This window comes from Bos javanicus, chromosome 3 (genome assembly GCF_032452875.1).
Source record: "Bos javanicus breed banteng chromosome 3, ARS-OSU_banteng_1.0, whole genome shotgun sequence".
NCBI lineage: Eukaryota > Metazoa > Chordata > Mammalia > Artiodactyla > Bovidae > Bos > Bos javanicus.
In genome coordinates this window covers 32123292-32178351 of record NC_083870.1, presented here as the reverse complement: position 1 = coordinate 32178351, position 55060 = coordinate 32123292, and the positions used below count along the sequence as shown (strand labels likewise).

The 55060-nt window shown below is 46.0% G+C and overlaps 2 protein-coding genes and 1 long non-coding RNA gene across 8 annotated transcripts; 2 read left to right on the top strand and 1 right to left on the bottom strand.

Annotated features, from left to right (window-relative positions):
* The first annotated feature begins 4367 nt into the window (after positions 1-4367).
* On the top strand, positions 4368-7583 carry LOC133244119 (uncharacterized). Its single transcript, XR_009735309.1, has 3 exons — positions 4368-4557; positions 6451-6498; positions 7473-7583. It is a non-coding gene; the product is annotated as an uncharacterized LOC133244119 (long non-coding RNA).
* Positions 7584-7665: 82 nt separating this feature from the next.
* Positions 7666-9272, top strand: C3H1orf162 (chromosome 3 C1orf162 homolog). Of its 2 annotated transcripts, none has more exons than XM_061410833.1 (3): positions 7666-8208; positions 8444-8540; positions 8736-8874. In XM_061410833.1, exons 1-3 carry the CDS (start codon positions 7731-7733, stop codon positions 8773-8775), a joined length of 615 nt encoding a protein of 204 aa, XP_061266817.1. In that variant the 5' UTR covers positions 7666-7730; the 3' UTR covers positions 8776-8874. The 2 variants fall into 2 exon arrangements, with proteins under 2 accessions (XP_061266817.1, XP_061266816.1); XM_061410832.1 differs by having other exon boundaries at positions 7678-8208; positions 8488-8540; positions 8736-9272.
* A 2951-nt stretch (positions 9273-12223) lies between these two features.
* Positions 12224-32845, bottom strand: ADORA3 (adenosine A3 receptor). 5 transcript variants are annotated; one of them, XM_061410822.1, is made up of 8 exons: positions 32511-32833; positions 32027-32213; positions 22354-22460; positions 19616-19963; positions 17161-17227; positions 16334-16434; positions 15868-15926; positions 12224-14066 (listed from the first exon to the last, which is right to left on the bottom strand). In XM_061410822.1, exons 1-8 carry the CDS (start codon positions 32512-32514, stop codon positions 14058-14060), a joined length of 882 nt encoding a protein of 293 aa, XP_061266806.1. In that variant the 5' UTR covers positions 32515-32833; the 3' UTR covers positions 12224-14057. The 5 variants fall into 5 exon arrangements, with proteins under 5 accessions (XP_061266806.1, XP_061266802.1, XP_061266804.1 ...); XM_061410818.1 differs by having other exon boundaries at positions 32027-32834; XM_061410820.1 differs by having other exon boundaries at positions 12224-14069; positions 32027-32833.
* Positions 32846-55060: the final 22215 nt, after the last annotated feature.

The following is a 55060-nucleotide window of genomic DNA, read 5'->3' as shown; positions in this document are numbered from 1 at the left end:
CTCCAGAGCATCTTCCCAACCCAGAGATTGAACCCATGTCTCTTATGTCTCCTGTATTGGCAGGTGGGTTCTTTACCAGCTGAGCTACCAGGGGAGCCCTTTTTATCACTAGCACCACCTTAAACTATGGTGTTTCAAATGTTTTATCCAGCCTTTGTTGGTGTTCTTTAACAAGAGGATCTCTTTAAAGATCTAATCTGCTGTACTTCTAGGGATTTCCATTTACTCTTTAACTCACTGAAGTCTTACTCTCCACCACTGTCATACCCCAAGCTGCTTTAGCAAAGAGATCAGGATCTCTTCATTTCTAAATCCGATCAACTCTTTCCAGTCCTCATCTTAATCAACCTCTCTCTCTGCAGCATCTGGCACTCTTCAGTTGAGTTCAGTCTCAGTCGTGTCCGACTCTTTGCAACCCCATGGACTGTAGCACGCCAGGCCTCCCTGTCCATCACCAACTCCAGGAGCTTACTGAAACTCATATCAATAGAGTCGGTGATGCCATACAACCATCTCATCCTCTGTCATTCCCTTCTGCCTTCAGTCATTCCCAGCATCAAGGTCTTTTTAAATGAGTCAGTTCTTAGCATTAGGTGGCCAAAGTATTGGAGTTTCAGCGTCAGTCCTTCCAGTGAATATTCAGTACTGATATCCTTTAGATGGACTGGTTGGATCTCCTTGCAGTCCAAGGGACTCTCAAGGGTCTCCTCCAACACCACAGTTCAAAAGCATCAATTCTTCGGTGCTCACAGCTTTTCCTTCTTTTCCTCCCTGGTCCCTACATTTGCTATTACTGCTGTCACTGTGTCCTCTCAATTTCCGTAACTGACTCCAGGTTTTTTTTTCTTAAAAGATTTTTTTTTGTTAATTTACTTTTACATTTTTGGCTATGCTGGGTCTTTGTTGCTGTGCTGGCTTTTCTCTAGTTTCAGGGAGTGGGGGCTACTCTCTAGTTGTGCTCGGGTTTCTCATTTCGGTGGCTTCTGTTGTGGAGCAGGGGCGCTCGCGAGTGTGGGCTTCAGCAGTTGCAGCACGTGGGCTCTAGTGCACAGACTTAATAGTAGTGGCATACGGGCTTAGTTGCTCCACAGCACGTGGGATCCTCCCAAATCAGGGATTGAACCTGTGTCTCCTGCATTGGCAGGTAGACTCTTTACCAGCAAGTCACTAAGGAAGCCCCTCCACTTTTTCTGACTCCCTCTTAAGTGGTGGTGTTCCTCAGAGTTCTTGGAATGTTTTATTCTCATTCTACAAACTGTTCCTGGATAATCTTATCCACCCCCGTGGCTTCTACTGTCACGTGTATGCTGATGGCTTCCTAATCTATATCCCAAGTTGTATTAGCCAGGATAAGTCAACTGAGGTAAGAAACTGCCCCAAAATCTCAGTAGTGTAATGTGGAAAAGTTTACTTCTTGCTCACACAGAATCCACTCTAGGTCCAGGTGACCCACCGGAGAAACTATCCTCCTTATAGTGACTCGGTGATCCACTTTAGAGCTTTCAACCTTATCTTCTCATCACAAAATCTCTGTGATCACCCTGAAGGGGAAGGGATCAGAGGAGGTCTTCCTTCAGTAATTAAACGCTTCAACTAAAAGGGAACTACGTCACTTTCATTGGTCCATTGCAATTGCAATTGCATTGCAGTTTCATTGGTCCAAATGCAAGTGAAATACTTGCATTTCGCTGAACATCACAAACATGATAAAGCATGTCTTTGCTCACATGGTCCCTCTGCCTGGAATACACTTCTTTCCTCTGTCTGCCTAGAAAATGTGATTCATCTTCCAAGAAGCAACTCAAACATCATCTCCTCTATGATGCTTTTCTTGACACCCACTTCCCCTCCTTATTGTGTGACCAGAGCTTATCACATGGTACTACTAAACCATAAGAGGGTCTGTGCCAGGAGAGATCTGGTTTGGGGTGAGAACTAACACTCTCTACCACACAGCTCTGGATCTTTTGTGAGCCCCTGACCTGTGCATCCAACTACCCTCTTGACATGGCTCAGTAGTACAATCCACAAGCACCCTAGCTCAATGTGTTCAAAGGTAAGCTCATTGTATATGTCCAGTCCTACACTCACCTTCTATATTCTCACCATTAATTGGTGATTCAAGACAGAAACCTGGAAGTTATCTTGAGCTCTCTCCCCCTTACCTTTCTCTCACAACTAGAAAAAGATTAGATTCATCACCTTTCTGCCCTGCCTCCTCTTCCCCAAGGCCAGTGTCTCCGATTAGATCATCCTTGTTTCTCACCTGGAACTCTGCCATACTAAAGGACTCCCTGCCCCCTGTCTGGCCCGCACAAGTCCCTCCTACACTCTATTGCCCAAACCAGAATGTGATCATGTTTCATCCTTCAGCAGTCTCTCCATTGTCTCCAAGGAAAATCTGTTTAAGACCCTCTATCATGGGGCCTTGCGCTTCCTCTACAGTCTTTCTTTTAACGTTCCCCCACTGGAAAAAGATTCCACCCACTCTCAATCTCTGTAACATCAGCAATGATGAAATACTTGCATTTTGCGGAACATCACAAACATGACAAAGCATGTCTTTGCTCACATGTTCCCTCTGCCTGGAATACGCTTCCTTCCTCTGTCTGCCTAGAAAATGTGATTCATCTTTCAAGAAGCAACTCAAACATCATCTCTATGATGCTTTTCTTGACACCCACTTCCCCTCCTTATTGTGTGACCTGAGCCTTTTCTCTTGAGTCCCACTCCATCCTGTATGTCTGACACAGCTTATTTCCTTGTCTCTTTCTTTACCCACAGTTTATTTAATGTGATACAATCTTCCTTATAGGTCATGTTTGGAATTCACACAAGAATTCCAAAATCTTTAGTTATTCTTTATTAATACTTAAAATATACTTTTTGCTTGGATTTAAAGACCTCCACAGTATATCTCAAGTCTATCTACACAACTATTTTCTGTCTCTCCTCTCTCTTAAACCTTGCTGATGGCCCAGAAATTCATCACTCAAAGCCCAGCAAGCAGTCCTTGGGTTGGGAACTTCCTCACACCGTCCATTTCTTCTTCCCCAATCATGTTCCAGATCTCCCTGCTCGCAGCCTTGCCTGATCCCGCCTGCCCTGCCAGCTCTTCCCTTCTCCCACGCCTGCGAGTTACTCAGCCCTCTCCGGGAACTGTCTTCCCCAGGCTCTCTGCCCAACCAGCTCGTTCCCATCCTCTGGTTCTCAGGGTAAATATCACTCCTTGGACAGTAATTCCTGGGTCATCCATTTTATCCAAAGACATCCTCCCATCACTGACTCCCCAGCATGGCACTCTGTTTGTTTCCCTCATGTCCCTGAACACAATCCGTAATCAATCTGTTATTTCCTTTTCTATTGTTACTCTTCTCAGTTAGACAGTAGGCCTCATGAGCTTTCCTGCCTTCTCTCTAAAACACCCAGAGCACATGGCCCATTGTGTCTATTTAATGTGTATACTTATTATTTTATGGGTAAATGTTTACAAGTAAATGATCCACCTTCCCTTTGAAGCAATCTCCATGCCATATAAATAAATACATAAATTTTACTTATTTATTTATTTTGGCCTGTACTGGATTTTCACTGTTGCACACAGTTGTGTTGAGCAGGGGCTACACTTCCTTGTGGTGTGTGTACTTCTCATTGTGGTGGCTTCTCTTGTTACAGAGCGTGAGGCTCTAGTTTGTGTGAGCTTCAGTAGTTGTAGCACCTGGGCTCAGTAGTTGCAGTTCCCAGGCTCTAGAGTGCAGGCTCAGGAGTTGCGATCCACAAGCTTAGTTGCCACGCAGCATGTGGGATTTTCCCAACCCAAGGATTGAACCCATGTCTCCTGTTTTGGCTGGCAGATTCTTTGTCACTAAGCCACTGGGGAAGCTGGTGATTTCCATGGTTTCAAAACACTTAAAAATCTGTCTAGTCTGCACTTCACACCATTTGCTTTTCATTTTTCTCTATCAACCTTACTTCCTTGGCTGGAATAAATGAGATTATGACATGCTTGATGACAATTGTAATGTCACACCACTGTGATCCCCACAACATCTGACGTGGTAGTTCCATATTCAATTAATACTTAATTAGAAATAAACTTGTCTTATCCCCCCAATGCTCTGGCATTCATGTGTCAAAAGATATAAAATTCTCTGCTTGTGGAATGAAAAAAAATACGGTTTGCCACAAACAGGAAGTTGGCCCTTGAGTATAGACAAGATCTTTGCGACACACAGCTTGATGGTAGCAGTGGCAGTAATCACTGTTTCATCATTCTGAGAAGTAGGAATGATAACAGAAGCAGCAAGTGAAAAGCTCCGTCTTAGACAATGACATCTTACAACTGGACTTTGTCTTAAAAGGTAAACGCATTTACCCCATCTTTTAATATAGATGAAATAATCACCAAAACAAAATGTTAATCTAATTTTTACTGGTTTCAGTTACTTTTTTTAACCTTATCTGGTCGGGGAAATGTTGTACGTGAATGGCTGCATTTAGTTGGTGGATTTTATGGTAATCAGTAAGATTCTCCAATGCTGGACAAAACATGAAAAAGTATGTATATAGAGTACTGTTTCTATTTTAATTTATGTTTCTGTCAAATGTTTGGAGTGTTGTTTTCAAAGGGTATATGCTTCCTGTTTTTTTCAGCATGGATTCATAACTAGCGTGGATTCATTAACTATTTCCCTGTGGCAACGTGTGAAGCTTTGTCTTTCAGGATGGGGGGACCCAGCTTTTGTTTTAGGTGACTGTGCTAACATTTCTTTGGGGTGGTTGTAAATTCAGAACCAGTCGTGGGAAGGTTAAGATTTTATGGAAACCTATGATCCTCCCCAGTTATACGGTCTAGTACAAATTCATAGGATAAATTCATACTATGATTAGTGCAAACACATATTTCAATATTTAAAAAACACTACATAAATTTTACAGTACTCTACAAAGAATACTGTTGACTTTTTGTTTATTTTCATTATGTTTAATTATGTTGCCTTTTATTTTTTATTGGAATATAATTGCTTTACAATATTGTGATGGTTTCTGCTGTACAACATGGTGAATCGGCAATATGTACACATACATCCCCTCCTTCTTGGTAACTGACTTTTAAATTAGAAAAGGAGCAAAAAGTGCTGGAAAATTTGTTACCCCTATGGATTCTGCTATGGATGATGGTCTTTCTATCCCTATGGCTCAGAATTCTCACCAAATTTCCCTATGGCATCTTTCTTGTTATCCTAGATTACATGATCTTTAAAAGTTTGTTTGATTGTAAGGCATTTGATTATTTTGCTGTTGTAACTGGTACATAGCAATGAGGTGTCCTTCTCCCAGTCTTTCCCTATATCCAAGGACTCAGAAATTAATTTACTTTTGACAGCTGAATAATTAAGTACAAATAATTGATGTCATTTATTATCTAAATAAATAACCTTAAAATACAGTAGTTATAGCAGAATTAAAAATCCTTCTCATGGGTTTGTCTAAGTATGTAGTAAAATTGTGGCCTCCTAAAATTGTTTGTTATTTTATTTTGTTTAAAGTAGAAATAATTTTTATCAACAGGCAGGAAACTAGAAAAGCAAGCTATAGTACATAGTTACAACAGAAAGACCTATCACCACTCAGAGGCTTATAGAAATTTTCCGTGAAATAGGAAAATGTTTATGATGAAACACTTAGTTAGAAAAGAAAAAGAGATATGAAGAAGTATCTCAACTAGCTTTTAAAAGATGCATGGAAGTACAACAAAAAGGAAATACCCTAAAATATTAACAATGGATAGTGGAAGTTTGAGTGATTTTACTTTTCTGCTTTTAGGTACTCTATACTTTTTTGTACAAATAAATAAAAGAGGGGAAATACAGAAAGTTTAACATGAAAGAACCATAGCTTATATAAAGACGTTGTCACGCTTGAAAAGATAATATATGAACAAAATAGAAGCTCTGATGCAGGACCTCCAAGAGCAAGTTAGTTTGCCCAGCACTGCTAGGGAAGACCGAAGCCAATGCATCAGACCTACATGACACTCAAAATCATCGATTCTGCTTCTTTCATACTTCAATTTGATGTTTATCAATAAAAATTATGGTTTTAATTGGCTTTCTCATACATTTTGATGAAATGCACTAGCTATACAAACATGTTTCTTATGTTATTCTAGTTCATACATTAGTCTCCTATGAGCTGGTTGGTATGAGTCTGTTCTGGAACATTCAGTCAATTCTTGATGCCCTGATGAGATCAAATGTATGGACCTACAGAGCTGAGGCCTGCCTGCTGAACTGCTGTCCTCACACTGTGAAGTTTGGGATCACTGACCTCACAAGAACACCCTCCGACCATTTGCCTCTTTGATTAAGATCACAATCTCAGAATTGGCCCCTCTGCCTCCTCTCTTTTCCAAGCTTTCTAAGACCTACCTTTTTTTTTAATTCTCAGGGGAAGGCAACATGGGAACTCAAATGTCCAAACCTGAACCAAACGATAGTAAGTCTGCAACAGAACCCATTACTTGCCTCGATGCTGAGTTCAGATGGACTGGAATCACGGACACTGTGCTGAAGGGTTGTCAGGGGATGGTATTTCTGAAGTTGGAAGAATCAGATGCAGGCTCTAATGCCAAGAAGAGTGGAAATGGGAACCAGGGAGAACTATCTGATCCTCCAAATATGAGTAAAGGGAGTCTCTGTGCTCAACATTAGACCATCTTGGTAGTTTGAGAGCCTGGCTCACTTCCCTTGAGTGTGAGCATGCTCAGTCATTCAGTAATGTCTGACTCTTTGCAACCCCATGGACTGTAGCCCGCCAGGCTCCTCTGTCCATGGGATTCTCCAGGCAAGAATTCTGGAGTGGGGTGCCATTTCTTCCTCCAGGGGAATCTTCCTGACCTAGGGACTGAAGCGGTGTCTCCTGCTTTGGCAGTAAAATTCTTTAGCATTGAGCCACCAGAAAAGTTCCTTCACCAAGGCTGCCTTTGGCTGCTGCTGCAGCTGCTGCTAAGTCGCTTCAGTCATGTCCGACTCTATGCGACCCCATAGACGGCAGCCCACCAGGCTCCCCCATCCCTGGGATTCTCCAGGCAAGAACACTGGAGTGGGTTGCCATTTCCTTCCCCTAGTCACTGTTAATAGCTGCCCTAAAAAACAAATGAACCAAAAAAAGGCAGCGATTTCTAAGGTCATATGCCCTAGGACTTCAGGAAATGCTAGTTCTAGGTATCACTTTTGGTCTTTAACCCCTGGCCTTGAGATTCTCTGCTTAAGTCCCAGGGAGCATATGTCTCTAGGTCTCATTAAAATCTTTGAGAGAGAGCCCTGAAATGTTATTACAGGGACATATGGGAACTGCAGAAACACTAGGCTGTCCTTTCACTTGTGTATCTGATTATTGTTTAAGCTCCTGATCTAGTTTTCATGTTAAAAAATACAGGCTCTAAGAAACAATGTTCCCTTCTCTTACAGAGCTGTAGCCCCCATGGTTAAACTCCACTGGTTGCTTGGATAAGGGGGAGCACGTGGGGACCCTTGGGCTGGAGAAGATGTGGCCGATGCAGTAATCCCCTTTGTATTCTTTCACAGAGGGACCAGGCACCCACCCCAGCACAGCCTCGGCAGTGACCTCCGCACCTTGCCTCTCTGGCCACCCCAGGTAAGCAAGAAATGCCTCCCATTTCATCTCATACCACATGGCATTTGATTCTGAGTTGACCACTTTGCCTTATGGACTTGGAGAGGGAGGTCTGGGGAGCAGGGACCAGCAACAGCAGTAGTAGTAAATCAGTATTTTACCTTCAGAGTGTGGCTCTTAATCTAGGGTCCCCCATGCCTCAAGAGACTCATGAAGCCCCTAAACTTATAAAATTTGCTATGTGCAGTCCTATGAACATTTTTAAGGGGGAACAGAGCCCGCAGCTTTTACTGACACCTCAAATGGATCTAGAACCTGAAAGCCAAAAGTTGAAAACTGGGGGTGGAGATTGCAAGATGACTAACCAGTGTGAAAGCTATTCCAGAGGTTTACCCCTAGGTGGAAAGGGTCACCCTCTTGTCGTAAGGCCTTCAAAAAGTCCCTTGGGTCATGTTCCCTTTCTTCTCCACAACAGCAAAGAACATTTGGTCTTAGCCTTTTTTGCTGGGGTTATACTGACACTGCTGCTGATGGCCTTTGTCTTCCTCATCATAAAGAGCTGCAGAAAATGTAAGTCTCCAAGAGCTGAGACAGCCCTTCTTTCTCTGCCATCGAGAACAGTAATAGAGAATAGCTTTGAGGGGAGTAAATCAGACAGAGCCCATGCTATCCACAGATCAAGGACTTGAACCCCTTCACTTCTCTCCCGGCCCTCTTCATCCTCCACCCTTCCCACCTCCAGCACCTCCCCCCCTACCCTGTCCCTTCACCCAAGATTAAAGAAAGAAGCTTCTAATTCCTCCAGGCCCCATGGGTGAGACTTGTTCCTCTTCTTCCTGGCACTTGCAGCAGGTCATTCCAGTCCCCAGACCCTGGATCCTCCTTCAGATCATCCAGCCAAGGTAAGACAGCCACTCTGTTTCCTGGATATGGAGGCCTGATGCCACTGGGCACCTGATTCTTTGAAGGGTCTTCTGATTTCTTTGGGTCTTCTCTCACCCAAGCTTTCAAGTTGCTTTTAAATGTCACTTGCTAATAAGAGACACCTTCCTCCAAATCGAACTGACTCATTCCTCCTCTTCCTTCCTCCTCTGCAGCTTTCATCCTCAGAGGAGGTACATACCTATGCCAGCATGATTTTCAAAGCCCCCGAAGAAAACAGCGATCACCTGACCAAGAGTGTACAGAATGCTGTACACTTGGATCCTGTTGTCTATGCTCAGGTTAAAGTGACAAACTCACCTTGCCTCTCCAGTGAGGCTTGAGTCCAGTTCCTTTTGTCTCACCTCCATCTTCATCCATCACTTTCCATTTTAACAAATTTTGGACTACGACCAGACGAAACCACAGCTGGAGCTGTCTGGGTGTGCTCGGACAATGCTAGTCCCCAGTTTAAAGACCAAGGGTTAATCTTTTCCTGACCTGAGAAAAGATCTATGGCCCTCCCACTTGGACCAACAGCCTGTTAGACTGTTGAGAGCTGAGCCTACCTCCCCTGTCACCTTCTGAAAAGTGTGATACAGAGCTCACAGCACCAAGAGTGTTCCCTTGGCATCATCGATCTACTTGGGAAGAATCAACCAAATGAACAATCCAGGTTGGATTACAAATAAAAGCAAACTCTGCAACGCTGACTCCTTCTCCATCATTGCTGTGTCTTTCCCCATCCCCTCTAGAGGTGCAGAGCTCATCCACAGCCAGAAAAGCCGAATGAAAGTGGTGGTACTCGGAACTCAGGATCGATTGGGGTCCAAGTCGCAAATCTACCACTAACTAACGTCCTTCAGTCATTGGCGCAAGTATGCTAAACTTTTGAAGCTTCAATTTCCTCATCTTGAAAACAGAACTAATAACACATCTCCTAGTGTAAAAATCAATGAGATATCGTTAAGAACTCTGTACATCCCAGAGCACTACACAAAATAAGGTCCCTGTTGGATAAAGCACTATTCAAATGAGGATGTCCATCTCCTTGCTATAGCATAAGAGATATGCATAACAACAGTATAGGGGAACTAAAAATTGATCTAAATGTTAGCCCTCTCCCCTGCCAAATTCCAATGGATAACCCCATAGGTGGTCCTAGTAAAAATATCAATAAAATTACTTTTTACTAGGTAAGATTATTCTAAATTTCCTTTGTAAGCCATTAACAAGAAAGATCATTCATAAAAGTAAGCAAATAAAAGATGGGAAGGCTGACCTGAACAGCTGAGAGTACTGTTTTATTAAGAATGGCTAATTAAAACATGTTAATGGTTTATGAGTGAAAAAATAAAGGGATAAAATATAAAGACCAGAAATAGACCAAAAATTCCACAAGAGGAAATTTAGAGTATGATGAAGTTGGTATATCAAATCATTTGGGGAAAATTATTCATAAATGGTGTTGAGAAAATTAGGTAGTCATGAAGGTGAAAATAAGATCAGATCTGTATCTTACTCCTTTTTTCAAAATTCCAGATATGTCAAAAATTTTACTAAAAAAATCATAAAAGTACTAGAAGTAAATATGGGAGAACTTTGGAAAACAACAAAGTGAAGTATGCCTCTGAATACATGACGCATGGTCAATAAAACAGAAAGGACTGGTTAACCTGACTTACAAAGTACCGTTCAAAAGACAAATGGCAAGCTGGAAAAATACTTGCAGAGCATCTCATAGACAAAGGGCTGATTTTCTCAACAAATATAAGTTCCTATAAATCAATAAGGAAAAAAATCAACAGCTCAATAGAAAAGTAAAAGAATGGATAAGGTTAGGCTATTAGCAGAAAAGGAAATATAAATGACTTCAAACATACGAAGAGATACTCAACTTTACTCTTTAAGATAAATCATAATTAGAACTATAATTAGATAATAAGTTCCATCAGTAAGATCTGCAAAATTCAAAAAGTTTGCTAACAAACTGGACAAGATTGTGGGGAACTAAAACACATACATACTACTGGTGGGAGAGTGAGTTGATACAACTACTACGAAAGGCATTTTGGCAACAGCTAACATTTTAAATTCTATTTCAAAGAATGTGTCCTACTTAAACATGTGGAAGTCACCTATGTCATTTGAATTGCACCATTCATCAAATAGACTAAAACTAAATTGAGGCTTGTTACTCTAAACACTATTCTGAGTGCTTGGCATGTGTTCATGGAACCCCCACAAACCACCAGGAGGTTGCAGCAGTTATTATTCTCATTTTTGGTACAGAAATGGAGGCACAAGGAGGTCAAACAACTTGCCTGAGCTCACAGTCACACACGAATACTGAATTCATACCTGTATTTACATACGTTTAGTCTCTCTCTGGAAGAAACATCATTAATGGTTTTAGTAATTGCTATTTTCTGGGGAGTCCCTCTGATAACTGAGGGACTGAGGGGCAGAGATGGGAGGAAGTATGTTTTCCTTTAAAAACCTTTTTTTTTTTTTTTATAACTTTTGAAGTCCTTAATTTACCTTGTTGAGGATTTTCAACAAGCCTGATACCTAGTGTTCCCATTCCCCACCTGAATTCTAGACCAAGTGAGAAATAAGAGGACTCGGCAGATAGAAATCAAAGCAGCATCTTTATTACAAACATAGGAAAATATAAGCATAAACCCATAGCTGCAGAACCCTGAATTCCGTGCACTAAGGCAAGTCCCTGCCCCTCCCCACACCCCAAACGGCAGCTCAGCTGCCCTTAGGGTTACGAAAGACACCGTGTGCTCTTGAAATCTGCACCCAAGGAATTAAAAAAAGGAAGGGGAAGGGCAGCGCAGTCACTTCTGGTTCCTACCCCCAGACTCACTCATTAGACAAATCACTCCACTTCTGCCAGGGCGTCCCTCACTAAGGAGTGCCCACCAACGGAGCTCAGTCCACGGGGAGGAAAGCTTTTTTTACAAATCTCTCTTAAAAATACATTAAGTAATATTTTTGAGAATCAAGATAAGAAAATTAAGGTTCAAAGAGATGAAATAATTTACCCAGTGTCTCCCAGCTAGTAAGCGGCAGAACAAAATTTAAGTCCTCTGACTTCAAATTCCTTGCATCTGGCCTCCACCGCAAGCTGTCCCAGAGCCCATACAGTGGCAGAGAAACTAGAAAGGTCAAGTTAGATGATCTATTCGAGAGAGTATGTTCGCTCTGAGATGGAGCAGCTGCTCTTGACAGCTGGATTTTGAGGGGAACACAGAGGAAGTGAGAGCTGATAAAGGAAGGGCTCCCTCTGTGGAGACCCGGTTTGGGGAAGTAGTCTTGGGACGAGATGGCAGTGCCACAGCGCGGTCGGCCGCACGAGGGCAGCAGAGCGCCAGGAATGCCCTCCCCCGTGCTGGCTGTGGGATGTGTTGGTAGAGGAGGACTCAGTTTTAGCTGAAACTCTGCTGCTGCTGCTGCTGCTGCTGCTTCTGCTTCTGCTAAGTCGCTTCAGTCGTGTCCGACTCTGTGCGACGAGCAGACTTCAAACAATTCTACCAACTCTGAAGTTAGAAGCCATATCAGCTTTCCAGTTTAGAGCCAGTACCTTATGAACAGCTTGCAAGAAGATGTATAACCATCGTCCTATGGCCACCCAATACATGAAACATCAGGTTAATTCCTTTTCCCTGTTTTATTGAAACTTCCTAATTTTAACAGCACAACCCTGCATTTTCAAAGTCTTGATTTTTTTGTCTCCCTATCATGAAAAGTGGCACACAACTAGCCTTGCTGAAAGACAAAATGAATAAATAATTGACCACAGATTCAGCAAGTCTTTGGTATAGGATTCCCAAAGGAAATAGTTTTCCAGATAGGTAAGTGTGCATCTTCCAAGATGTCTATGGATGTCTTCATCTGTCGTGGAAAATTGATGTCTGCTCTCTTGACTTATGTAGTAGGATATCCTAACCCACCCAGCCAAGGATGGATTAAAGTGAGAGTGAAAGTGAAGTCACTCAGTCGTGTCCAACTCTTTGCAACCCCATGGACAGTAGCTTGCACCAGGCTCCTCCGTCCATGGGATTTTCTAGGCAAGAGTACTGGAGTGGGTTGCCATTTCCTTCTACAGGGAGTCTTCCCGACCCAGGGATCGAACCCAGGTCTCCCGCATTGTAGACAGACTCTTTACCATCTGAGCCACGAGGAAAGTCCCAAGGATGGATTGCTGTTTGCAAAACCAGTGGACTAGTGGCTTCTTTGTGCAAATTCAACACATGGCCACAGGAGAAGGATTAGGATTGTTTAGTGGCTGAGGGAAAACACAGCACTTTTGATGTTGTTTGATCTGGGACTGGGGAGGGAAGGGACCGGCTGAGTGGGCATACAGAGGATGGCAGGAATGGGGTCCCCCTCCCTGCTCTTCCCATCAGCCTGCTTGTTGAGTAGCTTTGGGTTCCCTACCTATGCAGAGAGGGCTTAGGGCTGAAGGAACTGTGTTCTTAAAAGACTGTGAGAGCCTGGACCTAAACGTGCAGGTATATATAGAACCCTGTCCCAGGCCTGCCCAGACCAGATGCCATTGAGTGTCCTGAGCATGGAGACTGGCCAAAACCCTCTCAGGAGGGACTGGAAGAGCAGGGTTTTTATGAGGGCAGCAGAAGCAGTGGGGAGATTCCAGGGTCTGAAATGCAGGAGACACACTCTAGGGGGAGAGAGGTGTAGACGTGCAGGTGGAAGCTAAGAGTGTAGGTATCCTGGCATTCGTGACAGCACCACCTCACTTGCACCCACAGCTGCTGATGCCCTCGTCTCAATTTGTTTCCTGATGTGAATGAATATGTCTCTTAACTTATCACACTTTGGTTTCTTACTGATAAGAAGCAGTGTCCATTCAGTCTGGTGGCAGTTTCCCATACACTTTCCCAAACGGGTGGCAGTTTCCAAATCTTTGAGTCAAGAGACTCTGAGAACCTCTGATGTAGCCTCTCTCCCTTTCTTTGGGTAGAACAGCATGGAATACTAATTCAGAAGTAAACTGGAATATTATACTTTAAACTTTTCTACAAATACTTTCCCAGTGGTATCCCGAGAGAAGTTAGTCATACCTTGGAGTTCATTCAACACTGGGTCAGAGATTTATTGGCTAAGGAATACAGCAGAAGTGATCTCCTGGCCCCCTAATCGAGATCTGGCCCTCTTCTTCACTTTTGACTAGCTGGTTGCGTGAGAACTAAGATCTTGAAATGTTATCTGACTGTGGCATTGCTCAGGAGTGGCCGAGCACAACCCCTTGACTGCCTCTGTTCTTACCTATCTGCAAATGATCATTGGCGAGGTTAAAGCGGCCTCCAGAACACCTGAGATCAGAATCAGTCCGCAACTTGTGGGCCAGTTGTCATGGTGATTCTATTGTAGCATCATTTTATTTATGAACTTAATAAAAGAAATCTGCAGCCCCATCTGTTCAGTATGAGCCATCGCCTTTGGAGTCAGGACACGTGGAAGGGACTTCAAATTGTCTACTTTGTTGGAAATAGAAAAGGAGAATTGAATTGAGATTTATTGCCTACCTCTGCTGGGTGTTTCTGCAGCAAAAATGGCAAACTCTGTCATAGGGGCTTCACAGGGGCCCAACACCAAAGGTTGTTTTCAGAGTGAAAATCAGATGTCATGATTTAAAGGTCATCAGCTAGTTAGCAGCAAAGCTTGGTGCACGGGGCCTGCGTTCAGCTCTCACCGAGCTCTGGTGACACGAATGCAGCTGACTCCTTCAGAGCCCAGAAGGGACCCTGACTCAGGCTGCACGTTCCCGTTGCCTGAGCGTGAGGAAGCTGGCCGTGGCTAAACCAGATTGCACAATGCCCTGCTAGATAAGAATGAGGGCTGGGTTCCGTTGCTTCAACTTACATAGCACCATGCATCTCTCCTTTAGAGTACTTAGAGTTGACAGTTTCACGTGTGTGTGTGAGCGTGTGTCTGAGATGCTTTGCCTGCCTCCCACTCTACATTATAAGCTCCATGAAGACAAATGCTATTTCTTTGATTCAGCTGTGTATTTCAGAATCTGGTATGGTCATTGTTTATAGAATGAATGAATGAGTGAATGAATAAAAAATCCTGGTGAGTATGGGGTCCTCAACTTACACAGAAGTAAATAGACAAGTAATAAGTTGCTCTAGGTCATGCCTTAAAGAAGTGAAAATGGTTTTTGCAAAAACCTAGACTCCAATTGTGTCCCAAAGGGAGTGTGTGTGTGCTTAGTCACTCGATTATGTCCAACTCTTTTTGACCCCATGGACTGTAGCCCAACACCAATACTTTGGCCACCTGATGTGAAGAACTGACTCATTGGAAAAGATCCTGATGCTGGGAAAGATTGAAGGTGGGAGGAGAAGGGGATGACAGAGGATGAGATGGTTGGATGGCATCACCGACTCAATGGACATGAGTTTGAGTAAATTCTGGGAGTTGGTGATGGACAGGGAGGCCTGGTGTGCTGTGGTCCACGGGGTCGCAATACACGACAGAGCAACTGAACTGAACTGGACTGTAGCCCACCAGGCTCCTCCGCCCATGGGATTCTCCAGGAAGAATACTGAAGTGGGTAGCCATTTCCTTCTCCAGGGGATCTTCCCAACCCAGAGATTAAAACCCAGGTCTCCTGCATTGCAGGCGGATTCTTTACTAAGACCCCTGGGAAGCCCCCCAAAGGGTGTGATCTTGGGCAAAACCAAGCAAGATGTTGCTTTGTCTATATCCCACACCTCCACAGCTCTTAGATGGCAAAAAGCCAGCAATGCCATGGAAGCCACTGCTTTGAGTTCTTAGAGCTCCTGCTCTGGCCCCAGAGCCAAATTATCACCGAGCTTTGGGTTTCAGATTCGTCTGTCTGTAGACCCTTGTGTTTCATTAACAGATGTTTCTGGTTTGTTCGTGTTCTCTCATTCTCTAAAATGCTGTTTTCTACATTTCCATACCCAGAGGAGAGTGGAGTCTGTTTTATAGTTATGCCCACAGTCTCTCCATCGCCCAAGGTATTTCTTTGGCTTCTGAGCATAAAAACAAACAAAAACCTATTAGCCAACTAGTGGCGCTTGGGTCTGATGCTGTCTCTACCCTGCGTCCACTTGAGAGGTTAGCCGATTCCCCACATGGTGGCCTTGGGGATTCTGGCTTCTCTGAAGCGGCCCCACAGGAAAGATGGGCATATCTACACACCCTCTTCTGAACACAGTTCCTGTGTTTAGGAACAGGGAGCCCTACAGGTCAGGGAGCAGTGGGTACGGAACCCAGGACAGAAGAATCAAGGAGGGAACTTACCAGCGGCGTGGGGCTCGCAGAAGCTTGGCTGGTTTTCTGGTTTCTCATTAGGCCTTTACCTGCAATCGCCCAAGGGAAGAAGGAGGCACAAAGCTTAAGGGCCACCCCTCCCTTGGTGCGAGGCCAGGCCTGAGGCCCTTGGGCTTGTCCTTTTCCACTGCCAACCACTCCCAGCCCTTCTCAGGGAGACCTCTCTACGCCTGCTTGCCCAGGTGCTGCAGAAGCTCCCCAGTGGCTTAGTCCCCCTCCTCCCTGGTCTGCACATGCCTCCACAGTGCTCTCGGCCACCTCTCAGGGTGCCTTTGTGACCATGAAACAGAACTGCCCTCAGCCCGTGGACAGGCTGTGTGGGAATCCGGGGGTCCGGGCAATAGGAGGAGGGTCACATTCACCCATATGAGAACTGTTCCTTGACCCCTTTCATTTTCCCCAATTTCCACCATCCCTGCCCCAAACTTCTACCTACCCCTTCTGTTTCTTTGGTTTCTCCTCCTTCGGGACAAACGGCTGAATATGGAGATGATCCCTAAGCCCGTGATCAGTATGCAAATGATGAGAATGGACATCCTGGAAGGAATCACAGACAGTATCCATAGCTCTTGGAAGAAACCACGTTTAGGTTCTCTGCTCAGGATCCCCTTTCCTGGGACCTATCCCCTCTCCCAGACTGTGCTCCCATTCAGTTCCAGCAGCCCCTAGAAACCAGATTCTTTTAGAGCACCCATCTCCTCCAGATCACACATGATCACGCATGACTGGACCTGGGGTGGCTATCTGACACCAAGCCAGGCCCAGCCCCCTCCTCGGAGACTAACATGGGATTGTGAGGATGCGGTCTTAGGCTGGGGGAACAAGGGGAAAAGAAACTCAGCAGCTACAAGTGGACTATCTTCTCCCAGGGCAGGGAAAAAAAAAAAAAGAAATATAAGAGGGCAGTGGGGAGAGAGAAGAAGCAAACACGCAAAAGTGAAGCAGATTGAAGACAGAGATAAATCCTGATGATGCTCCCCATTTCTGAGCATGGCCAGATCTCTGCCCCTGCATTTCTTCAGACACTGCTTTCTCCTTATGATGAAATCTCCGCTTTAATCAAAGTAGCCAGAGGGCATTTTTGCTGCTTGCGACCAAGAGCCCTAAACTGTATTCTTTTGAAAGAAAGCAAACAGTCACACTGAAGACGGATAGCTCAAGAGGAGAAACAATACACAGCTGGAAAGTAGAGGGTGCAAACCCAGGGCCGTGTTGCATTGTTACTGCCCACCCAAAGCCCACTTGTCCCCTAAAGTTGCTCACCTGGAGTGATCTGCCTTGTGGACAACCTTGGAAGCCCTGCAGCTTCTGTTCTTATTGCCCGACAGGTCTGTGTCAGAAAGGATTTGTTGAGAGTCAAATAAGGCCCAAGCTCAGGCCCTTCCTTTGCCTTCTGCATCTCTGCACCTCTGCCTACCCTTCTCTCAGTCTCCAGAGAGTGAGTGCCCTGGGGGAGTACTGGGTCACGTTCACCTGCACAGGGCGGAGTGAGTGAAAGGCACTCAGTCATGTCTGACTCTTTGCAACCTCGTGGACTATACAGTCCATGGAATTCTCCAGGCCAGAATACTGGAGTGGGTAGCTGTTCCCTTTTCCAGGAGATCTTCCCAACCCAGGGATCGAACGCAAGTCTCCCACATTGCAGGTGGATTCTTTTACAGCTGAGCCACCAGGGAAGCCCAGTGGGTAGCCTATCCCTCCTCCAGAGGATCTTTCTGACCCAGGAATCAAACCGGGGTCTCTTGCATTGCCGGCAGATTCTTTACCAACTGAGCTATCAGGAAAGCCCGCAGAAGGCGGATGGAACAAGCCAAGGGCTGAAACCCAGCCCATAGAGTTTGCCAAACTATATACCCTGCCATTGAATTCCATGCACTGGGAAGAAGGGCACCTTTTCCAGATTTGCACAAAGGTTCTATGTTGACTAAATACGGCCCTTGGTTAGAGAGGCTGACAGCTGTGAGAGGGGACTGTCAGAGGCACCAGAGTGCCAGTCCTGTCCTTAAGGAGCTGACCAGTAAGTAACGTAATTGCCACATTGTGTTTCTGACACCTATCAAAACCCAGCAAGAAAAGGCCACCATGGTCACCCGCCTTGCCCCTATGAGAAGATCAAGGGATGGGGTGTGTGTGTGTTTCATTTAAACTGAAGAGCTCATTTAGGTGGGACTTCTCTCATCCTGAGTCTAAAACTCAGGACAGACTACACATTTAATAATAACATATAATAATTAAATAATTAATTTAATAATAAATTATTAATTAAATAAATATTAATAATTTATTTAATTAAATAAAAGCAGAACCACACAAAGTAGAAACACGGTAGGTGTGAAGGATGTCACATTTTCGGTAAGATGTGTGCTGAAGAAATTACCAGCTGGTCAAATGTGAGCAGGGCTCTCCAGTATCAGGAGGAGGCTTCCCCAAGCCTCCCTTATGCCCTTTGCTATGTTTTCCTACTGGCATTGTCCTCTGATGAAGCTAGAAAAAGATCTCCCTTCTAATTTTTATTTATTTATTTATTTTTGGCTGTGCTGGGTCTTCATTGCTGTGAGGGCTTTTCTCTAATTGCGGCAAGCGGGGGCTACTCTTATTTGAGGTGCATGGGCCTCTCATGGCAGTGGCTTCTCTTGTTGCAGAGCACTGGTTTCAGGGCTTGTGGGCTTAAGTAGCTGCAATTCCAGGTCCACGGTTTGTGGGATCTTCCTAGACCAGGGATTGAACCCGTGTCTCCTGCATTGGCAGGCAGATTCTTATTCACTGAGCCACCAGGGAGCCCAAGACATCCCTTCTAGAAATGGAAATGAGAAGCCACAGGGGGGCGGGGGCGGGGAGGGAGGAAAGGAAAGAAAAAAAGGTAGAGTAATGCGCCTGAGAGAGGTTTTCTGGTGTAAAGGGTGGTTTTCGACATTGGACAGAAGGACTTTGGGGAACAAATGAAGCCCCTATCCCTTCTGCCTGGCCCAAAGGAGCAACATACTAGCTTAGACAGACTTGCCCCTCCAGGCTGCTCCACCCATGCCCTTCCAGCTGCCTTCAGGAGAAAAGTGTACCCCTTAAAAGAAACCATTGACCTCTTGGACAATATTTCTCTGTATATTATAAAATTATTTAAGTGCACAATTTTTGAGGGTGCTTGCCCGGGTGCCTGTGTGCTTGCAAAGTCGCTTCAGTCATGTCCAACTCTTTGCGACCCTATGGAACTATAGCCTACCAGGCTCCTCTGTCCATGGGATCCTCCAGGCAAGAATACTGGAGTGGGTTCCATTCCCTTCTCCAGGGGATCTTCCAGACCCAGGGATCGAGCCTGCGGTTGTTATGCCTCCTGCATTGGCAGGCGGGTTCTTTACCACTAGTGCCACCTGGGAAGCCCGGCCAGGTGCCTAGACCACTTTTTACAGCCTCAGCCACCTCTCAAGAAGCGAATATTCAAGATTCTAGTCCACAAGGCAAAGCTCTCACACTGGTGAGCCGCCCAAATCAGATGGCTGTGAGGGGAGAGAGGTCCTTAAGAGCACGCTGGGGCCCAGGCACCCTCCCCTTCCCCCAGATTCCCAGTTAATCATCATCAGCAGCAGCAGCCACCCAACTCTGGAGGGAGGGAGGGACCAGGTTAACCCAGAGAACAGAGTTGGCGCACAATGAGTATTTACCTCACCAGCTGCCACCCACCGCCATGGGTCACCCCCAGCTAGACCCACAATAGCTTCCTTACCTTGCCCAGACCAGAAATTGTTGGTGATGGCTCTTCTGTCATCGGCCACAACCAGCTCTGTAAAGTCCATGTCATCTCTGGCAAAGTCACGCTGGATGCCACACCAGTACCAGCCCGTATCCTCCTTGGTCAGGCAGGACACAGTGACAATGAGTTGGTTTCCTGTGTCCCTCAGGGCCACGCGGTCGGTGCTGTTGGGTGTGAAGGCGATGATGTTGCAGTAGTCCCGGAAATAGCCTCGACACCAGTACTTGGGGTGGTCCTTATAGTGGGTGTCGTAGTTGCAGATGGCGGAAGCTGTGTCCAGCACAAAGCTTTCCTTGACCTTCTCGTCCATGACCATGGCATCTGTGAAAACACACAGACAAACACCATCGTTCTTTTAAACACATCTCAGCCCCTGTACCCTGGAGGAAAATTAATGAAAGCATTGGAGGCAGATTTTTGCCTGTTTTGGGGTTGGCAACCAGCTATTAGAGGTTGAACAGTGTTCCCCTAAAATTTATGTGTTGAAGTGGTAACCACCCAGTGCTTTTTAAAAATAATCTTATTTATTTATTTTTGGCTGTGCTGGGTCTTCACTGTGGCACGTGGACTTTCTCTAGCTGCAGGGAGCGGGGACTACTCTCTAGCTGCGGTACTCGGGCTTCTCACTGTGGCGGCTTCTCTTGTCGTGGAGCACGGGCTCTAGGGCACGCAGGCTTCAGTAGTTTCAGCTCCCAGGCTCTAGAGCACAGGCTCAATAGCTGTGGCCCACGGGCTTCATTGCTTCACAGCGTTTGGGACCTTCCCAGATGGGGGACTGAACCCATGTCTCCTGCATTCACGGGTGGATTCTTGACCACTGAGCCACCATGGAAGCCCCACTCGGGACTTTAGAATGTGACTGTATTTGGACTTAGAACCTTTAAAGAGGTAATGAAGTTAAAGTAGGGTCATTAGAATAGGCCCCAGTCCAATCTGACTGGTGTCCTAATAGAAAAGGAGATCAGGACACAGACAACAGAGGGATGACTATGAGCACAGTGAGAAGGTGGTCCCCTGCAGGCCAAGGAGAGAGATCTCAGGAGGAAGCAAACCTGCTGACAGCTTGATCTTGGACTTCAAGCCTCCACCACCGTAAGGAAACAAACGTCTGTTGTTGCAGCCACACAGTCTGAGTTTGTTACAGGAGGCCTAGCAGACTAACACAGCAAGCCTGGAGAAGGATTTTCCCTGCTCTAAGAGCAGGGAGAATACCTATGCCCCTCTGAAAGACTTCAGGAGGCCACTCCTGTGGTTTGCAGGGAGGGTGGAAGAGCCTGAGGCCTACTGTTAGTAGATTCTCTGCCCCTAGCTCCCACTCCCTGCCCCGCTTCACCTTGGCACCCTTGAAAGGAAAGTAAGGAGGTTTGAGACAGAAACAAACCCACAGACATAGGAAACACTACAGTTACCAAAGGGGAAAGGACAGGGGGAGAAGAAAATTAGGAGTTTGGAACTAACAGATACACACTACTATATATAAACAGCTAAACAACAAAGACCTATTGCATGGTACAAGGAATTATATTCAGTATCTTGTAATAACCTATAATGAAAAAGGATTTGAAAAATATATATATATGTGTGTGTGTGTTCACTTAGTTGCTCAGTTGTGTCCAGCTCTTTGCAACCCCATGGACTGTAGCCTGCCAGGCTTCTCTGTCCATGGGATTCTCCAGGCAAGAATACTGGAATGGGTTGCCATGCCCTCTTCCAGGCGATCTTCCCAACCCAGGGATGGAACCTGCAGCTCCTGAATTGCATGCAGATTCTTTACTGCTGAGCCACCAGGGGGGCCCCAATCAACTATACTTCAATAAATTTTTTTTTTTAATTTAGAAAAAGAAAAAGTAAGGCAGTTTTGAGGCTTCTGCTGGCTGTACAGGACTGAAGACAGAGGCGTCCGGTTCTGCTCTATCCTCAGGGGCTAAGAACTTCATGTTTCCTCTGTGCTAGACCGGTGTGGGCACCTCTGTCATCTCAAGATGTTGCATAAAAAGGAAGTCATGCAGGCCTCATCCAGCTTGACGGTGGCTGGGGAAGTGTTCGACCAAGGAGATGAGATGGCTGAGAGAGCCCAGCCCTCCCTTAGCCTTCCAGATGTGCAATGGGGCCCCTCAGTGCTGCCTCCAGAGTAGCCTGCGGCGGGTGTGACCAGCCCACAAAGCAGACTCGTGTCTTGATGTCACTTGACAGGCTATGATATTTTGTTCTCATATGGACCCCGTGAGAAAGATCATGTGATAATCAGTTCACCAGCCTCGATGCTGACCCAGAGAGAGGTGCAGTAAATTCAGAGATCACAAGGCTGGAGGAGGGCAGAGCTGGGGTCAGCCTGGTCCTCTGACCTTCTCATCTTTGGGGGCAGGTATGTGCAGAAAGAGGGAAGTCCTATCCTCATATATCAGCACAAATGTTTTTAAAGGAAGAAGGGGAGAGGGAAGGGGAACTTACACTGAGAATACAGGGCCCTCATTTTAGCTGAGGGTTTCAAATTCCCCACAACCCTTTTATCGGATTGAAGAACAAGGACTAATTTGGACAAGATTTATTATTTCACCACCTTTTATTTTCTCATCTGGCTCCTTTGGTGGCTTGCACTTATTAATAAGCAGGAACTCCAGGTAGGAAAGGAAAAGCACTAAGTTTAGGGTTAGGATGCACAGCCTCTGGGAAGTTTGGAGGCCTGGAGATGATCCTTCCCCATCTCTTACCTGAAAAGACAGTCAAAGAGAGCAGAATGAAGAGCCTCATGACTGGAAAGAAGTGAATCTTCAACTGGGATGACCAGATGGACCCAGGGGCCTTAGGAATCCTGGATCTGTTTAAAGGAAACAGATATCTTTGAGTTGAAGATGCTTTTATCCTGTTTGGAGAGACCAGGAAAAAGAAGGACCAACCAGTTAATCCAAGAAGTGCTGCTACGTACAGGTATCCCCGTTGTGCACTGCACAAGGGCTCTTCAGCAGAGGGAAGCCATTTGCAGACATAAACTTACAGAGTAAAATGATAAAATTCTGGGCTTCCTGGTAAAGCCCAAAACACAGAAGAGCTCTCCCTCCTGGATACGTCTGCTCTGGCACACCAGGCACACTCCTGAATCCAAACCATCCCCGGCACGCCTTCGTCTGTGCAACTGTGCACTGTCCTGCACAGTGGTCCAGGCACCATCCAAGGTCAGGCCTCTTGTTCACCACTCTTGGAGGCCCAATTCCTATTTAGCTGACAGGAAGACCAATAAGGAGATTCATAACTATCCTGCCTTCCAGGAGAACACTTCAGCCTCATCCAGGGAGAGTGGCTAGAGGGTAGAGCCTGAAGCAGACATGCTGGTGGCCGGAGCATGTGAGCAGGTGAAAGTGTGGGTTCTGGGGCATCAATAGCCAGGCTGCACCTACAGACATCCTGAAAGCCTTCTTGGGACACATCAAGGCTGTCCGTGCAATAGATGCTTCCCGTGATGGGACCCATATGGTCTGGCTACTGATTTTTAAAGTTGGAATTATGGAACCACGCTCAGGTGAATTTAAGCTGAATGCTTATGTATCACACCCAGAGCTAGCACTTCTCCTCAAGGGTTGGACGTGGTGATTGTCCAGGTTTTCAATAATGTCCGCTCCTGAGCAAGGAGAGCCTTTCTCTATTCACACCAAGTCAGCACTGGGCCAGCAGCAGGCCTGCATCAAGGGAGGGGTTTTGCTTATATTGCCTCATTTATTCTTCAAGAAACCTTTGTGAGGTCAACAATTAAACTGCCAGGGGGACAAAATGAAGCAGCACTCTGTAGATTCAAAGGGGCTTGAGAGGCATACTCCCTGGAGGAGGGCACAGCAGCCCACTCCAGTGTTCTTGCCTGGAGAATCCCATGAACAGAGGAGCCTGGTGGGCTACAGTCCATAGGATAGCAAAGAGTCAGACATGACTGAAGCAACTGAGCACACATGCAAGAGAAACATACTAACAAATAGTAATATATGGAACTTAGTAATAGGAGAAAATTCTGGATTTTGGATCCTGGCAGAAGCAAACAATTGAGAAAATGTGGACAGTGACTAGATAGATGATGATATTAAGAAATCATTGTTGTGGACACTGGGGGAAGGAAAGAGTGGGACAAATGGAGAAGGTAGCACCGACATATGCTCACTACCGTGTGTAAAATAGATAGCTGGATAACACGGGGCCAGCCTGTACTCTGTGGTGACCTAGAGAGGTGGGATAGGGAGAGGGACACGCAGCTCAAGAGGAAGGTGATAGATGTATAATTATGGCTGATTTTCACTGCTGTATGGCAGAAACCAACACAACACTGTAAAGCAATTTTCCTCCAATTAAGAATTTTTTTTAAGTGAGAATAAAAGAAAAGGAAACACTGTTACTCTTTTTCCAGATGTGATAATGACATTGTCATAGCCAGCCTCTAAGATGGCTCCTGATATACGTGCCACTGTGTAATTCCCTAGACTTGAATCAGGGCTGGCCCAGGTGATCAATAAAATACGGCAGAAGTGATGGCATACGGCTTCCAAGGCTAGATCATAAAAGATGTGCAACTTCCATCTCAGAGGTTGTACTGCTTTCTTTCTTTCTTTCTTTCAGAAGTCAGCTGCCATGTTGTGGGGACTTTCAAGTGGAACTGTGGAAAGGCCATGAGGAGAGGAACCAGCTTGCTAGACATGGACGACCCACCTTGAAAGTAAATCCTCCAGCACCATCGAACCTCCAGATGAATGCAGACCCAGCAACTTTGTGAGAGACCTCAAGCATGACCTGCCCAACCAAGATGCTCCTGAATTCCTGACCCATCAAAACCACAAGAGATAATAAAGAATTATCATGTTAAGCCTCTAAGTTTGGGGGTATTTCATTAAATCACAATCAGTAATTGATATTGTGGGTTGTTTTTTTTTTTTTTAAGTAGGCCCTTATCTCTGAGAAAACCCACATGTAAAACATTCAGAATTGCTCAGAGCTTGTACCGTGAAACCAAAGAAAGTGCTAACCAAAGATTGTGCACAGTATCAGGAAAATACCTAAGACATGAAAAAGTAACATTCTAAAGCAAATGCCAGGCTCAGAGTGCAGAGAATAAACAGATGCATCTATTAGCATTCTATTATTTGGTATAATTAGTTCTATTGCTCCCTCTTAGGGGGAGAGTTAATTTTCACTCTATTTGATATGTAAATAAGAAAGTAAACAGGTAATAAGAATAAGCTACATTTTAAAAATACTTTTTAAAAATACAAACCAAAATGCTTACAGATGAAATAATCTGATGTCCAAAATTTCAAAATAACCAGGTCAAGTGGGGAGGGGCCATTAATGAAACAAGGTTGGCTGTGAGCTGATCATTATTAAAGCAAGATAATAGTTATATGAGCCTTTGTTATTATAGTCTCTCCACTGTTGCGTGTTTGGAATTTTTCATAATAAAAAGTAAGAAGCAAGAAGACAAGCAAAACATTGACACAGATATTACTAGTCTCACTTTAAAAATAAGAAACTTGAGGCTTAATTTAAATAAGGCTAAGTTTAAATTCATACAGCTACTATAGCCACCATGAGCTAATGCTAAATCTGAAAGAAAAAACTGCTATCCTTCACTTGATTGTGCTTCCCCAGTAGTAACAAGACTGCAAAACTGTAGAGCACTTCAGAGATTACAGAGAGACTTTACATACGCCACGCCCACCGAGTGGCCGGGGCAAGATGCAACCCGACTTTTCTCATTGCCATCTTACCCATTATAGTAACTAAGGGCAGAGTTGCTGTAGAAAATGTGCATCTAGTTCTAAGAAACAGAAGGTACAAATGGACCATGGCCAAACCATATATAAAAATAGAAGTCTGGCCCACAACCAGCCCAGGAAACCAGCCCCTTATCTATAGTAACTGGCCCAGGAAGCCAGCCTGATATAAACCAGACGGATCGGAAGTCAGACCATTATTTCTAGTAACAATCTAGAAAGCCAAACAATAATCCCTGTAACAATTGGCCCCGCATGGCCAGGGCTAGATGAATAACTGACACCATCCCTAATTTTTGTCCTGCTTCCAACTGAAGACCAGCCCTAACTCACCATGCAGGATGCCCCACTTTTAGTCAGCCCACTGCGGTCTCCCCAGACCAATGGTCTCCAGTCAGGGTGCATCTGAAGCCTTCTTTCTTCCACCATAAAACCATCCCACCCTTCTCCTGCCTTTGAGACTCTGTCAGAGAGCAACGGGCAGTGGTTTCCTGGTGGCTCAGAGGCTAAGGGATCTGCCTGCAACACAGGGGACCTGGATTCAATCCCTGGATTGGGAAGATTCCCTGGAAAAGGGAATAGCTACCCACTCTAGTATTCTTGTTTATGGGGTCACAAAGAGTCAGACACGGCTTAGTGACTAAATCTTAGTGGCTGACTCCTTCTCTCTAGAAAGCTCAGAATAAATAGCCTTCATTTGTTCTCATTTTGTTGGCCTTCACTATTTTCTATTGTTAATAAAGAGAAAAAAATCGGGTAAATAAGCCAGCTACTCAACATCTACCTTTGGTCCAGTGAATCTGTGTGGAAGAGGAGGAGGAGGAAAACCTTGATTTTGTCTGGGTGGTCTCTTTACTTTATTCCTTTAAAATGAAAGCCCAACAGCCACCTTTGACAATATGGCACCCCACTCCAGTACTCTTGCCTAGAAAATCCCATGGACGGAGGAGCCTGGTAGGCTGCAGTCCATGGGGTCTCGAAGAGTCGGACACGACTGAGCGACTTCACTTTGACTTTTTACTTTCATGCATTGGAGAAGGAAATGGCAACCCACTCCAGTGTTCTTGCCTGGAGAATCTCAGGGACGGGGGAGCCTGGTAGGCTGCCATCTATGGGGTCACACAGAGTCGGACACGACTGAAGCGACTTAGCAGCAGCTGAAGGGAGGAGCCAGGAGACAGACACAGGGAAACTTCTGTGACGCTAATCTTTAAACCTGAAACCAGGGTGGTTCTCACTACCTCTAGGCCAACTCCTCACCAGTGAGTCTTGCTTCATCCTTTTTGAGTTCACGCCTGAAGATACTTCACTGAAAGGCTTCTTCTGAGCTGGGAGAGCCCCTGAGCTCAAGAGATTCTCACTGACTCCCAAGATATGACTTCCTACAAGGCTTCAGTGGGTTTGCTAAGCAGTGAATATCAGAAAGGAAAAGAGAGAGAAGGAGGGGAGGAGGAAAAAGGGAAATAAAAGTTTTTCTGAAACTCAGGAGCTGCAGCTTGTTTGATGACACCAAATGACTCAGGACAGACTGCTGCCTTATTTTGAGAGAAACAGTTCCTTTAAGTCTTCCAAAAAAGGCATAGGTCAATGTTGCTACAGCAACTGGGTTAGAGGCTGAGATCTAACTAGCATGTCCCTCAAGTCTCAAACTGAGTGAGACTCAGGTGAGTTGTTGGCAGACCAGTGTGCCAGGAATACCCATCACCCCCGAGTAAACCCAGGGCCTCATCCTGGAGGAACATCTTCACTAAACCATAAAAATTAATTCAGGGGGAAAAGGCTGAAATCAAACAAAGGGATACCATTAAGAAAAAATTGGAGGTAGCAGAGACTTGCTTTTTTGAAACAAAAAAGATCCCCCAAAACATTTGATGGGGAGCTTGTCGGGAACAAAGTCCCCTTCTATATATCCAGGGACCCTCAGGAATGGGGGTGGGCATTCCAGTCTTCTTCCTCTAATGCAGGAGTGTGAATGGTACCAGGAAGTGGGTGGGTGGGGTGACCAAGTGGGTTTGGCATTAGTAGAAAAGAACATGCAAACTTTAAACATCCCAGATAGTGCTGATTCTGCCTGGGCTGACAAAAGGAGACGCAAGAACATTTCCCTGAAGTGAAATGTTAACAAGATAAATATGGTTATCAGGCTCTGGCCTAAGATTAGGGTCAGGATAATCTCTCAGGACTAGTTGAGAATTAATAAGAAGCACATTTTCAGTACACGTATCCTCTCTGATGTGGTTTAACTGAAATCCCCAGCTTGCTGTTCTCATCACGTTAACATACGTACTGTATTGACTTGGGACTGAGCATCCACAGCTGCAAATTTAGACTGCCTAATCAGAGATGCCACCTCCAAATTCCAGGGCCACACACAATGCCCAAATGACATGACTAGCATTCTATTCCTGTCTGGTGTGTCAACAGGAAACAGCAACTAAGGCAAAAACAAACAAACAAAAAAAAACCAAAAAAACCCAGCAGTACTCAAGTATACAAACCATAGCTTGTACTCGAGATTCTGATAATTGTACATAAGGTGAACTTAAGAGTTTGGGCTTTGTAGAAGTTGCAAGTCCCGCTGCATGTCTAAGGATAGGTAGCAAGAATGTTGGGTTCTCCCATAAAGCAGGGCTGCCTTGAAATCCTGGTGCTCATACTGATTAATTATGTGATTGTGGACAAGTTACTTAAACTCTCTGCACCTCAGTTTTTTCTTCTGCAAAATAGAGATGGTAGTGAGGATGGGACCTCAAAGACTATCAGGACCAAAAGAGAGAACACGTGTAAAACAGTACATAGCAAGTGAAAATGTTAGTCGCTTAGTTGTGTCTGACTTTTTGTGACCCCTTAGGCTGTAGCCCACCAGGTTCCTCTGTCCATGGGATTTTCCAGGCAAGAATACTGGAACGGGTTGCTATTTCCTTCTCCAGGGGATCTTCCTGACCCAGGAATCGAACCCGAGTCTCCCACTTTGCAAGCAGACTCTTTACTGTCTGAGCCACTAGGAAAGTATATACAACATGCTCAACAAATAATATTAATAGCTGTCTGGTGTCTCTTTTTGCCCCTCTCCCACTATTCCTATTAAAATAAAATACCAGAGGAAATAATTTAAGACTCATGTCTAAGAGAGAATTGTTTCTTCTCTAACCCTTGATGAATGGTTCAGAAAGCTGACAAATACTCTGATCAGTCCAGGAAAAAGGTGCAGAGTGTGCTGGGGCCAGGGGTGAGGGTCTCAGAATTTACACAGAATTTATAGGAGAAGGTGTCACATGGCATCACATAGCAAGCAGGCTGAGTGCCAGGAGCAGCCAGCTGGGTTTTCCAGCCCCAAGTGACCCTGACCCTCAGCAGAGAGTTATAAAAAAGTTAGTTATCATGTTTTATTCATTCCATACATTTACAGCTGAATCCAGAAAGTTAAGTTCCCCTTAAACGTAATTCAGTCCTTGCATTCCATCATCTTCCAGGCAACTGCTGAGAGCAGGGTTCTCTGCTTAGTTCCACAGTGAAGCGGAACTGAGTCACCATCATGTACATATCAAGCCCGATCAGTCCCCTTTTGTCAGTAAGTCAATGAAGGATCCTTCAGATTCCATAACTTCTGTTAGAGGAGAAGACACGTAGCAGTAACAATGCAGCACTGTCCTCAAGTCAGATACCCAGAAAAGAAGGACATGAAAAAAAGAAAAAAATGAATTAGAGAAAGAAGACATTGGGAAGGACATAGAGGCAACCAGCCAAATGCTTTCCGCATCAGTAGGAGGAATCAAAGACATGAGCGGGAGACATCCCAGGTAGAAAGGCCCTCAAGTGTTGATGCCGAATCTGAAGGTCAATGAGATGGACAGCCATCTTTCGTGGATAGCTACTCAGAAGTCTGCTCAATGCTTGGGTCCATGGACTTAGAGGGCTGGCAGATCACACAGGCTTTGAGGATCAAGAGATAGGTTTCCTTGAACTTCTTTATTTTATAAGCATAGACGATAGGGTTCATCATGGAGTTGGCGTGGGAGAGCAGGATGCCCAAGTACAGCACAATTTGTGGCACTTCACCATTAAAGTAGATGATACAGTTGATGATGGACAAAGGCAGCCAGGACAAAGCAAACAAGAAAAGAACCAGTGACAGAGACTTGGCTGTCTTGAACTCCCGTCCATAGAATGCACCTGTCTCTTTGGAGCCAGAAAAGTTCTGACTGAGTCGGTTCCGGATGACATAGAAGATATCAAAGTAGATGGCACACATGACAACCAGGGGAATGAGAATCCACGTGAAGAAACTGAAGTAGACCATGTAATCCATCCTCATGACCGAACGGAATTGGCAGGGTAGGAAGGTAAGATTTTTGTCTGCTGAGCTCAGTTTCATGTTCCAGCCAAACATGGGGGTCAATCCCACCAGGAATGACACCAGCCAGCAAAGGCCCAGAGCCAACCATATTCTTCTTTGCGTGGTGACTCTCCTGTATCTGTTTGCATGGAAGAGAGTCAGTGAGTTCACAGCAGAAATTGCTAACGGGTGGGGGGAGATGGAGCTGGACTGTTGGGATTCTATGGTGATTTCAACTAAACTCTACTGGATATGAAGACAAGATGAGAAGAGAAAAATCCAGCAGTTTTCTGGGCACTTTTCTAAAGAAGTACAATCTACAATACATCAGGAATATGTTGCCAAGGGCTTCCCTACTGGCTCAGTGGTAAAGAATTCACCTGCCATGTAGGAAATGCAGGTTCGATCCCTCGGTTGGGAAGATCCCCTGGAGGAGGAAATAGCAACCCATTCCAGTATTCTTGCCTGGGGAATCCCATGGACAGAGAAGCCTGGTGGGTTATAACCTATAGGGTTGCAAAAGAGTCAGACACGACTTAGTGACTAAAGAACAGCAACAACATGTTGCCGGCAATTGGGGCTTGCATGTCCCTCTCACAGCGCCATTTCCAGCCCAAGAATTCTTCAATTCCTGGGAGGTAAGAGTTCTTGAAGTCTCCTAGGATCACCTACCTGAGAAGAAGTAATCTGCTCAAAGCATGTTTTCCTGCTGCGTTCAGCACTATTTTTTTTTGGCTGTCATGCTGACATCCATCATTCAGACTCTGCCTCTCCCACACTTCCCCTCTACCTGGGTCTGTCCCTGCTTCTCTATGTTTTTCAAACACTTGATGTTTGAATTAGAGTCTGCTGCTGCTGCTGCAGCGTCACTTCAGTCATGTCCAACTCTGTGCAACCCCATAGACGGCAGCCCACCAGGCTCCCCCGTCCCTGGGATTCTCCAGGCAAGAACATTGGAGTGGGTTGCTATTTCCTTCTCCAATGCAGGAAAGTAAAAAGTGAAAGGGAAGTCGCTCAGTCGTGTCCGACTCTTAGCGACCCCATGGACTCCAGCCCACCAGGCTCCTCCATCCATGGGATTTTCCAGGCAAGAGTACTGGAGTGGGGTGCCATTGCCTTCTCCGGAGTTAGAGTCTATGGAGCTGCAAAAGTTGTGTTGAAGTTCTTCCAGGACCTTAAAAGACTCACCCAATCAGAAGTCACCATTTCTCCTTAAACTATTCATCCTGATAACATTCTACACAGACTACAAGAAGAAAGTGGATTTTATTAAGTACTGGCTATGTACTCAGTAGACCTTCTCTCAATGAAATCTCATGACAAACCCGGGATATTCTTATGACAATCTCCATTTCATTGTCGGTAATGCTGCAGATGAGAGTAGTGACAGCTACGATTTACTGCGCACAGACTCTTTGTTGACATTTTTCAAAGAGCTTTACATTTATTAACTCACTTGACCTTACCAGGAAGGTGCAATTATGATCCCCATTCTATGGGCAAAAAAAATGAAACAGACAAGCAACTTGTAGAAGCTTAAAGTGATGGAACTAAAATTGAATGGAGGACAGTCTGAGTTCAGAGCATTGCAACACCATGCTGAAGAACTAAGACACAGAAAGTTAAATAACTTGCCCAAGATCAGACCTCAAGATCTGAGATTTGAACTAATGCTTGTTTGTATCCGAAGTCGTCTATAGCTCCCTCACCATGCTCTTTCCCCAAGAGAAGAGAGGAGCAACAAGGGAGCAGTGTGATTCAGGACACCTGGGGAATTATTCATTTGGCACTCTGTTCTGTTCACATGGTCACACGAAAAGTTGTTACTACTTTCTGCAATGGAGAACTTTTTTGGTCCCCTTCGCATCATGGAAGAGGAAGCAAAATTACAATAACTTTAAAATAGCCTACATTTGTAAATGACAGAACCATCAGTGTATCTCTTTTTTTTCTCTCAGCTTATCATCCAGCATGTTTCTATCATTTCTAATAATCAAGAGCATTTTTCACTAATTAAAGATGGATCAAGTTTTTATCATCTTTAGCCTCTGCCCCAGGGGATATGGAGCAGGTACTCCCTATCAGTGGGGTAGGGGGGACTGGAGGATTCCTCATTCCTTGTTCCCAAGTCTCTGCTTATCATTGCTAAACCCTTCACACATCAAATGGTGAAAAGAACCACTTTCAAGCTCAGAGGCCAATTTGGATTTGTTTCCACTTAAAGTCTTGGATCTGGACTTGTAGCTCCATTTCCCAGACACTTATATCACCACTGACACCACTCCTCTTTAGGCAAGTTACCTGACTGTGAGCTTGACCCGCAGGTATCGGTCCACGGCAATGGCTAGCAAGGACATGATGGATGCGTGGGTGAAGATCATCAGCAAGCAGGTCATGAGAAGGCAGCTATAAAAGTGGATTGTGACACCCAGGCTGATGACAATGGCCAAAGGCATAACCAGCACCCCAACAGCAATGTCAGCCAGAGCTAGGGAGACAATGAAATAGAAGGTGGTGGTCTGTAGGCTGGGGTTCAGTTTGACCACCCAGATGACCAGAACATTGCCCACTATGGCGCAGAGCCCGATGAGAATCTCCACAGAGATGTAGGTGATGCTGGTCAAGGACACGGCAGTGCTGTTGACAGGCATCTCGTTTTCCAAGAGGAAACTCCCAGGTGAGTAGTGTCCCAACAAGATCTGTGTGGGCCAGTCCACCTAGCTCTTGCCACACATCCTGCCAGAGGTCCAGGTGTAGCAGCCACAGTCCAGAACTCACAACTCACCCATGCCTTCTCTTCTCTGGTGGCACCCTGTCTCCTTAGAGAGATTTCATCACACGGCCATCATTTCCAGCCCTGACACAGGCGACACATCTCCAAGCTTGCAGAAGTCTGGGGAGGACAGTTCTCTGTGATAGAATGTGAAAGTGCAGCTGCTCTTAGTTCCCCTGCCCCTGGAGGGCTACCCACACTCCATCGAGATAAGCAACGCTCTTTAGTGGTGTTTCAGGAAGTGAGATGGGCCAAGAGGAAGCACAGAGCTAGGAACACTCAGCAAGAAGATGGAAAGTAGGGGTGGAGGGATGTTTGCAGCATGAAGAATCCTCAGCGTTTATTTACTCAGGGACTAGATAAGAATGTCACACTGGGTGGAAAAGGAACTGGGAGCACTGACTATGTAATATTCTGGCTTTCTGCTGACTTAGCAGAGGCTAAAAAAAAAACACAGAAGAAAAGAAGTAGACTCTGGTTTTGTTGTTGTTCAGTCACTACGTTGTATCCGACTCTTTGCAATCCCATGGACTGCAACACACCAGTCTTTCCTGTCCTTCTCTATCTCCCAGAGTTTGCTCAAACTCATGTCCACTGAGTCAATGATGCCATCCAACCATCTCATCTTTGGTCGTCCCCTTCTCCTCCTCCTGCCCTCAATCTTTCCCAGAATCAGGATCTTTTCCAGTGAGTCAGCTCTTCACATCAGGTGATCAAAGTACTGGAGCTTCAGCTTCAGCATCAATACTTCCAGTGAATATTCAAGGTTGATTTCCTTTAGGATTGACCTGTTTGATCTCCTTGCTGTCCAAGGGACTCTCAAGAGTCTTCTCCAACACCACAGTTCCAATCATCAATTTTTTGGTGCTCAGCCTTGTTTATGGTCCAACGCTCACATCTGTACATGACTACAGGAAAAACCATGGATTTGACTAGACGGACCTTTATAGGCAAAGTGATTTCTCTGCTTTTTAATATCTAGGTTTGTCATAATTTTTCTTCCAAGGAGCAAATGCCTTTTAATTTCGTGGTTGCAGTCACCATCAACAATGATTTTGGAGCCCAAGAAAATAAAATCTGTCATTGTTGCCATTTTTTCCTATCTATTTGCCATGAAGTAATGGGACTGGATGCCATGATCTTAGTGTTCTGAATGTTGAGCTTTGAGCCAACTTTTTCACTCTCCTCTTTCGCTTTCATCAAGAGGCTCTTTAGTTCCTCTTCACTTTCTGCCATTAAGGCAGTGTCATCTGCATATCTGAGGTTATTGATATTTCTCCTGGCAATCTTGATTCCGGCTTGTGATTCATCCAGCCCCACATTTGCATGATGTACTCTGCATAGAAGTTAGTCAGGGTTACAATATACAGCCAGATGTACTCCTTTCCCAATTTTGAACCAGTCTGTTGTTCCATGTCTGGTTCTAATTGCTACTTCTTGACCTGCATACAGGTTTCTCAGGAGACAGGTAAGGTGGTCTGGTATTCCCATCTCTTTAAGAATTTTTGCAGTTTGTTGTGATCCACATAGTCAAAGGCTTTAGCATAGTCAATGAAGCAGATGTTTTCCTGGAATTCTCTTACTTTTTCTATGATCCAACAGATGTTGGCAATTTGATCTCTGGTGGCAGGTTCTTAAACTTAGACAGAATTTACTCCATCTGAGTACATGCCATAGACTGACTGACTGTGTCACCCCAAACTCACAGGTTGAATTCTGACCTTCAAAGTCAAGGTATTTGGAGGAGGAGGCTTTGGGAGGTTATTAGGTCATGAAGGCGGAGGTTTCATTAATAGGATTAGGGTCCTTATGACAGATACCCCACAGAGGTCTCTTGCCCCTTCCACCATCTATGCACCAGGAAGAAGGCTCTCATCAGACACAGGTTCTACCGACATGCTGACCTAGGACTTAAGAGCCCTCCAGAACTGTGAGAAATAAATTTATCTTGTTTCTAAGTCCCTTAGACTTTAGTATTTGGCATATCAACCCAACTGACTAAGACAGTGTATAACAGTTAATATGGAGAATTCAGTCACATGAGTTGACCCTGTTGGGCATGGCTGAACATGGCAATACATGGCAAGCCTTTGTATTGAAGATCTTTTGCCAAAGGGACAAACTAAGATTCTCTGTTCAGATGAACAAAACTTCAGCACCTCCCATAAGCCCCTAAAGCATCACATCTGCTGACCCTCAACTCCCCTTCTCAGCCCACACTGTGGGCTCGCTCACTCTAGCAACCAGCCTGTATCAAATCTATTTGAAGGACAACAGGGATGACCAGCGACGCAGAAAGAGGGAAAGAGCGGCATGTGCACATAATTACATGGCGGACCTCCTGCCCCAAGCCCTGCCCCCGCCCTGCAGAAATAGCTACGAATTCTCTGTACCTATGTTGTGCACTGTCTTAGTAATTTGGGCTGATATGCCAAACACGAAAGCTGAAGTTGCTCACCTGGTTTCAACTCCTGGGAATCAGACACTTGAAATGCAATTGTGATTTGGAGTCCACCCTGATGGCTCAAACTGTAAAGAATCTTCCTGCAATATGGGAGACCTGGGTTTGATCCCTGAGTTGGGAAGATCCCCTGGAGAAAGAAATGGCAACCCACTCCAGTATTCTTGCCTTGAGAATTCCATGCACAGAGGAGCCTGGCGGGCTCCAGTACATGGGGTCACAAAGAGTCAGACACGACTGAGCAACTAACACTTACTGGTTCAGGGATTTCTCCATGCTGCTCAAAAGGGTTATTTAGAGAGCCAGCAAAAGGAACAGTTGAACCTAAGTCCACACTGTGGACTGAAGGATTTTATAACATTTACCTTTAAGCACCAATCTATGGAGAGCCACAAATAAAATTCGACCATCACAGGAATGCTGTTCTGGTGTTTACTAACAAACACCTCTCACTGGGGCACGGGCGAGATGCCTCGGCATGGGGCCTGCCAGAGTCTTCTTAAGTTGTTCTGTTTCTGTATCATCCATTGATACCCTACCAAGTCTGTCTGGCATGCCTTGCTCATTCCTGCTAGACTTGCCACATATCCCTGAGCGGACACCCCAGGTAATAAGGGGCAGCCCTCTTCAACTGCATTTCTGTCGCCCCAGCATTTTCCAGCATTAGCTGTGCCTCCACCCCTGCACTTTGGGAATGCGAACGGTGTCACCAGCCTCCAACATAAGTAAGTAAGCCACTCGGTCGCGTCTGATTCTTTGCCACCCCATGGACTATACAGTCCAAGGAATTCTCCAGGCCACAGTACTGGGGTGGGTAGCCTTTCCCTTCTCCAGAGGATCTTCCCATCCTGGGGATCGAACCCAGCTCTCCTGCATTGCAGGCTGAATCTTTACCACCTGAGCCACCAGGGAAGCCCAAGGATACTGCAGTGGGTAGCCTATTCCTTCTCCAGTGGATCTTACCGACCCAGGAATCGAACTGGGGTCTCCTGCCTTGCAGGCGGATTCTTTACCAACTGAGCTATCAAGGAAGCCCTAACCTCCAACATGGTGAATGTCTCTACTGCGGCTGCTCTCTCTATCTCTGTGCTCAGGAGAAGGAAGTTATAGAGAGCGATTTCTAGGAGGCTGCGTGCTCCCAAAACAAGCCTTTCTGTAAGTCCACTATAAAGCAGTTGTTGAATCTTGGTTTGTTGTTGTTTAGTCACTCAGTGGTGTCTGACTCTTTGCCTACCAGGCAAGAATACTGGAGTGGGTTGCCTTTTCCTTCTCTAGGGATCGAACCCGCGTCTCCTGTGTCTCCTGCCTTAGCAGGTGGATTCTTTACCACTGAGCCATGTGGGAAGTCTGCTGCATCTTGGTAACTCACTGCAATAAAAGAAACCCCGGCTCTTGGCCCTTGGCCACCCAGTAGCACCAAATAACCTTATATAAAAGAAAGACCCTCTGGGGAAGGTATGAGACGCTAACTGGTTGTGGTGATGGGATAGCTAAGGAGCACTTTTCCTGGAGGACTTGGTAACCCCTGGGGTTACCTAGGGTGACCAAGGACAGAGGGAGTTGGCTCATGGCAGAGCAGAGCACAGACCTCTGCTCCATCTTGTGACTGGTCAGAGAGTGGCCAGCTTCTGCATTTAGAAAGAAAAAGGTTGTGGCCCTTGTATGGTTGTGGGCCAGAAGCTGCGGTAGGGAAAGGTAGTAGAGGCCAGGGAAAGTCCCTGAACCACGGATCCATCACAAGAGAAGTGGGCTGAGCCCTGAGGGATGGATGTGACAGATGGAAACCCGGACTGGTGTGTGTTTTCAGGTTCCAGCCCATTTCCTCTCCTTTAAGACCCAGCTGAGTCCTTCTGGGTTTGAGAAACCAAGGACAGGAGGGTTTGCCCAAGGACCAGTTGCAAGGGCAGTGTGGTGGGGACAGGGTGGCCTGTAGGAGAATAACCCCCAGGAAAAAGGGGAGGCAGGGAACAAACTTGCAGCCACCAACTCAGCCACCTCACCCCTTAGGAACTGTTCCTTGAACCCTCTGCACAGACCTGGGGAATTCCCTCTCTGTGAATAACAGAAGCCCTTCCTTTGTATTTTCTGAGTAGATACAGCTCATCTCTGCTCAGGGGGGCTGAGCTGAGGGGTGGTGCGGAAAGGCTTTCACAGTGACTTAGCCCCCCAGGAAGGGGCACTGAGTGTCCTTTTCATTCTAGATTAAATATCGAAGAGCAGCCAGGGAGAGGACAGAGAAACCAGGAGGAATGGTCACCTTCCCGCATTCCCTACCCCTGCCCACAGCCATTCTTAGTCAGGGAACCGGCCTCATCGCCGCTGAGCTGCCTAACCCAGCCCCAGATTCGAGTCCCTCCACAGCCTCCGTGTTGCCCGCGGGATCAAGCGCAGACTGCTCGTAATGGCGTCCAGACTCTGCTGCGGGCTCTCCCAGCCCCTTCAGCCTCCTGTAGCCTGGTTCCCGGGGAAACCTAAGTGCCTTGGGGGCTCGGGGCGTGCTCTTTCACTTCCTCTGCCCCGTGCGCACTGCTCCTTCTGTCCAGGAAGGCTCTTCTCCCTTGCATCTACCCAGAAAACAAGCCCCTCTCCTTCCAGCCTCTTCTCAAACAGAACTTTGAAGAAAACTTTGCAGACACCACCCCTCCTCCCATGGCTGGGTCTATACAATCCCTGTGAGCTCTTGGAGGGCAGGAATCTCCCCTTTTCATTTCTTTCAACCGCGTACCACAGCGCCTGGCAACTACTAGGTGCTCAGGATACTGACAAATGGATAGGAAAGCACCTCAGTGAACCAGGGGCATAATAAACTCGGCACTAGGTATAGAATACCAGGAAGCCAGCTAGGACCTGTGAAGCACTTTCTATTCTACAGCTGCTATGTTGATGTGTGTGTGCGTGTGTGTGTGTGTGTTGATGTTTTTATACACCTAATCTCTTGCAGTGTTATCTGATGAAATATATGCTGTCATTACCGTTGAGGCTCAGAAGTGTGAAGTAACTTGCCCCAGGATACTGAGCTAGAAAGTGGCAGAGCTGGTGGCAAACCCAGGCTCCTGGCTTCAGTAAATCAATAAGCAAGTGAACAATGAACAAGCTTTCACAAGTATAAGCTGTCCCTGGATTTACTGTTGCCATATTGTCAACTAGAGGGTCTACACTCACGTCTGGAAAAGAAAGTGGCGACCAAGACCACCAAAACACAGAACAAGAGTAACATAGGCCAAGCACCAAATCTGAGTGAGAAAGAGATGGAGGAAGCAGAGACCGCTAGAGCAGCCTGGGTTCCCAGGGGAGCTCTGTTCCAGGAAGAAAACCTTTTGTTGGACTGAGGTCCCATACACAAAAAATTTAATAATAAGATAAATTATAAATGAAACATGGCTCAGGTCGTTTTCCCATCTAAAAGAAGGCCCATGTCTGTTTCAGATCTACTGAAAGAAACCTGAAAACTCTGGAGGAGAGAAGACTCTGGGAGGAGCCATGAGCCTGAATGGGGGAAACAGCAACAGACTTCTAGGAAAGGCCTCGAGTGTCCCAAAGCCTGCCCTGGCGCCACCTTGGGCTGATGCAGCTGGACTTAGGTCAGCCACGATGCTGGAGTTCTGCTTAAAATCCTAAGAGCCTGGCCAGAGATGATTCATCGGATCCTCTGCAGCTTCTCAGAAAAGCCTGGGAAACCCCAGCAACCAGCTTGCATTAACCACAAAGTGCAGTGTTAGGAGGCACCAGAGACAGCGCTCTGGAGCTGCAGGGCTAGTACAGGTGGCGCTGACACAGGATGTCAGGCGGCAGAAGGTGGCGGCTTCTGCCCGGGGCCTGCTCTCACTGACTCCACCGCTGCCTGCGGAGCTGCACAAAACCACCTTGCTCACTTCCTCTTGGCCCCATTGCCACTTCCCCAAAGCCCTATAATTTTACAGAGCTTGATGCTTGCGAGCCAACAGCCGAGGCTTAGGAAGAACGAGTGCTCAGAGTCACCCCAGGACGGTGGCCAGCCCTTACTACGCCCCTCTCCCAGGCCCCCCTCGCTTCTCTGCCTCTCAGTTAAGCCAGAGGGTGGAGACTGGGCTTATTTGAAGCCACTATCCCCTGGATGCTTCCGACTAGGGCTTCAGTTATGACCAAGGAGCCAGGGACTCCCTGGAGTCTGAGTTCAGGAGGCTCACATAGAGCCAGTGTGAGAGGGGAGGAGAGAGGTCAAGGTTCCTTCACTCTGAGCAACAGGAAATCCTGCCCAGCCAAGGAGAACTGTTCCTGGCGCCTACGTCCCACCCACCCCTACTGAGTGTGTCAGAAGTTCTCTGGGCTCTAGTGGAGAATCTGAGAAGGGTTCAGCTAACTGTTTGTTCCAGGTTCTAGGCACTTAGGAAATGAGGAGGTGTTCCAACTGCAGGAGTCTCAGCGAATAGAGGCTTTTTAATGCTTGTGTCCCTGTTGGGACGCTATGTGCAGCAATGACCAGCAGGTGGCAGCACATTTCCATTGTCATTCAGGATGCTGGCTGAGCAAGAAAATAAAGCAAGAACTTGGGGGTTCCACTTCCGCAATGTCTAGCCAGCCCCCTCAGATTGTTCAGAGAAGGAAAGAGAAGACTAAGGGCAAGGGAGACACGGAGAAGACTTCCCTGGAGTCCAGTGGTTGAAAATCTGCCTGCCAATGCAGGGGACATGGATTTGATCCCTGGTCCAGGAAAATCCCTCATGCCTCAGGGTAAATAAACCCGCATACCCATGTTCTAGAGCTTGAGCTCTGCAACAAGAGAAGGCACTGCAATGAGAAGCTCGCTCACTGCAACTAAAGAACAGGCCCGGCTCTCCACAATAGAGAAAAGCCCAAGCAGCAGTGAAGACCCAGCACAGCCAAAAATAAATATATAATTTTTTTTTTTTTAAAAAGAGAGACATGGAGAGATTGCCGTCTGTTTACATTCTTTCATTTTAGACAGAATATGCATTTTTATTAATAGATCACAGAAATGTGTGAATTCCTGTTATTAATATGTCTGTCACCGAGTATAAAATCAATGAGTTAAATAGCCTGTTCTTTGATTAAGCTATTATCCAAGATCTAAACAGAAAGTTGGACATATAGCAGGTAGTCAATTAATACACTGAGTTAATTACATAAACATTGAAATTAGACAACTAAGCTTTTGAATTATTTTAAATGAAATTCTGAAAAAAAATTTGCTAATATATTATTGAACAACTCATGAAAGTTAGCATGCTTTATCAGACTCTGAAGGAGACTTTTAATTGACTTTGAAAAGACTATCATAACTTTTTTTATTAAAAAATGTTTATTCTCATCTAGAATAGTTTTAATTGGTTAAAAGTAAGATGTAAAAATATAAGCAAAGTTTCCCATGGGGTGTGTGTGTGTGTGTCTATATCTATATCTACCTATCTAATATATATATATATATATATATATATATATATATATACACACTCTTAAATCAACTTGAGTTGACATTCATTTGCCATCTGCCTGCATTCAATACAATCTCAAAGAATATTCCTGGGCAGTACCAAATTTCATTCTCTTGACTCAAGGAGACTAAGAAGCAGGTTCTCCTTTCAAATCTGTGTGTGTTCCAATAAAAGCAGTATTTGTTGTTTCGTGTGCAAAGCACCTCACATGTCCCACCTCACTAAATTAATGTAACAATCTCACCGGGCAGGTATCATTCGTCTCACCTCCCAGCAGAAGAAACTGAGGCAGAGAGACAGAGGAATCTACTCAAGGTTGCCCATCTGGTCAGAGGCAGTGTGAGAATGGAGCCATCTCACTCAGAGGGGGACAGAAACCCCCAGGGGAGGTCCCATCTGGATGTTTCCCTCCTTATACTTGTGTCACCAGACTCTCCCTCGCTGCCTGCCAATCTCTCACCTATCCTGTCCCTTCTATGGACACAGGGCCCGTTTGTCCGTTTACTTGACCTTTGTTGAAGAGCATCCTGTCTTTTGGAGCCCATTTCTCAAAACACCTTGGATCTCTTCATAACCCAGCCTCCTCTTCATCACAGCTCCAGCCTCCTATCACCTGGAGTCCCCACAGTCGCCATGGTGGCTAACTGCATAGCCTGCTGCTGATCCCCAGGCCCTAAACACCAGAAGGTGTAGGAACGAACTCCAGATAGAGCAACTGTGGATCCTAAATGTTTCCAGCAAGGCCATGCCCTGGTCCCTTCTTTTTACCGTCTGCCTAACAAATGTGATGCCGCTCCTGCAGTAACTGGGTGAGAGCTCCCCCGTGTTGATGACATATGTGTCTCCCCCTCCTACTCCACAAGGCCTCTCATATTTATGCTCATGAGAGCTGCATGAGATGGTGCCAACCAACCTGTGCCAGGCACCCTGCCAGGGATTATACACACATCATTATACAGCAACCCTGTAAGTGACTTATTAGATCCATTTCGCAGATGAGGAAACTAAGGCATAGTGGCCACTGAATGACTTGCTCTGGGCAACACAGCCAGTAAAAGACAGAACTGGGCCCAAACCCAAGTCCGTCTTGGCTTCAGTACCCTGGCTTGTCTCAGTGAACCACATGAGGACAGTACACATCAATTATGCCAAAACCCCAATTGTCACTTTGGGCAGACATTCTTCAGTGTCTTAATGGATAAGACTTGCTTCATAGGTCAGGCCAGCTGCTAGGGGCAGTGTGTCACTGGGTCAATTGTCTGTGCTTCATCTCCTGCCAAAGCTCAGCTCAGCAGGTTACCCTGGGCCAGTGGTGGAGGGAAGCCAGCCCCCTCTCCCTCCACACTCTACGTGCTGCTCCTGCAGGGAGCATATTAGACAATGCTGTCCTAGAACCATGTCACTTTAGTTCCCTGCTGAAACGTATTCCCAGACAATCTTATCCTCTCTGCTTTTTATTAAAGGTAAATATAGAAAGCTGTCAGTGGAAGTATGTCTTGCATTTCATCATGACCCAAGATACTATCTACTGCTGTGTTCCCTGCAGAAAGTTCCTAAGGATACATTTCGCCAAGCAGTTTAGTGCTAGGGGGAAAAAAAAAAAAAAGCTGCTTTCCTTAATAAACTAGCCTGCTTTGTTGAACTGCTGAGTGGGAGAGTTTTGCATAATTTGGTTTTCCGTGGGCAGCCAAGAAGCTCAGCACTGGGGTCCTGGCTCAGTAATCACTCTCTGCTTACGTCTCCCGTGACATCTATATGCCCCATACCAGGGGCATGGAACTCTTCATGCCCCTCCTTTTACTATCAACGGTTCCCAATCTTTTTATAAGTAGTTACTGCTGCTGCTAAGTCGCTTCAGTCGTGTCTGACTCTGTGTGACTCCATAGACGGCAGCCCACCAGGCTCCCCCATCCCTGGGATTCTCCAGGCAAGAACACTGGAGTGGGCTGCCAACTCCTTCTGCAATGCAGGAAAGTGAAAAGTGAAAGTGAAGTTGCTCAGTTGTGTCCGACTCTTAGCGACCCCATGGACTATAGCCCACCAGGCTCCTCCGTCCATGGGATTTTCCAGGCAAGAGTACTGGAGTGGGATGCAATTGCCTTCTCTGTTTTATAAGTAGGCAAGGTGTAAGGTGGGCTGCCGTCTATGGGGTCGCACAGAGTCAGATACAACTGAGGAACTTAGCAGTAGCAGTAGCAGCAGCAAGGTGTAAATGATAATTTCACAGAACTATCATTATAAGGAGGGGCCTCCCTGGTAGCTCAGCGGTAAAGAATTTGCCTGCAGTGCAGGAGACACAGGTTTGATCCTTGGGTCAGGAAGACACCTTGGAGAAGAAAATGGCAACCCACTCCAGTATTCTTGCCTGGGAAATCCCATAGACAGAGGAGCCTGGCAGGCTACAGTCCATGGGGTTGCAAAAGAGTGGGTTCATGACTTAGCGACTGAACAACAACATTACAAGGTCTGTTAGTGTTTATTTCAAAGGCAGGCCTGAAGCTTGATTATCTCACGCTGTTATACAAGATTCTTGTCATTCCCTGCCCCCCCCATGATTTTGGGGTAAGGATTTTATTTGAAAAGTGGGCCATAATCATATTTTACATTATCAGTTTGGACTAAAGAGAAAAAAAAAAAAAACTATTGAGACTGGAAATGCCCTCTGGGATTAAGTGAGCACTTTGGGAAAAGCTTTCAATACAATGCTTGAAGCCTCAGTATCTAGCAGGATCCAGTAAATGCTCCCTTAGGAACGATGCTTATAGAGCATAATATGATGACTCCCCAGGTAGAACTTGTTTTTATTTATGTAACCCCTCCCACTTCCACAAAGGATTGAAGTTACTACAAGCTGAGTCAGTAGCTTCCTCTTGTGTCCTCCCACGTCAGCTCACACATTCCTCTGTTGGAGCATTCATTACACCACTCTGTAGTTATTTATTTACATGACTGCTCCTCTCACTAGCTGGTAAACCCCCAGTATATAGTAAACTCCTTGAATACACTCCGTAAGAAATTATGTCTATTCATGTTTTTGTCTCCCTCCCAATCCCCTTATCGCGAAAGTACCAAGAGCCTGAAACAGTACCTGGGACATAGGAAACCTACAATAAATTCTCACTGAATGTGTGATGTATTATTATTCTCAGGTCTTTCTGCTCCTTACATTGCAAGAATGCTGACCATACCTCTCTACGGCCAGTGAGGCGTCAGAACGGATCTAGGAGACCGCTTCCTCAACAAAAATAGCATTTTGCATCTAACTTCAATTGCACACCAATATAGATAGACAGCAGCAGTTCTCTGGTCAAAGTTTGGGTCTGGTCAAAAGGACCCTCAGACAAACTGTCTGATATTTACATTAGAGTTTGTGGTTTCAGCATTTAAACATGCAATTGTCTGTTTCATTCTCTCATCTCTGTGATATGTCTAAAATGGTGCCCTCTACAAACACACACACACAAACACACACACTCTCTCACACATGCACTCGCTAATGTGTTTCCTGTATTACTCCTTTCACAACCAAAATTCTTTATCAGAGTTTATTCCTTTCTTCACTTGTCAGGTCACTGCTCTACCTGCAGGACCCAGAACCACCTCTGGCCCTGACTGGCCCATCTAATGTGACACATGATGTAAGGGGCTCATGAAACCCTGGATCATTGTGTTTGGTGTGAGGTTTCCAGGATGTGAGGACTTGGGGTAGGAGGAAGCACCAGAGGAGTCTGATGCCCACAGTCTGATGTTCAAGGTCAAACCTGGAACAAGCACTCCAGGTTCTTCACTAGAAGAAATGTTGATAATCCACATGGTTGGGCATCCATAAGGATGTTACGTCCCCAGGTCCTGTGCTTTCTTAGGGTTGATTCAGTCTCTCGCTGGAAGGGCTCTATCGGTGTTCTGCTTCACTGGCTCCTCTGTCACTTTGGTCCCCATCTCTCTGAATCTCCAAACAGCCTTCAACCTTCCAATCAAGCCTGTATTTGATGTTTTTTTTCTTCTTTCATGGCTGCACTTGATCCTTGACCAATCTGCCGATCAGCAGCCCATGCAGTGGGTGCCACAGTGGGTGCTAATGAGTCACACCTAGAGCACCCCAGATGTGCTTAATGGATGCTCAGTTGTGTGGAGACGCTTGACAGCACTGCACACCTGTGCCTCTTCATCCCGGTGCCAGGCCTGTCCCCACTCTGCTCCCGGAGAGAAATCACTGGCGGGTCCATCCCTGTGCTGTGAAACACGCCCATCTGTCTTTTTTGAACTCTGTTTCTAAATGGATGATGGTGGACAAATTCTTCATTCTGAGTCTGCCTTTCCCCCTTGATAACTTGAACAAGGGCAGAGGAAGCAATGTGGGCATGGCAGCTGGCACAGAACTGGGCCCACAGCCTGGCTTACCACCCCCTGTGCCAGTGTGTGAGCGCTACTGGGGAGGGTCTGTGTTGCCCCATTAAGGCTACTCCAGACCCAGCCCAGTGCTCCCCTTAAGAGGTGCTTGATGAATATTGAACAGAAGGAAAATCATTCCATACCTACCACCCTCCGCAACTGTGAGATACAGGCCTGCTGGGAAGCACTGAGGACACGATCCCCAGACACTGGTCTCTTCAGGGCTGACTCTCCCAGTCTCACAGGAGCAGCTCTACTCCCACCCAGCTCCCCTGTCGGTGCTCCTGGCTTCTGAAACAGGAAGCTCCCAAGGGAGATTTGCAGGAGGCAGTGCCCTCTTTTTCTCTCTTCTCCGTGCTTGCCAGGGTAACCTTGCTTACCCTGTTCCAAGTGGTGTGTCAGCACTGGGAATGGTGCCCACCCACCCAGGGAAGCAGAAGCAAGGGACCTTGTTGGGCTCACAGAAGTCCCACCCATAACTCTTCGGAGTGCCTCAGATCTAAAAATGCTCAGTTCCAGACATGCAGCCTGCTGGTCACTAGCCCCTAAGAGCCACTCAGGCCCCCCACTTGCCACAGGTGATGCTCTCCCAGTGCCGGTCTCAGATTACCCCAGGCACTAATCACAGTTTCCATTTCTCATGTGTCGTTCATTCTGGAGGACCATGCACATCACTCAACGCTGTTCACCACTATGAGGGGCCCCTCCCGCGCAGGCTGTGAGGGTTGCTGAATGTTACAGCCACCTTCTGTCAAAACAGCTGCCCGGCACAGGAGGCACATGAGGTTCATCATTTAACTTGAATTACATTTATTCATATTTGTTCTTGACCCTAAACACCAAACATCATCGACTCTTTCATTACCCCTGGAATATTTCTTAATTTCAAAGGAACAAAGAAATAAATTTCTTTTAGGTCATGGGTTTAGACTCAGAGCCAGGCTGTGGAGCCAGTTCCAATCACTCCAGTCTTCCAAGATAACATCTCGTTCTGTCCCTGTCCCTCCAAGATGAGTCAATTTGCTCTGGCCATTCCCAGGGGAAGGCTAGACCTTGCTTTAATGACCATGACTTCAGCTGGGGCAACAGAACTCTAGGTCACTGCAAGATGGCCCAGCCCGTGCTCCCCCCTCCCCCTACTCCCACCCCGCGCTGAGTGCCCATGACTAGGGCTTTTTGTGTGATTTGGCAGTTGGCACCCTCTCCCTTTCCTGCCAATAATGGTGGCTGTTGTTTCTGAGCAAATGGAACAAATGACCAACGTGAACTCCATGCAATCTATGAACTGAAAACATCTGCAGGGAGGCGAGGGCAGCCACTGGCTGGGGTGGGACTTGGAGAGGCAGAGGAGGGGCGGGGGAGGGAGATTCAAGAACCCCTGTACCACCTGCCCTGGGCCGCTCCTTCAGTCCCACTGCAAACTTGAGAGCTGGGTGTTGCCAGTCTCTGCGCATGAGAGACAGAGGTGAGCAGCTCAAATCCTGAATTGGATAGTAAGACGGCCCCAGGGGCTGCTCTTCTCCTAGAGACGGAACCTCTAGAGGAAAGGGCATGTTCTTGACCTAGACTCTAACCTGGAAAGGCCTTTCTGAGCATCCTGTGGACTGGTTACTGTCCCCGGGGCAGGTGAGGGGACCACACGACACGATACGACATAGACTAGGTCACAGGGGCTGCCCAGCTAGGACTCCCACCAGGTAAGACTGAGACTCAGTCCCTGGGTCTGGGAGAGGAGGCACCAGTTTCCTAAACTGCCCCCTGCTGGTCCTCAGCCGGGCTTATTTGATGAAGGAAACACCAGCTGAGAGTTTTCAGGCCCTGGATGTTGGGTCAGCTAGGAGAAGGGCAAGGATGGGGCTACGTGCTCCCTCATGTCAGTCTCGCCCAGCAGATGACAAGGAAGGAGGTCCCTGCAAAGATCCAACGATCCCTTGCGCCGAGGCCGCAGGACCCGTTCTCACAGGCAGCTGAGCTCAGCCGTGGGCCTGAGAACTAGAGGGAGGCAGGAACACGGAAGTGAATGAAACTCACGGAGTCTGGTGTGGGGCGGGGGGGGAGTGGGGGGTGGTGTCAGGGCGCGAGGGTGAGGATTCGTGCCCCGGGCACCCCCCAGGAGTCACAGTACCATCAGCTCAGCTCCCTGGCTCTAACGCGGTGAGGAGGGGTGGGGCTGTGAAGCTGATTCATTCGCCACACAATCTGAGGATGCTGGTGGTTCACCCGGCCGCAAGTGCTCCTCCGGAACTCTGAGAGAACTGGAAGCCGGAGGGGTGTTCCCCGAAGACCGCGTGCGTGAGCTAGTCCGGTCCGCATAACCTGGCCCAGAGAGCGGCGCCCCCGTCAGGATCAGGTCCAGCCGGGTGCTCATGCTTTGCGGGCGGCCCCAAGAATCCTGGAACTGCAGTTTCGCAATGCCCGCAGTATGCAGTCACCGGGATGGGTGACTGACTTGGAGGCTGTGTCTCCTTTCCCCGCTCCCATCCCCAGAACCGGGGATCGTCCCACAATCCTCTTGTAAGAGGAGCCAGGCTTGGCCTCTGCCTGTCAGGACAGGGCCCTGGGCAGCTGCCTTGCCACACGGCCCGCCCTTGCCTTCCACGACCCTGCACACATCACCTGTAGTCCAGTGGCCTAAGCAGGAAGCTGCTCTCAGGGCCTCTGAGAAAGGAGAGCAAGGAGGAGGGCCGAGAGAAAGTCACAAAGATCAGCTTAAAAATAACTCTCCTCTCCATGTCAGACGTGCGCGTGGAGCCAAGTTCTGACAGCGGTGGCTCGAGGCGGGGTCTGAAAGCCCCAAAGTGAACCAGCAGACACCCATCTGGGAGCACACGCTGTGTCCTTATCAGCCTTAGCAAGCCCCTGCCGAAACCCTGTCTTCTCAGAAACTTCCGCCCAACCAGCAGCTGTTTCCTCCCCTATATTTAAACAACCAGGTTAGTGAACTGGAGAGAGCACTGCTGCCCGCCCCAGGAAGAACACAGTTTCCCATGGAACACATAGGGCACAGGATGACCCTGAGGGCCTGTGGCCTGTGCTGGGCTCCTGCCTGGCTTCTGCTGGGTGAGTGGGGCCCAGAGTTCCAGGGAAGGCCTCCAGCCCCATGGTCCCGGCAGTGAGGCAGGAGACCTGGGGGGAGGGTGTGCCCAGATGGTTTTCTGGGTGTGAGCAGTGTGTGATACCTTCCAACACTGAATGGGGTGAAGGGGACCCCCAAGAAAGCCAGAAATCCATGAAACAATGCCTATGTCACAGCCCCAGCCCCGAGCACCAGGGAGTGCAACTCCTCAACGAGTCTTTGGATATAGTCAGGCCTCTTGGCTATTTTGGGGGGTTCCCAGGTGGCGCTAGTAGTAAAGAACCTGCCTGCCAATGCAAGATATGTAAGAGACCTGACCTGGGTTCAAGCCCTGGGTCAGGAAGATCCTCTGGAGAAGGGAATGGCAATTCACTCCAGTATTCTTGCCTGGAGAACCCCGTGGACAGAGGAGCCTGGCGGGCTACAGTCTATGGGGTCGCAAAGAGTTGGACATTACGGAAGTGACTTAGCATGCATGCATTCTCTTGGCTATTTTTAGCTGCCATTTCCACCCTTATCTAAACAGAGCTGTTTGTTTAGAGGAAGACACATATTTACCAGGGACCTTTTCCTGGTTCTGCTGGATCCCTGGGCCCAGGCTACTGTGGTCTCATACCACTAGACACACACACACACACACACACACACACAGTACTAGCCTCATGAAACATTTAGTGAAAGGAAGAGCGTTTTAGAAATCCTCTAGAAAATATCCTCACATGGCAGAAAGTACTAGTGCTGAGTAATGGTCTACATCTCTCTTAGGATGCCCGGCCTGTGCCATTACCAAGAAATGTTCTCTATGAGTGGCTTGATGCTGCTCAGCAAGGCAAGGAGACTTTGCTGGACTTACTAGTTGTCATTGTACAAGAGCAAGAACTGCTCCTATCACTTGCGTGCTGCTCCCCTTCCCTTGTCCTCACGTACCCCAGGCTGTTTCTCCCAGCTGGCACTAGAGATAGAGACTTGCCTTTACGTTGTTCTTTCCATCCTTGAACACAGAACGCGCCAACTAACTGAATATAAAGTAGGATATTTTATATCCTGGAATCCGCCCTGAGGTGAGCATTTCTAAATTTCAACCTCTCAAAGCACAGGCTAGAGTCCTAACTGGGACTTCCTTGATGGCTCAGTGGTAAAGAGTCTGCTTGAAATGCAGGAGACCTGGGTTCAATCCTTGGGTTGGGAAGATCCCCTGGAGAAGGGAATGGAAATCCACTCCAGTATTCTTGACTGGAGGATCCCATGGACAGAGGACCCTGGTGGGCTGCAGTCCATGGGAGTCACAAAAGAGTTGGACATGACTGAGCTTCTAACAACAGAGTCCTACCTGAATTCAGAACCCCAGCTCTACTCCTTAGGACTGTGTGGGTTTGAGCAAGTTGCTTTGTTTGGAGCATCTTTCCATATGTGTAAAATAAGACTGAAATCGGCTAATGAGAGAGCCATATCAAAGGTTGTCAAGGGGATTCAATGAGGTGATATTTATAAACACCTGGCAACTTGCCCAGCACCTCATACTGGGTCCTTCGAGGGCTGATGAACTTGATATTGCTGTGCAAATTGTCCGTTTCTGTTTGGTTTGTGTTCCCCTTCATGGTTCATATAAAAAAGTTCAGAGCTTCTGATTAAAATCAGTGCCCCTCTCAGCACTGTCTCCATAACTACTCCCCTTGTAATAACAGAAAATATCAGTTGAGCAGTTGCTAAACTATGCAAATACGTCCTTTGTATGTGTTAACACATCTCTGTGAAGCAGGTATCACTGTTGTCCTCATTTTATAGATAAGTAGACTAAAGTTAAATGACTTGACCACGAATATACAGGTAGTAAATGGTTAAGCCAGGATTTGGATTCAGGCAGGCTGGCTCCAGAGTCACTACTTAAAACCTCTTTGCTACCCCTGCATTAACTACTGAGTGTACTTCAGGTAGCTCTGCTGGGGACTTTTCCAGAACCTAAGACAGACTTGCACAGCCCTTTCTTCCCCAGAATCTGGTTTTCAGTTAGCCCCACTGAATTGATCGTTGGGTGATGATAGTACCATTGATCTAGCACCTTCATATTTTATGCCAGACACTTGTATACATTATCTCTCAACCAGGATTTCCAAGCCTCAGCTCTATTGACTTAATTTTTTGCTGTGAGAAGCAGTCTATGCATTGTAGAATGTCTAGAAACATCCATGGCCTCTACCTGCTAAATGCTAATAACACTTCCTCCCCCAAGTCAAGATGATCAAGGATGTATCTAGATGTTACAAAATGTTCCCTGGGCAGGGTGGGGATGGGGGTGCAAAATCACTCCTAACTGAGAGCTACTGCACTAAATGAGAAAGCAATGGCACCTACTCCAGTACTCTTGCCTGGAGAATCCCGTGGACGGAGGAGCCTGGTAGGCTGCAGTCCATGGGGTCACTAAGAGTCGGATACGACTGAGCAACTACACTTTCACTTTTCACTTTCATGCACTGGAGAAGGAAATGGCAACCCACTCCAGTGTTCTTGCCTGGAGAATCCCAGGGGTGGGGGAGCCTGATGGGCTGCTATCTATGGGGTCGCATAGAGTCAGACATGACTGAAGTGACTTAGCAGCAGCAGCACTAAATGAGGAGTCTGACCTTCAGAGCTTAAGCAGTTTTCCCAAGGTCATAAGGCTGGCAGGCAGCAGAGATAGAATCTGAACCAAAGTTTGCCTACACCAAAACCGGGTGTTTTCCAGTCTGTCGTGCTGTCTCAATAAAGAAGGCAGAATACCAAAGAACTGATGCCTTCGAATGCTGGAGAAGATTCCTGAAAGTCCCCTGGACAGCAAGGAGATCAAACCAGTCACTCTTAAGAGAGATCAACCTTGAATATTCACTGGAAGGACTGATGCTGAAGCTGAAGCTCCAATGTTTTGGTCATCTGATGCTAACAGCTGACTCATTGGGAAAGTCCCTGAGGCTGGGAAAGATTGAAGGCAGAAGGATAAGAGGGTGTCAGAGGAGGAGATGGCTGGACAGGATCACCAATGCAATGATCATGAATTTGGCAAACTCCAGGAGATGGTGAGGGACAGGGAGGCCTGGCTTGCTGCAGTCTATGGGGTCACAGAGTCGGACACGACTGGGCAACTGAACAACAACATGCTGTCTACTATATAAAGTTAAAGTTAAAATGTTAGTCATTCGGTCATATCCCACTCTTGACCACCTTGTAGACTGTAGCCCGCCAGGCTCCTCTGTCCATGGAATTCTTCAGACAAGAATACTAGAATGGTTAGTCATTCCCTTCTCCAGAAGATCTTCCCAGCCTAGGGATCGAACCCATGTCTCCTGCATTGCAATCAGATTCTTTACCATCTGAGCCACCAGGGAAGCCCCAGGTCTATAAAAGGAAGGTGTGAACTCAATACTGAAATCTATGGGCCCAGAGGCAATAGCATCAATAAACCGGTTCCCCAACCCCTAAGACTGTTCAAATTCTGAACTTACAACTTCTGGCTACTGCTTATCCAAGCAAAATCTAGATCTTAGACTTTGGGAGTTAAATCAACTGAGATTTAGGCCACTCTGCCAAGGCTGGGGATTTAAGCTCTTCTTTACAATCCCATCCCCCCTTCATGTGCCAAGAGCTTAGTTTGGACATCCACCACACTGGTTCTTCTGGAACCATGGGAAGGCTGCATTCTTTGGAAAATCATGGCAGGTCTTCCAGCAGCTTGTCCACAGCCACTTTCTGGAAAAATGCTGAGGCCGGAATCCCAACCCAAACTTCTGCCTGAGTTCTATCTCCTTTGGCTCTGAGTTCATTGATTAAAACCTTCATGGGCATACTGTCGTACTGAGTGAAGTAAGTCAGACAGAGAAAGATAAGCATCATACGGTATGGCTTATATGTGGAATCTACAAAATATGGTACAAATGAACTTATTTACAGAACAGAAATAGAATCATAGATGTAGAGAACAAATTTATGGTTATCGGGGGAAAAGGGGAAGAGGGATAAACTGGGAGTTTGGGATTGACATATACACACTACTATATATGAAAAAGATAACTAATAAGAACCTACTGTATAGCACAGAGAACTCTACTCATACTCTATAATGGCCAATATGGGGGGAAATATCTAATAAAAAAAGAGTAGAACTTAACTGTGTAAGTAGAACTTAGTGTATAACTTAATGGCACACCTGAAGCTAACACACCACTGTAAATCGACTACACTCCAATAAAAATTAAAAAATAAAATAAAATCTTCATAGACATTAAATGGACTGAATTTGCACATTATACCAATTCCTGTGATGCAGAATGATGCCTAATTGAACAGAGACTGCCAGGCACATGAAGATAAGGTTGCATATGGAAACATCCTTCATAGCAGAACTTCAAGCCTAGATTTCTTTCATCATTTGTCATTCTTTGCTTCCCTCCCCTGGTTTTTTCTCTTCTTTGCTGAACCCTGTTGTGCACAGATAGCTATCACTGTTAACATGGTGGAAGCTAGAAAACAAAGAACCCCTTTTCATATGGCCTTCTTTATGCAAAAATAACTACTAAAAGTAAATTCTGCTGAAAACTAAGTCATCACAAAGAATAGGTTCACCGCCGGAGCCCACTTGCTTACTTGATGAGGGAAATGATAACAGCAGCTGCAACCCATGTTCATAAAGCCCAAAAGCCTCGGCAGCCACAGTAACTGTGTGGCCGGTAGCTGCCATCTCACAGTTCCTCAAAAGCCCCCTATAGAGTTCCTCTCGCCTGGAGTCATCACAGAAGAATTTTCATTATGAGATCATAAGATCAGCAGTCTCCAGAACAAGACAGTGGGCAGATGGTGGCAAAAGAATGAGAGTAAGTCTCAGGTTCCAATGCAAGAATTGGAAAGACTGGGACTTTTACTTTATAAAATTTTATAGTTTCTCAACCATGTTAATAGAAGGGGAGATGAAAGTCAGTGGTAAAGACATAGAAACGGACTCAGAGGAACTTGTCAGTGTAAGAGACTGTTTGGGACTCACGCCATCCATTTTTCAAACATATTTTAAAGCAGTATTTTTCAAACTGCAGATCCCAATCCCCTGTAGAAGTATGAAATCAATTTACAGTTGATCTGATCAGAGTATATTTTCGATTAAATGGAATGGAATGAAATGTGTGTATCAGATTACACTGCACATAGCAAGAGTAATTTTGTTTCAGTTATGTTCCAGTGTGCAGTGGATAGCAGTCGAAAATGAATTCTTTGGTTTTACACCCTTACTGGAAGATAGTTAACATGCTAAAAATTTCACATACGTAATGTACAAAATCTGATAAATTTTTACATATGTGAAACCATCACCATAATCAAGATAGCATATCCATTGCTCCCAAGAGTTCTCTCATGCCCCTTGATAATCCCTCCTTCACTCATTAACTACTGACCTGCTCTTTGTTACTATAGTTTGCACTTTGTAGAAAATTATATAAATGGGTTCAAACAGTAAGTATGCACTCCTTTTCACTGACTTTTTCACATAATTACTTCAAGATTTATCAAAGTTCTTATGAGAATCAATGGTTCATTCATTGTCATTGCTGTGTAGGATGCTGCTGCTTAGATCTATCACAATTTGCTTATGCATCGCCTGTTGATGGACATCTGGATTGTTCCCAGTTTGGGATTCTTACAAATAAAAGCGCCATAAACATTTACACACAAGTTTTTATGTGGACACATATCTTCTTGGATAAAAATAAGATTATAGAATAAATGAATCATACAGTAGATGTAGATTTAGCTTCCTTAGAAACTTCCAAAGCATTTTATTTTTTTTACCATTTTACACTCCCACCAATAATGAATGCCAGTAATTTTTGCCAGTGCTTGGAATGGCCAGTTGATTTAATTTGGCCATTCTAGTGGTTACACAGTAGTACATCATTGTTTGGATTTGTCTATCCCTAATGACCAATGAGGACTTCCCTGGTGGCTCAATTGATAAAGAGTTTGTCAGCAATGTGGGAGACCTGGGTTCGATCCCTGGATTGGGAAGATCCCCTAGAGAAGGAAATGGCAGCCCACTCCAGTACTCCTGCCTGGAGAATCCCATGGACTAAGGAGCCTGGTAGCCTACAGTCCATGGGGTCGAAAAGAATCCGACACGACTGAGAGACTTCACTTCACTTCACTTCATTTCACTTCACTTCATCTCTAAGTCAAACTAAGGTCATGGCAACCCACTGGTATTCTTGCCTGGAGAATCCCCATAAGGAGCCTGGCAGGTTACATGGGGTCGCAAAGAGTCAGACACAACTGAGCGACTAAGCACACAATGACTAATGAGATTGAGCATCTTTTCGTATACTTATTTGACATTTGTCTCTATTTTTAGTTAGATTTCTAATCTTCTTATAGAGTTGTTAGAGTTCTTTATTTTAATTACAAATCCTTTGTCAGACATATATTCTGCATATATTTTCTCCAGTCTTTAGCTAAACCTTCTACTTTAAAAAAAAAAAAAAGAATGCCTTTGGAAGAACAAAAGATTTAATTTTGATTATTTATTTTTACTTTTATACCCAGTTTCCTTATTTTTGGTTGTGTCTTTTGTGTTTTTTGCATATTTAAGGAATCTTTGCCAGGTCCAAGGCTACCAAGACTTTCCTCTGTGTTTTCTCCTACAAATTTTATAGTTTTAGCCTCATATTCAAGTCTATGATCCATTTCAGGTTGCTTTTTGTATAAGATGTTAAGTAAGGGTTGAGGGTTACTTATTGCATTTGTTATTGTTGTTTAGTTGCTAAATCATGTCCATTTCTTTTGTGACCCCATAGACCATAGTAGCCCACCAGGCTCCTCTGTCCATTGGATTTTCCAGGCAAGAATACTGGAGTGGGTTGCCATTTCCTTCTCCAAGGGATCTTCCCAACCCAGGGATCAAACCTGTGCCTCCTGGCAGGTTTGATCCCTGGGTTGGGAAGGCAGGCAGATTCTTCACTGTCTGAACCACCAGGGAAGCACCATTTATTGCATATGGCTATCCAATTGTTCCAGCACCATTTGCTGAAAAGATGGTCCTTTTCCCATTCAGTTGTCTTGGCATCTTTCTTGAAAATCAATTGACCATACAGTCCATGGGGTCGCTAAGAGTCGGACACGACTGAGCGACTTCACTTTCATTTTTCACTTTCATGCATTGGAGAAGGAAACGGCAAGCCACTCCAGTGTT

What these genes read in the sequence shown, in the direction of transcription:
- ADORA3 (XM_061410823.1), bottom strand. Translation starts at nt 32,376, where the DNA reads ATGCCTGTCAACAGCACTGCCGTGTCCTTGACCAGCATCACCTACATC. An exon ending in CTCTTTGACTGTCTTTTCAG is followed by an intron (nt 19,964 to 22,353) that starts GTAAGAGATGGG and finishes GTGTTTTCACAG; the next exon opens with ATGCCATGGTCATGGACGAG. An exon ending in AAACCAAAGAAACAGAAGGG is followed by an intron (nt 14,070 to 16,333) that starts GTAGGTAGAAGT and finishes TTTCCAACAAAG; the next exon opens with TAGACAATTTGAAGTCCCTT.
- C3H1orf162 (XM_061410832.1), top strand. Translation starts at nt 7,731, where the DNA reads ATGGACTTGGAGAGGGAGGTCTGGGGAGCAGGGACCAGCAACAGCAGT. An exon ending in CATAAAGAGCTGCAGAAAAT is followed by an intron (nt 8,209 to 8,487) that starts GTAAGTCTCCAA and finishes TGGCACTTGCAG; the next exon opens with CAGGTCATTCCAGTCCCCAG. An exon ending in CTTCAGATCATCCAGCCAAG is followed by an intron (nt 8,541 to 8,735) that starts GTAAGACAGCCA and finishes CCTCCTCTGCAG; the next exon opens with CTTTCATCCTCAGAGGAGGT.